General features: G+C 44.4%; 1 long non-coding RNA gene across 3 annotated transcripts; it reads right to left on the reverse strand.

The window, feature by feature from the left end:
• Positions 1–21,716: 21,716 nt before the first annotated feature.
• Positions 21,717–57,952, reverse strand: LOC142010407 (uncharacterized). 3 transcript variants are annotated; one of them, XR_012644793.1, is made up of 4 exons: positions 52,587–57,952; positions 44,313–44,413; positions 32,139–32,186; positions 25,687–30,768 (listed from the first exon to the last, which is right to left on the reverse strand). It is a non-coding gene; the product is annotated as an uncharacterized LOC142010407 (long non-coding RNA). The 3 variants fall into 3 exon arrangements; XR_012644795.1 differs by lacking the exons at positions 25,687–30,768; positions 32,139–32,186 and adding an exon at positions 21,717–22,379; XR_012644791.1 differs by lacking the exons at positions 25,687–30,768; positions 32,139–32,186 and adding an exon at positions 37,626–41,888.
• Positions 57,953–72,089: the final 14,137 nt, after the last annotated feature.

A 72,089-nucleotide genomic window follows, 5' to 3' on the forward strand; every position in this document is an offset into this window, starting at 1 on the left:
CCAGGAGCTGCACTCCTCAGTGTGTCTTGGGGTCAAGCTGTCACCCTCATGGCTAGCTTTCAGCCATGGCAGGTGCTGGCTGACTCCCTCCCCTAGGGCTTGGGACTCATCCAGCCTTCTACGAGGCTGGCAGCAGGCCAATGTCCATGCTCAGAGTCTGCGTGTTGGTTCCTGGTGGCACACACTACATTGCTTGTAGTTTCAACATGCTGGAACCACAGTGCGAGGTACTACCCATCTGTGCCAGCCTCCACACCCTGGAGTATGTGACACACAGGGTACTTACCAAAAGGACCCTTGCCCAGCACTGGCGATACTCAGGAGGTGGACTGGGGATGTAGAAGGATGTAGCGGGACAGAGTTATTATGAATTCTGAAGCATGAGCTTGAGGTATGTAGGGTCCAGGGATGGGCTGCAAATGCCATTTGTGGGGATGTTGGACATCTGTACTTTGTTAGATGCTGAAGCCCCCAAAGGGCGTGAACTTCAGTGGTAATATCTACTTAGGGTGACCACATTGCCCTATGGCATATATAGGACACTGGCCTCCAGGGATGGGGTGGGACTGCTGTCCCATGACGGGGCCCTTTGGAAATGGGGACTCCTTCTTGACAGTGAGGCACCAAAGATGAGGGCTGTACAGACTCCAATGGGCAGGCACCAGTGATGAAGGCGAATGGAGGATGAGAGCTACAGGACTCCCTGGTGGTGGGAAGGGGGTTGTTCTATAGCCTTCTGGCAGGAGGGGCAAGGAATGAAGCAGGAAAGCATGGGAGGCCAGGGAACAGGGCAGCTGACATGAGGAGGGGCTCCCTGGCAGAGGGAGCTGCTCCCCTAAGTGTAGAATACCAGGGAATGAGGCAGCCACCCTGTTGTGGAGTTTGCCAGCAGTAGGGGCTGCCAGCATGGGATGCTGGGAATGGGGCACTTGCCCCACAGAGAAGCTTCCCTGCAGCAGAAGCTGCTGCCACAAGGTGCAGAGCTCTGGGAAACAGGGCAGCCACACAGTAGAGGAGCTTCCTGGCAGGAGAGGCTGCCGCCCCAAGACACAGGGTGCCAGCAAACAAGAGCCCAGCAAAATATGGAACAATTTGCATATTTTCTGAAAAAAAGTCAGGACACCTGTGAGACAACTTAAATTTGGGACTGTCCTGGGAAAAGCAGGATGGGTGGTCACTTGATATCTACTCAACGAGAGACCACCAAGACAGTGGTGCAATTTAGAGATCTTCTCAATAGGCATTGCTAATCGGTAAGTGCACCCTCATCATATGGCCTTTAAGACAAGTCTTACATATGTTTGCTTGAGGATTTGTACAGCACAAGCCAAGCAAAATACAGAAGAGATACCTTTCTCCTCTGAATGTAATAGATTTTTATAGCAATTCCAATAAAACCTTTTGGAATTTCTATGTAATTCTTTAGAATGAAACCATCAGGAATTTTCCAGAAGAGTGGAAGAGCTTAAGGCTAGGGCTTTAATATTTTTTTAAGTATGTCAGTAAAACATATAAATCTTTCACTCAAAGACAATTTCAGGTAAAGTTTAGCATCTCACTTCTGATATATTCCCAAATAAATAAAATGCTTTTTCTATTCCATTATCAAGTCACAGGAAGACTGTGTCACCATAGCAACATTATTTTTGTTAAAGCAATCAAAAGGAATGGCTACGGTAGTTTACAAAGGGCCATGGAACACAGAATTGTAACTGGAAAAATTAAAGAAATTATCACCTCCATTCCTTCTCATTCTGATCAGTTTTAAAAATTATGTCAGATTGGATTTGAACCTTTCTTTATTTCTTTGTTTGTCTTTCCTTTCTAGCTGATGCCAGTGCAGGTGTTATGGATTATGGAACTCTATTGTATATGACACCACTTTTGTTTTCCAACCATAGTCGTAAGTATGGTAAGCAGAGGATGGTAAGATTATATCAGAGCTGGAGACATAATTACTGTTTGGATTACTATTTAAATAACTTCTGTAATATGTGGGAACATACCTCAAATTTAAAAATTAACCTACTGATGAAAACCACAGTAAATTCAGTTATGTAACTAAAAAGGCAAAGCATTTTCCTGGTATTTCAAATTGTTTCTTTCTGACTGAACAATTTTACATTGTTTTATAATTGTCCTGTGGAATAGAAAAAAAGGCAATGTAAATGACTGTGAAATCTCCATACCACAAACTATAAATATACTCCATTCTTTTGATTCTATGCATTAAGCATCAAAATAAACACTTTGTACAAGTTGAACCTCTCTGGACCAGCATTCTGTAGTCCATGGGCAGGCATGATTTTAGTTAGCTTGATGTTGACTTATCTTGGGGGTGGCCAAGTTTCCTGTGATTAATTAAAACTAGTTTACAGTCACCAGTACTGACTCTCTGTGTTCTCTGATGTTATTTAGTTCTAATTTACCCCTAAATGTCTTCTAAGAGCCCAGTAAGCTGTGGAGGTGTTAGTAAAGCTTCTAGAAAATATTAACCCCCCATTGCTTAGCCATTTCTCTGGCTCAGCACTGGGCAGGTACTGTGGATCAGACTAGAGATGTTCAACTTGTGCTTAAAATAGTTATGCCATGACTAACTGCTGTGTGGTCGGATTACTCTATTATGGGATCATATCTAGCAGGCAGTGTCTTGCATGAATTATCATAAATTCAGGAGAAATGGATCCAAATCCTAACTCTAGCAACTGTCTGGCCACATCTACGCAGAGCCCTTCTCCCAGCAGCTCCATGCTAATAAGTAGTCTTGCATTTAGCATATCCTCACTAGAATTTGATCTCAGCAGAGGGGGTGCCGGCAGTGGAGAGGATGTGAGGATGTGCTTCTGCCAGCTAAACCCCCCTCTGTCACCAGTCCCTTATCCCTTTAAAAATTTAGGGATGATAGTTTCTTTTTGAGGGCTTATTCATGCCAGCTACACAGCACTCTGACCTTAGTGCATTGAAAGGCAATGCTTGACTAACATCAGACAGGACTACCATGGCGAAAGTGAAGCACCTCCTTATGTGCTTTGTTGTTTTGAGACCAAAGTGGTCAGCACATTATAAGTCTGAGCCTTTCACCTCTCAACCTCATCTCTTATGTGGTGATTGCTTCCTCTGTGATTTAAAGCAAGAGAGAAACAAGTTTCCATGAGACAACGCACTGCCTCTCCCCTCTGTAATATGCTGTATCAGTGGAGTCTCACAAAATGTCAGTTGCACCTGCAGACAGGCAGTCTCTGTGCCAGTGTCTGTATGGAGTGCAGAGAGAGTACATACATAACAGCTGCAATAGATTCATAGACCCTGGTGGCTATATTTGATAACAGCCTTCAGCTACCTGAAGTGGGGTTCCAAAGAGAATGGAGAGAGTCTGTTATCAGTAGTGATGAATAGCAGAAGAGGCAGCATTGGTTTCGAGTTGCAGATCGGAAGGTGTAGGTTGGATATTAGGAAAAACCAGGGCTTTTCTTCTGTCTGGGCAGCTCTGAGCCACATGTGGCTTTTTAAGTAGCCACTTGTGGCTCCCACTGCTGCCACAGCACCATTCCCTCCAGCTTCCTGCCTGCCCACAAAAGAGCAGGTTTAACCAATTAAATTGAGCTCTGCTCTTTCAAAGCAGCAGGTCAGAGAGCTGCCCCTGCCACACTGTATGGGGAGTCAGAGTGCTGGGGGGAGCCACACAGCTGTGTGGTAGGGAACAAGGTGGCCAGTGAAGGAGCAGCAGCATGTAGTGCTCCTTTTGAAATGTAAGTGAATCCTGGGTTTGGAAGCCAGGTGCGGCAGTTAAAGTCTGGGGGCGGCCTGGGACCCTGGAGGTGGGGAGGGTTAAAGACTAGCAGCAGCTTGGGGATGCAGGGCAGTGGGGAGTTTAAAGCCTGACCACAGGAGGATGGGGAGGTTAAGTCTGGTGGCAGGTTGGGGCTGGGGGAGCAGGGGGGTTAAGTATTGTAATGGTTTAAGGCCAGGGGGTGGGGGCCATACCAATCAGGGCAGAGTTTTGGCACCATTTTTCCTAGAAAAAACACTGGGAATAATTATTCCAGTAGCAGGGAAGTAACACACTGGAAGGCATTACCTGGAGACATGGCAGAATCTCCATACTTAGATAAAGCTTGACAAAGTCCTGGCTGGCATGTTTTAGTCAGGTTTAGACCTGCTTTGGGAAGCAGGCTGGGCTCGATGACCTCCTGAAGTCTCTTCCAGACTGATGATTTCATGCTTTTATGGCTGTGTCTACACTAGAAAATTTTATCAAGAAAATCAGTTTTGTTGGCAAAACACATGGGACATCCACATTACAAATGTGTTCTGTTGATGGTAAGTCGACAGAACATGAAATATCCATCGACAGCATTCTGCTTTTCCTCCATGAGGCAGAATGCCTTTCTCAACATAATCTGTTGACAGAAAGGATCTGTGGATGCTCCAGGGGGCATTCTGTCAACAGACAAGGCTTCCAGGACACTGCACAGCCCTGTCTGCTGTGTGTCCAGTTGACTGTTTTGTCAAAGAAGCAGACTTGTAGTCCAGCCACTCTCTGTCAGCAGACTGGATCACTCTTTCGATCCGCTTTGTAGTCTGGCCACAATTTGTCAACAGAAATTATGTCAGAAGACATCTTCCGACAGTGACATTTGTTGGCAGATCGCTGTAGTGTAGACATAGCCCACGATTCTATAGCCTTTCTGAGGGAAGTGTGGTGAAGGTGCAGTGTGGGGGCAATCAAGTGCCTCTGTCAGGCAGGGTATTAGACTCTGAGAAACTATTGTCATCAGTAAAAAAACTTGAATGTAGTTTTTGCACAGGCTATAAACTCTGACTACATATGGTCTTGTTTGTTGACCTGTGATAACTAGAATCCATTTTTGTTTACTTTTCAGTAAATACCAAAATTAAGTAGCCTATGTTTCTATCAAAAACTGGACTTACAATAAATGAGCAGAACCAAAAGCAAACATTCTGTTTATTCTATTTCCCGGAGGAAATGAGTCAAACTCTTCTCCTTTACTTTTTAATTTACATCTTTGTTTTTCAGAAGGGGACATAGAAAGTAGCAAATATTATTAATGAGAACTAATAGTGTCTTTTAATAATTCTCCCATTCAAATGCAGAACTGTTGGACTGAACTTTTGACCTTTCTAACAACCATGAAAATGTAGGTTGATAAAAGAATAACACACAGAAGCACACGTGTGCACTTACACACAGGCTGTGTCTAGACTAGCCCCAAACTTTGAAGAAGGCATGGTAACTAGTGTGTCCGACGATTACTAATGAAGTGCTGCAGCGCATATGCAGCACTTCATTCGACTAAATCTCTCCCCGGCAACTTCGAAGTGTGAAACTTCAAAGTGCCGGCTTGCTGTGTAGGCGTGGGTCAGCTGCAGGTATTTCGAAGAGCCCACAATCTTTCAAAGTCCCTTAACTCCTCAAAATAACTTCATTAGTAATCTCCAGAAACCGTAATTACCATGCCCCTTTAGAAGATGGGGGCTGATGTAGACACAGCCACACACGCACACCAGGTGAGATTGAAAGAGAGAAAGCGATTGAAAAAGAGAAACAAAAGGAAAAGAACACTGCAAGCTCAACTTTATAAAACTTACAATCTCATGCCTGAGTGTTTCATGGTTGTCAGATCTATCAAATTCCAAACTACTTTTAAAAATCTAATGGCCAAAAGAATAAATGTGGCTTCTCTTTGTATATTGGTCTTGTGGAGCATATATAAATTTATGTCGCTAAGTCATTTTGTTCAAAAGAATATCAAACCTTCTCAAAGTACATACATATTTTGTTACAATGTTTTTGAATATTTACAACTTACACTTGCTGTTCAAGACATCATTTGAATTATTTGCAATATATAGAAAAAGTCAAGCACATATTGTCCTTATCCTTTGGAAATTTCAGAGCACTGACAAGATGCAATATGTTTATGCATGTTTGGCCTGGGATGCTATGGATCATTCTGACCTAGTAGTTTCTAGTTTCAGAAATACCTTCTTTTCCCAAAAATGTACTTGATTTGGAGGCATCTAAAATAATTAGAACCACTGTGGTTTGCCTCAAAAAACATCTTCATGTTTTTTTTCTTGAAAATTTTATATGATGAGCAGGGTGAGACACACCTTGTCAGAAAAAAAAACAATAAACCTATTAAATCTTCAACACCAGTGTATGCCTTAGACTTTGCATTAAATGAACCTAGTGTTATGTTTCTGCTTCTTCTTTTTCCATGTTAGTGATTCTTCCATACCCGGCTCCTGCTTAGAAATCCCAAAAAAGTTAGGCATGCTGACCTTGTGGTATTCCAAAGGAGCCAATTATAGAAGGTAGTTTAAACCAGTTTTGGCTGGAATTATCTGTTTTTGGTAAAAAGATGAAATTTAAGGCTGCAACTACTCTACATTCCCGTTCTCAAAGGGGGATGCAAATGCGACTGATCAGAAATGCAACTGAGATGCTGATGTACATATTGCATACCTCATTTGCATAAAGGGGAGCATTCCCTGTTCTGGAAGTGCTGTTTTCAGAAGGAAAAAGAAAACAAGCAGTGTAGATGGAGTTCATTCAAAAGGAATTCTCACTTTTGAAAGCACCTTTCTTCTTCATATTTTTCAGGAAGAAGGATTCTTTCAAAAACAGTGTTTGTTTTTGAATGAACCCCATCTACACTGCTTTTTTTTCCCCAAAAAAACAGCACTTCTGGAAAAGCAAGTGGCTACCATTATGCAAATGAGGCATGTGATGTGTAAATCCATGCCTTATTTGAATTTCTGATCAGATGTGTTTGCACTCCCCTTCAGACAGGGGAATGTAGAGTAGTTGCAGCCTAAATGAAATATTTCAAAGCTATCAAAACAAAATTTCTATTTGCCTGAGCTGGCTTTTTTTGGTTCATGAAAATATCTGAAACTGGATTTTCCCTCTGTTTAGGACAGGAAAAATAACTGAAATCTAAAAAGTGTTCACAGGGCAGCAACACAGTTTCCCATACAGCTCTACCTGAAACCATCTGAACATCTTTAGAATATCTTTATTTTCATAAAATACTGATTTCCATTTTCACAGAAGCTTATATATCTAAGCAGTGACAAAGGAAAGAGGATAACCTGGAAACCCATGGTGGAAACATTTTTTCACTTTAAAATGTGGATTCATATACTTTTAAAATACCCTAAAAGAGATAGAGGTTTCCTCCGGCAGCATAAGAATTAGGTTTAAAGTTAGTATTAACCATACAAGTGCTTTTATTCTACCTCAACCCATTCCCAATGGTTGTGTCTACACAAGCCACTTCTTCCAGAAGCAGCATGGTAATGAGCCATCTGGAAAATGATAATGAGGCATGGATGTAAATTTCCCATGCCTCATTAGCATATGGGCCACTCCAAAATACACATGCAGATGCACAGCCCACGGGGATAGACTCTTCCCCTAAATTTTGGGGAAGAAGGGTCTTCTGGAAGGAGGGTTTCCTTCTGGAAGATCCCTGCAGCCCACACATGTGCATGTGTATTTTGGAGTCTGGAAAAGCTTCTTCTGGACTCTGAACCACGTGCCCGTATGCTAATGAGGCATGGGAAATTTACATCTGCCCTTCTTTAGCATATTCTGGAAGGCTCATTACCTTGCCGCTTCTGGTAGAAGAGGTAAGTGTAAACACAGCCATTATGACGCGACTCATCAAGGTTAGAAGGAGGCAGCCAGAAAGGTGAGAGGCATTGGCTGAGGGCACACCCCCCTCACACACATCTGGGACTGTCCCAGCCATGAGCTCATCCACCCTCCCAAATGCCCTTTAGGGAGGGTGAGGAGAGGGTGGGCTAAAGTCTTCTCTTCCCCAGATGCATTTGAAGATGTTGCCTGGTCTTCTTCTGCCTCACTGTCAGGGGCCAAGGTAAAATGCAGTTTACTGAAATTCCCCAGTCTGGCTGGGATCAGGGGCACATGACCTGTGAACTTTGCTCCTGCCTCCTGATAGGGACAGGAAGGGGAAAAGCAAGCAGCTGCAGCCCACATCCCTGCCATCCTTGCAACTGCCCCCCCACCAACCCACTGCCCTGAGCTCACAACCACCAGCCTCCTGCTCTGACTCTTCTCCCCATCCACATGCCCACCCCCTGTCCTGAGCCCTTGATCACCCAACCCTCACTCCTGCACCCCTACATTGCCTGCCCTGAGTCCTTCCTTAACCCCAACCTGACTTCTTCACTCCTGCGCTCACTGCCCTGAGCACTTTCTAACCTCTGAACCCTTATTACTACATCCCCACACCATCTGCCAACTGACCTGAGGCCCTACATCTACAAGCCCCTGCCTGACTCCTGCACGCTCCACCTGCACACCCTGCCCTGAGCCCCTCCACACACTCAACCCTATCTCCTACATCCTTACACTCCCTGTCCTGAGCCCCTCTTCACTCCCAAATACTGACTCCTCCACCTCCACACCCACAGCCCCCTGACTTGAGCCCCCGCATCTGCAAGTTCCTGTCTGACTCCTGCACCCATATATTCCCACTTCCTGCTCTGAGCCTGCCCCCCACACTCTGACACTTCCCAGCACCCTGCCATGGGCCCCCAAACACTCCATCTCATACTTAAATTTCTTATAGGTACTGTTGTATCTCAATAACTCCCCCCAACTCCTGCCAGAGGGCTCCTGCAACCACAAGCAAGTTGCAATATAACAGTTCCTGTAAGAAATGTAGATTACTTTCACATCTTGACTGAAGCAAGACAAGTCAGAAAAAAATAAGATGGACCTGGAATAGGACTGGTTCTCAATGAACCTTACACAAAAAAAGATAAAAAGGAGAAATTCGGTGTAGTGTTGTCTTTTGGCAAAGCTCAGTCAATGCTTAAGGTCTGAAATCTAAACTAAAATGACCCTGGAAATCAAACTGAGTAAAGCCTTTGTTGTTGTAGTTGTTGTTGTTAAAGAACAACAAACGATAAGAGGTCATGGCAATGAAGGAAAATACATGTAATATAATTCCCATAAAAAATAAAGTGGAAATATCACTGTATATTTGAGAAATATCATCATTTACATAAAGCACGTACATTTGCCTTTTTATTTAAAAAAACAATGCTTAGGACCTGAGCCACATCAGATAAATTTGCTACTATAAAATAAAATCAGGCCAGTTTACTTCAACTAATGATTTTTACAAGTAACCTCAAGTCTTAGGTGCAGGATCAGCCCTAAAATCCCCAAGTAAAGTAATTTCAATAATTTAAGTGGGGCCTTAAGGAGATTCTTTTTTTCAATGGACAAACTGCACAACCATATCACTTACAGAAAAAAAAAGTTTTCATTCATAATCGGTTTATATTTCAGTAGAGATTCCCTTCCACTCCTGTCCCCATAATCTTTACTAATATAACAATCAACACTGAGCAATATTAATAAAGAAAGCACAATTGTCATAATAGTCCTATGTCTATCTCATTCATTCTTACGAGTGAGACAACTCATAATGAAACAATCTTAATTAACAAAATGGAGTACCCCAGTCATCAGGTTTTTGGCAGCAATAAAAGTGGAAGTGTGACAAGAAATTATAAATGTTCCTACTATTACTATGACAATTTAGGCTTAAGTGCTTGGCAAAACTGTCACTTAGAACACTATTTGAACACAATGAATATGTGTGGAGATTAAATGCTCCACTGCCAATTAGATTAAAACAAATACTGATTCTACTTGATTAAGTCAAAGTAACAGTTATGATAATTTGCTTGCATATTTTAACCTAAATTCACTCTTAAATAAACATGATTTGTGTTAGATCACATCGTTGTTGTTTCTCATAAAGTTTATTGGTAACACTTACAAAGATTCTTAAAAACACTTAAAAATATTCTTCTGCCATTAGTAACGTTTTGTCATGCACCATATAATTTGTTTGTAAGTTTCTTTTATGCTTTTGCTGAAAAAAAAGTGCAACCCTGGCCAGTCACTTGCCAGCTCACGAAAAACCTTTAGGTCTCACTGAACAAGGACAGATCAATAGCTGAAATGAAATGAAACTGGGTTATATGTATGTTATTATTATTACCATAGATATGAGAGTTATAAAAATGTGTTAAGAGTTTAAAATATATCGAATGCTTAGAGGATACTGCACATGTTATTCTGACTTAATAGCTATATCCTATGTTATAAGGTTATGTTTAATTGTTTGCTCTATAACATATTTTAACACTATCTATTCCCTACAGTGTGGGGAGAAAAATTATGAAGTACAAAAAGTCAGTTTGCCACAAGTACTTTACCACAAGTACCTTTCTCTCCAATAAAAGAAGACCTATGCACATAAGATAAATCAGTAACAGAGTGTAAGCCGTGCCAGTCTATACACTATCAAAACAAAAAGCAGTCAAGTAGCACTTTAAAGACTAGCAAAATAGTTTATTAGGTGAGCTTTCGTGGGACAGACCCACTTCTTCAGACCACAGCCAGACCAGAACAGACTCAATATGGTCTGAAGAAGTGGGTCTGTCCCATGAAAGCTCACCTAATAAACTATGTTGCTAGTCTTTAAAGTGCTACTTGACTGCTTTTTGTTTTGATAAGATAAATCACTGTGGACAGAAAATTTTGTTGCTTGATTCACCTACACCTCTGTAACAGGGACATGCACAAGTCCATAGCTCGTAGCAGCTTGAACCTTGAAGAAAGAAAATAAAAAGGCCAGCAAATGAAAAACTGTTTCCCTATGCTGTCCCCAGCTGTTTAGCTTAAGTTAGCTTTGAAGAAGACATAAAACTACTATATTTTAGAAGCTACTCTAATCTTTTGGAACTTAAGACTGTATCTCCTTTGTCTGTGTATGTTTACCTACTTTAACCTTGGAAATAACCCTTATTTTCTTTTTCTAGCTGATAAATCCTCAGTTAGAGGATTGCTTACAAGAAAGGCTTACAAATGCAGAATTATGCAAAAATAAAATGGCATTCAAAAATAAAACAGTGTAAAACTTTCAAGCCGACACACCCACTCAGCCCTACTTCTTATTCATCCAATTGCTCAGACACAATAGATTATTTATATTTGAAGGAGGTAGTGTTGCTTGCTTCTTAGTTACAATGTCACCTAATGGTGAGAAAATGTTTCACATGGCACTGTTGTATCCCACATCATAAAATATCTGCATGTCAAATGCTCTGAGGATTCATATGCCCATTCATACTTCAAACCAGGCATGGAATTATGGAAACATAGAATAATGCAGTTGGAAGAGGGTTCGTCCTGTAGTCCAAACCCCGGCTCAAAGCGGGACCCACCCTAAACCAAATAATTCCAGCAAGGACTTTGTCCTACCAGGTCTTAAAAACCTCTGTGCATGGAAATTTTACCACCTCCCTACGCAGCATATTCCAGTGCTTTACTACCCACTTTTTGAAATAATTTTTCCTAATATCCAACTTAGATTTTCCCTACTTCAACCATTGCTTCTTGTTCTGTGATTTGCCACCTCTGACAATATCTTGGCTCTCTCCTTTTTGGAACCCTATTCAGCTAGGTGAAGGTTGCTATCTTATTCTCGCCCCCCCCCAACCCCCGTCCGTGACTTCTTCTCTTTTGAAGACTAAATAACCAGTTTCCCTCAGCATTTGCTAACAGCTTATGTTCTAGTCCCCTAGTAATTTTTGTTGCTCTCTGCTAGAGTCTCTCTAGTTTCTCCACTTCAGTTCTGTAGTGTGAGATGGTCACAAAACTGGACACAATACTCCAGATGTGGCCTCATCCATGCGAAAGAGAGGAGAATAATCACTTCCCTTGATCTGACCGCAACACTTCTACTAATGTAGCTCAATATGTCATTGGACTTGTTGGCAACAAGGGCACTCTGTTGACTCATACCCAGATTCTCGTCTACCGCGAACCCTAGGTCTTTTGCCAGAGGTCTTGTGTCCATGCTGATGACAGGATATATTTAACAATAGTCCAAAGGAGCATGAACCAATACATGTACATTCTCATCATCTGAGTCAGTTGCCACTCGCAGAAGTTTGATTTTCTTTTCTTGTGATTCCTTAATTTCATCATCAGAGTGTTGTTCTGTTAAAACTTCTGACTTCTGAAGGACTTTGAGGGAGGAGTAAGATTTTAGGAGGCACATGAGATTCCTAAGTGCTGTTCCTACATTTAGAAACCTTCTTCGTGTTTTGTCAAAACTGCTCCAAAAGTGCTCTTAAAATGAACACCTCCTGGGTCATCATCTGAGACTACTGTAGCATGACATATATGGCAGAATATTGGTAAAACAGAGCAGTCAACATTCAATTTTACACCAAACTGTACAGTAACAAATTTAATTAACATATTATTTTAATTAACATCATAAGCATTGAATCATGTCCACTGGAATGGTGGCCAAAACATGAAGGGAGATACTCGCATACCTGGCATATCAATACCTTTCAATGCCACCTACAAAAAGTACCAGGTTAACATCTGTTCTCGTTTTTCAGTGACATTGTAATTAAGAGGCAGGAAGCATTATGTCCCATAAAAGTAAACAATTCTTGTTTCTCGAAGTGATTTCTTAACAAGAAGTAGGACTGAGTGGACTTGTGAGCACTAAAGGTTTACTTAATTGTTTTGAACGAATTTATGTAACAAAACATCTATATTTATAAGTTGCGCTTTCGCAATAAATAAATCGCACTACAGTACTTTTATGAAATTAATTGAAAAATACTATTCCTTTTACCATTGTTATAGTGCACATAATTCTAATCAAAAATAGCAATGGCGGTAACAACCGTAGACTTTGTGTTTTCTGTTATAGTTGAAATCAATGTACAATAAACTCTTGTTGATCCAGTATTTGATCAATCAGAACATTCAGATAACAGGCATAATGTCAGCAAATGCAGATTCCTTTTTATTTTCTTGAGAGAGTCCTGGGGTGCTGTGCAAGCCCCCGTGCCCAAGGCTAAATGGGAGCCCCCAGGCTCCTTATACAACATGGTCATGTCCATGTGGTGATGTTCCCACACAAGCAGCTCTGTGGGATGGGCAGTGTCCACTGCCCTGCAAGCAGCTCCATCAGTGTCAGGGTAGTGTCTTCTGCCCTGCATGTAGCCCTGAGGGACACAGTGGTGTCTGGTGTCCCACAAGCAGCTCCCACTATCCCCATCAAAATGTAAATGGGGCAGTAGTTGAGCAGGAGCTGGCACTGGGGGCAGGGAGGAAGTGAATTTTCTTATGGGGTGGGTGCACCGACCACTGCCTGTGCCTCTCACCAGATTCTCTCCTTTAAACAGAATTTTTGAATATGTGGCAACCTCCCAGTCCCAGGATTGCTGGATATCAAAGAGTTTACTGTATTTGAATGCGTGCAAAACATCCAAAAATTTAATAAATTTCAATTGTCAGTCTATTTTAACAGGGCAATTAAAACTGCAATTAATCCTGATTAATTTTTAAAATCAAAATTAATTGTTGAGTTAATTGCAATTACTCAGCACCACTAATTATACTTTCTGTCTTAGGTTTGAATTTAGAGTGCAGGGGTTAGTGATTGGTGATAGTGACTAGGGGTTAGTGATTGGTGTTTTGGGACTGGGAGTAACCTGAATATTTTTATTGTTGGTGTAAGGGACAATCCATACCAAAGACAAGCTTGCCTGTTTGGCAAGTTAGATTGGAGTAGCCACAAAGGCTGTTTGTGACTCTAACATAGGAACATAAGAATGGCCACACTGGGTCAGACCAAAGGTCCATCTAGCCCATTATTCTGTCTGCCGACAACAGCCAATACCAGGTGCCCCAGAGGGAGTTAACCAAACAGGTAACAATCTCTCTCCTACCATCCATCTCCAGCGTCTGACAAGCAGAGGCTAAGGGCACCATTCCTTATGCATTCTGGCTAATAGCCATTAATGGACCCTCAATGAATTTATCTAGCTCTTTTGAAACTCTGTTGTAGTCCTATCCTTCAAAGCCACCTCTGGCAAGGAGTTCCACAGGTTGACTGTGTGCTGTGTGAAAAAAAATTCCTTTTATTTGTTTTAAACGGGCTGCCCATTAATTTTATTTGGAGTCCTCTAGTTCTTATATTATGGGAACAAATAAATATTTTTTCCCTTTTCACTTTCTCCACACCACTCATAATTTTATATACCTCTATCACAACCCCTCCTTAGTTTCCTCTTTTCTAAGATGAAAAGTCCTAGTCTCTTTAATCTCTCTTCATAGGGGACCTGTAGCAAACCCCAAATCATTTTAATTGCCCTTTTCTGAAACTTTTCTAATGCCACTATATCTTTTTTGAGATGAGGTGACTACATCTGTATGTAGTATTCAAGATGTGGTCATACCATGGTTTTATATAAGGGCAATAAGATATTCTCTGTCTTTTTTTTCTATGCCTTTTTTCAATGATGCCTAATGTCCTATTTGCTTTTTTGACTGCCACTGCACAATGCATGGATGTTTCTGGAGAGCTATCCATGATGACTCCAAGATCTCTTTCCTGATTAGTTGTAGCTAAATTAGCCCTCATCATACTGTGTGTATAGTTGGGATTATTTTTCCAATGTGCATTACTTCACATTTATCCACTTTAAATTTCATTTGCTATTTTGTTGCCCTGTCACTCAGTTTTGTTAGATCCTGTTGAAGTTCTTCACAGTCTGGTTTGGTCTTAACTATCCTGAGCAGTTGAGTATCATCCACAAACTTTCCCACCTTACAGTTTACCCCTTTGCCCAGATCATTTATGAATAAGTTCAATAGGATTCGTCCTAAAACTAATCCATGGGGAATACGACTAGTTAACCCTCTCGTCAGAGAATCTACTCTGAGTTTGGCATTTGTGCTCATGAGCTTCTCCAGACTGTGTGACAATATATAAACACCATTATATACTCTGAACTGCTTAGAAAAATCTGTATTGTTATCTGATAGCCAGGTTTTACTTCACCAGCTATGGAACGGAAACAGAAGCTTTAGCAAATGCTGACTTTTTTTTCCATAAGGTTAAAGTATTTAGACTCACTGTGGCAGGATTTGTACCAGACCCCCTGGGAACAAACTTCATTTCAATGAATGGATCTTTAACAAAGATTTTTTTTTTCTATTTCATAACGGTAAAAATCAGCTCTTGGACAGATTTGCAGGGAGGTCAAAAGTGGATATAAACGCTCCAGGATCATAACAAAGGTCTTTAAAATACATACTTACTGAATATTTTAGAGCACAAATGTAATTTTTTCTACATAGCAATATTTTAGGAGCCTTGTTGTGGACTAGCACTCCATTGTGGTAGGTAATGCACAAACACAGAACAAAAATTATCTCTGGCTAAGGAAATTGTAATAACCTTGTGATATGGATGGAACAGACAGAAAGGGGAATAAGTAATGAAACAATGAGAACATATTGGCCAGCATTATAGTCTGTAGTCTGAGTGCACCAGCAAACTAACCCTGGTCTATTTTCATGGGTATCAAGGGAGAGGAGAGTGATGGAGAACCACTTAGATCAGTACTCTGTACAAAGTTTGTCTTCCATTCTACTTACAGCCTACACAGCAGAAAGACATACAAGTTATATACTATTTTTGAAAACTTTGATTTATAAAGAACAGAAGTCAGAAAGTTATGCAAAGGCTTTAGTTCAAATGTAGGAAAAGGTGTATGGTCACTCCATAGTAAAGTGGCCAAATTTAAGTAATCGTCAATCATGTTCAATGGACAACTGTGCCATTTTCCGCCAGAGATTATAGACAGAAAGTTTTAAATCACACAGGGAAATGTCAAGTCTTAAAATGGGAAGCTTTTAGTTATAGTTGGGCAGAAAAACCTTGAAGCCTAACCAATCAAGTTCACTTATGTATAAAAAAAGTGACATTTTCAGATGTTTCTAAATGATTGGACTTAGGCTCCTAAGCCACTGAGGTTCTTTTGCAAATGTTACCCCTATACAAACTCCAAGAACACAAATAACAACCAATAGCTTACTTTCAACTTAAATACAATTTAGCCATGAAAGCATATCTCAAAAGCAACATTTGGTTTTCACCACTTCAATACCAGTTTATGAACTTAGATTTTTAGAAAAGTGTGTGATTGCCCTCTAGTACCCTTGACCCTAATCAAATAAAACATTTATATGCATAGTTAGCATTAAATAGCTGAGTTCTGCCTTGAACTTAGTGGACCTGGTCATACACTAGTAGTTTCACACATACTGAAGTGCTTTGCTACAACAGGAACAAATATGGTGAAAGCACTAATGTTAACTCATATCTGACTTAGTAGTAGTAGTAGTAGCATCCTTCAGTCTACGTAGACTATGGATCGCGCCCTTCGTAGTTCCGTTTGGCATCCTCATTTGCAGCATCGGCTGTGACTGTGAAGACCCACACGAGAGTGACAGTCCTTGCTGCATCTGTTGCATGTGTAATGGGTGTCTGGCAGGTCCTTGCTGTGCTTTCTGTGGGCTCGTTTCTCCGTTGCTAGCTGTCTGATCCTCAACTCACCCTTCTGAAGACCCTTGTATAGTTTCTGCCTCCATCTGCTGCGATCGTCTGCCAGCTTCTCCCAGCTGTCTGGCTTGATGTCTACTTCCCTGAGGTCTCTCTTGCAAACATCTTTGTAGCGCAGCTGGGGGCGTCTGGGAGGTCTTTTGTCAGAGGCTAGCTCGCCATACAGGATGTCTTTTGGGATCCTTCCATCATTCATCCTGTGGAAGTGGCCAAGCCAGTGGAGCCACCGCTGCCTGAGGAGGGTGTGCATAGTTGCGATTCCAGCTTGCTCAAGGACAGTAGTGTTGGACACTCTGTCCTTCCACGGTATTCCAAGGATGCGCCTGAGGCAGCGTAAGTGGAAGATGTTCAGCCTCTTTTCCTGGCGGGCATACAGGGTCCAAGTCTCGCTGCCATAAAGGAGGGTGCTGAGGATGCAGGCTCTGTAGACTTGCATTTTGGTGTGAGTGTACAGCTTGTTGTTATTCCACACTCTCTTGCTGAGTCTGGACAGAGTTTTGGCTGCTTTATTGATCCTCCTATTTAACTCAGTCTCCAATGACAGAGTGTCAGTGATGGTGGACCCGAGGTAAACAAACTCATGGACAACCTCTAACGTATAGTTGTCAATGCTGATTGATGGAGAAACAGGAAAGACCTGAGCAAGTACATTTGTTTTCTTTAGGCTGATGGAGAGCCCAAAGTCCTTGCATGCTTTGGAGAACCAATCTAGCAGCTTCTGAAGCTGGTCTTCTGTGTGTGACAAGACAGTAGCGTCATCTGTGAACAGCATATCTCTGATGAAGACTTCCCACACCTTAGATTTAGCTTTTAGCCTTGCAAGATTAAACAGTTTCCCGTCAGATCTTGTGTGCAAAAAGATGCCCTCTGTTAAAGATTCAAAGGCATGTTTAAGGAGGAGTGCGAAGAAGATCCCAAACAGCGTCGGAGCAAGGACGCATCCTTGTTTGACGCCACTCCTGATGCTGAAAGCATCCGATAATGTGCCATCATATTGGACAGTTCCTCTCATGTCTTCATGGAAAGACTGGATCATCTTGAGTAACCGCGGCGGACAACCTATCCCTGTAAGTTCTCAGAGCAGCCAGAAAAACAGTACAGCAGACGGCCAGGCGCTGTGCCAACAACTACTGGCTCAAGCTATGCAGCAGCATCCAGACCAGTGCTGACTTTGGTAACCTCAGGGGAATGCACGAGAGCATCAAGAAGGCATTAGAACCCACCCAGAACAAGATGGCACCTCTGAAATCCAAATCTGGTGAAGTCATCACTGAGAAAGCCAAACAGATGGAGCGCTGGGTTGAGCACTACTCCGAGCTGTACTCAGGCAAGAACATTGTGGTCAACTCAGCCCTCAATGCCGTCGAGCTCCTACCAGTAATGGACGAACTGGACCAGGAACCAACTCTGGATGAACTGAAGAAAGCCATCGACAGCATTGCAGCAGGAAGGGCCGCTGGGCAGGATGGTATACCACCAGAGGTAATCAAGTGTGCCACAGACACTCTCCTGGAACCCCTACATGAGCTACTGTGCCTGTGCTGGAGAGAGGGAGAGGTTCCACAGGACATGTGTGACGCTAACATCATAACCTTGTATAAGAACAAAGGAGACAGAAGCAACTGCAACAATCACCGTGGAATCTCCCTCCTAAGCATCACTGGTAAACTGTTTGCTTGCGTCATCCTCAGCAGACTCCAGAAGATTGCTGAGGGGGTGTATCCTGAATCACAGTGCGGATTTCGTGCAGAGAGATCTACAGTCGACTTGGTCTTCTCTCTGAGGCAGCTGTAGGAGAAATGCAGGGAGCAGAGGAAGCCACTCTATATTTCCTTCATCGACCTAACCAAGGCCTTCGACGTGGTCAGCAGGGATGGACTGTTCAAACTGCTCCACAACATAGGTTGTCCGCCACGGTTACTCAGGATGATCCAGTCTTTCCATGAATACATGAGATGAACTGTTCAATACGATGGCACATTGCCTGACTTAATTACTCAGATAACCAACTATTTTCCAACTTAATTCCTCAGATGACCAGATTACAACCTTGAGAACAAAGCAAAAGGTGGAAAATTTGGATCTAATATTAGTTGATAGTGAGGCTACTTTACAGCATTCTAAAAGTACATTTGTGTGTGTGTGTGTGTGAGTGTGTGTGTGTGTGCGAGTGCATGTGTGTGCATGTGAAAACAACCTTCAGCGCTCATGAAAAATCAGGCTTTGGATTCCTGTTTTGGTCAAGAAGATTTAAAGGAGAACAGATGATCCAAAATCAAGTGAAGTGTCTACGGGTGACACATGAGTAACTTTATTCTTGCCCAAAAATATCAGCTATAACATTAAGGACGTAAAAAAGCATGTTAGGTATGTTAGGTCAAATGCTAAAAAAGTAGGAGAGACCAAGTGAAAGCTCTCCTACTGAATGAGACACTGGGTATTGCCATTTTCACATGAAGTCACGAAGAAAGGTACTCGGCAGAGCACTTCAGAAAATCATCATTGCAAATCTGTCCCCATGCTGTGTGACTACATGTAGCACAATTGCCATTTTCAACAAGCCACAGCAAAGTTCTTTCAAGCAGTGCAAATGTTTCAGCCTTTAAGGATCCCTGCATGGCTACTTGCAGAATAGCAGATATGTTCCAGCATAACTGTTTTGGGACATGATATTTTACTGAGAACGCAGCCTAAAATCTATTCCTAGGAAATTCAAGTAATCAGCACAGTTAGACTCAATGACTATGGCTACACTAGAATAATCTGCCGACAGATGTTTCTGTCAGAAGAGATTTTCCAAAAAACCAAGTCTGTTCACAGAGTGCAGCCATACATTGAAGCATATCCTCTATTGATCTGCTTTGTTGACAGAGTGGCCAGGCAGCCTGGCCACTCTCTTGACAAAACAGGCAGTGGGGAGCACAGCAGACAGGACTGCCCATTGTTCTGGATGCCTGGCCTATTGAGAGAAGACCCCCCTCCCACAGAGCTTCCACACAGCTTTTTTGTCAACAGAACCTGTTGACAAAAGATGTTCTTCTTCATCAGGGAGAGAAAGAAACTTGTTGGTGAATGTGCAGAGTTTTGTGGAGATACTGTTGACAAATCCCATTTTGTGTGTAGATGCTCCACTAGTTTTCCTGACAAAACTGGTCAAGCATTTCTTGCCAGCAAAACTCTCTAGTGTAACCATAGGCTTTGGCTACGTCTACACAAGAAGGCTCTGTTGGTAGAATTCACTGTCAGAAGAGGTTCCCTGGAAACACTTCTGTCGACAGATCATGTTTACACATAAAAGCAGCTTGATCTTTCAATCTGCTTTGTTGCCAGAAATCAGTCAAATGCTCTAGCTGCTCTGTGGACAGAACCAGTCCTGAAACCCTGAAAGAGAGCATCTCATGGAGGGCAAGCCGATCCTGGACCGCTTGCCTAGCATGCACTTAAAGTGCCCCTCCAACCTATGCTCCCTGCCCATGCTGAGGCTTGCCTACCTCCTTGAGGGAAAGCAAAGTCGTTGCAGAGCTCCCAAGCCATTTGAGTGAGAGGCAGCTCTTGCTAGACTGCTACCATGCCAAAGGAGCACCCACACTCACCCTACACTGAGGTCCAGCTGCTGCTGGCCCTGCCTCTGATCCTGATGAGTGTGTTCCACTGCATCTGGGGGGACAAACTCACAGGCAGCCCACAGGGAACACCTGTGGTGCCCCAGTGTCCCACCCACCATCACCCCCTTTGGTGCTCAGGCAGGTCTGGCTATACCCCACCAGCTCTGATTGGTGGGACCAGCTGGTCATGGAGCAAGAGGAAGACCCCAGTGCACACATAACTTCCAGATGTGAAAGGAAATATCCTTGAGCTGTGCACCTGCCCCTCCCCCATCCATCCAACAACAGGACACCAACATGCGGCCTGCCATCCCCCTAGAGAAGCGGTTGGCCATTGCCTAGTGGAAGCTGGCCACCCATGACAGCTACTGCTCCATGGGCCACCAATTTGGTGTCTGGAGGTCCACTGTAGGACTGTACTTATGCAGGTAAGGCACTCTTAGGCTGCAGACCCTGCCAGGATGGGGGGAAAGGAGAGAAGACAGGGGGAGAGGGGATGAGGGGAAGGGGAAGGAAGAGGGTTGGAAGGGAGTGTGGACCTCACTGGGGCTCAGGGTCACTATCCCCTCTACTTTCTCACAGGTGTGTCTGGTCTCCTCCCTCCAAGGTTGGTGCAGGTCATCAACACAATTCTGTTCCAGAAGCTCCTCCACATAACTGACATGGATGCCCTCATGACTGGCTTTGATGCACTCAGCTTCCCCCATTATTTCAGGGCACTGTACAGGACTGATATCCCCATCTAGGCCCCAGAACACAGCACCACACACTACATTAATAGGAAGGGCTATCAATTAGTGGTCACACAGACACTGGTGGACCACCACAGAAAATTCTTAGAGTTGTATGTCAGGTAGTCAGGCCGGACCACAATGCCAGGGTGTTCCAGAACTCCAGCCTGTTCCAGAGGATGGAGGCAGGCACCTGCATCCCCCATCAGGAACTGGCCATCAGGGACACACAGATGCCTTTGTGCATGGTGGAGGATGTGGCTGACACAATCTTGCCATGACTGGTGAGGCTGTACACTGGGAACCTGGAACCCCCGCAGGAACTCTTCAATGGCCACCTCACCCAGACATAGAACCAAATGGAGTGCGCCTTTGTGTGCTTGAAAGGGAGGTTCCATTGCCTCCTGACCTGTCTGTATGCAGGAGACCAGAATGTTGCCCATGTCATAGTTACCTGTTGTGCCTTCCACAACCTGATGTAGAGGAAGAAGGGAGACTTCCTTTAGGGGTGGAGGCCCCTACAAACAGCCTTGAGACAACAAGTGCAAGGAGATAGCATGCTCATCCAAGAAGGTCTGAGGGAGAACTTTGTCCATGGCCCCCAATGATTCCTCCCAAGGGCGTCCCTTGGCACTGCCCCAGGACAACAGGCCTATCCCCTCCTCACCACCACACCTCCTTTCACCCACCTCCAAACCCTACGCAATAAGCAGGGATGCAGGGGTGGTGCTTACCATAAAAACTAGAAATGTGTAAAAATAAACATTTATAAAAGAACTATTTACAGTGTTCAACCTGTGACTATATGTAGCAGGGGGAGTTGGGGGAGTGGGTGGGGAGGCTTCTCAACTGGGAGGGGGGCATCTCACCTGGAAAGGGAGGTATTACTCCAGGGAGTGGGTAAAGGGCCATTATCCACTTCTGCTTCAGGATCCCCTCCTGCCCTGGGTTCCATGTCCCCATCAGGGCTGGATTGGGGCTGGGATCATGGGGAGTACAGTAATGGGAGGCGTTCAGTAGGGTTCAGTTCAGTGGAGGGAGCAGGGAAGACTTGGGGGGCAGGGGGACCTGGTGGCAGAGGGGTCTGGAGGGCAGGGGTGCTGTCCATACACATTGCCTACAGCATGGCCGGTATCAACAGATGGAGGATGTGGCTAGGGGAGCAGGGTCAGGAAGGGTGGGAGTGGGATGGGGAGCACTGCCAGTGGGAGGGAAGGGGAAGCAGCAGGGGTCACATGCACAGCAACCTGGGCCACCCAGGCCTCCAGGTTGTCCAGGAGGGAGTTGACATGGGACAGCCACTGGTCCAAAACCTGTATCCAATCCGTCTGCCACTCTTCTTCCTGCTGCAGTTGTGTGGGCCTGAAGACTTCCCTTGTCTTGGCGGAGATGGAGCCTCCAGTCCTGCCGGTTGTGGAGTGCCACATTTTGGGGATGCTGATGTTGTTCCCACCATCTTCAGCTCCTCCCTGAGGCTGCCTGGCAAGGAGAGGCAGGGAAGCTGTCCTGTCGCTCAGATGGTGCAGCTATAAGAAGAGAGGGGAGATGGTGAGTCCTCCCACAGCACAGCCCACAAGGCCCCACTCTGGATCCCTGCAAGCAGCAGCCCCCACCACTAGGCCGTTAGTGAGGGCTGACCTGGGTCTGCACACCCATGCCCCCTGCACATGGGGCTCTGCCCCATGGGAACCCTGTTGTGTCATGGGGACTGGCTTGACTGTAGCTCCCCCCACAGCCTCCTGGGCTAGCAGAACTGGAGGAGGCAGCCATGGATGGATCCCAACATGAATGGCAGGGTCTTCTGGCAGGGGGGTTTCCTTCAGAAGCACCCCCGTTTCCTTCTGAAGGAGCCCTATCTACACGGCAGCTTTTGCTTCTGGAAGAAGATCTTCCAGATGTGAGATCTCACAGGAATATGCAAATGAGGCAAGACATATTTTAATCCATGTCTCATTTGCATCTTCCTCTCAAATCATTGCCATGCCCCTTCCAGAAGGGGACACTGGGTAGATATGGCCTCTGTGAGGAATAGCTATTGTGAAATAGCTATTTCAGAATAGGGGCTATATATACTGGCTGCATCTAGATTCAGTCTGCCTGATGGCAGCATGATGCTAATAAGGGTTCACAAAGTTGTAAATGGCTTCTCATTTGCATATTCATGCAATGCACTTGATTATTCATGGAAGAAAACATACAGTGTAGAAATATGTCTGTCAGCAAAAACCCCCTCTGTTGCCAGCACCTTATCCCTGATTTATTCCACAGTACTGCTTGGCTGCGTCTACACGTGCATGCTACTTTGAAGTAGCGGCACCAACTTCGAAATAGCGCCCGTCACGTCTACACGCGTCGGGTGCTATTTCGAAGTTAACTTCGACGTTAGGCGGCGAGACGTCGAAGTCACTAACCTCATGAGGAGATAGGAATAGCGCCCTACTTCGACGTTCAACGTCGAAGTAGGGACCGTGTAGACAATCCGCGTCCCGCAACGTCGAAATTGCCGGGTCCTCCATGGCGGCCATCAGTTGGGGGGTTGAGAGACGCTGTCTCTCCAGCCCGTGCGGGGCTCTATGGTCACCGTGTGCAGCAGCCTTTAGCCCAGGGCTTCTGGCTGCTGCTGCTGCAGCGGGGGATTCATGCTGCAGGCACAGGGTCTGCAACTCATTGTCGGCTCTGTGGATCTTGTGCTGTTTAGTGCAAGTGTGTCTGGGAGGGGCCCTTTAAGGGAGCGGCTGGCTGTTGAGTCCGCCCTGTGACCCTGTCTGCAGCTGTGCCTGGCACCCTTATTTCGATGTGTGCTACTGTGGCGTGTAGACGTTCCCTCGCAGCGCCTATTTCGATGTGGTGCTGCGCAACGTTGATGTTGAACATCGACGTTGCCAGCCCTGGAGGACGTGTAGACGTTATTCATCGAAATAGCCTATTTCGATGTCGCCACATCGAAATAGGCTACTTTGATGTAGGCTTCACATGTAGACGTAGCCCTTCTGTGTAGAGAAAGCCTATTTCCGATTAGAGCCCCTGGAAACACTCTAATCTGAAATAGGCTGTATTGTGTATGGATACACTATTTCAAATAAGTTTTACTTATTTTGGGGCTTCCCTATAGTGTGGATGTGTCTTTCCAGAACAGCTTATTTTGGAATAATAACTTCAGAATAAGCTATTCCAGAATAACTCTGTAATGTAGACATACACTTTCTGACTGATGCATGGAAAGGGCTGCAGCTAGATTTCTCTCAGAGAAAGTAGTTTGTTACAAGGCTTTAGAAATTAAAGGTGCAGAAGTAACACAGGGAAATTTATGATTCCTGTGCACCCACCCCTCTCAAAATAAATATGCTGTTTGCTGGACATGAAGAGCTAGGAAATATTTCAAATGTTTCCAGTGGAGGGAATCCTTTCTTATTAAAGAGGTAGGTCATGGTGTAAGTCCTCAATTATTGTGGTACATAGGTTACAGACAAAGTGAAACAAACCAGCCACAGGTAAGGTGGGAGACATTGAATACTTAATCAAGACACCTGGCACAAACAGAAAATATCACTTCCACATAGTACAGATTCCCCTGAGATTTTCATCTTTCTAAAGATGAATTGGCAATAATAAAATAATAGATAAATGTGTATTATAAATTCAAGAGTGCTCCATTCCATCAATGCATAATTCAATGACAGCTTGGCAGCCCTGAACATTATGACTGACAAAGAGGCCCAATACCAACCTGTGATATGTTTAGAGTAAAAAAAATGTAGTGTACTGGCTTCAACTGAAGAGGAGAATGTGACTGAAAAAATCATATTATTAATATAAAATAAACAGAGTATGGACATTTAACTTGATGAAGAATTCTCATGGCTTTGGTAAATGACTGTGTTTTTCACACCTACTAACCCACACATTCAAAGAGATAAAACTTTACATGAATGGGACATTTCAAGGATCTTAACCTGGGAAGAATCCTCCTATAGCATATCCTCCTGAAGGGCCTATTATGTTCATCTAGTCTGACATCATGCATGATACAGATCACCTCATTTAATAGTTCCTGCATCAAACCATAAAAACTTTGACCGAGAGGATATATTTTAAAATGATAGTCACTCTTGACTTAATGTCTCCAATTGATGAAGAATCATCGTATCTGAAGTTGTTCGACTGGTTACTCACTGCTATTAAAAATTAACTTGTTTGCAGTTTTGAATTTGCTTAGCTTCAACTTCCAGATGTAGAATCTTGTTCTGATAGACCAAACATCCCTCTACTATCAGAGATCTCCCTTTATAAATTTTGCAGGATGTGATCTAAACAGGTCTTAACTTAATAAATTAAATACATTTTTATTTTTTTTCTCTGTAAAATATTTTTCCCACATTAAAACATGCTCAGATTGTTCTTCCCTGAATCTCTTGGAACTTTCTGACACTCTTTTTACACTGGACATAGTGTGCCAGTAATGGTCTCTCAGCAATATAGGAATGCAGCAGAGCCAACAGCCTCCGTGAGCCCTGGGGCAAAGTAGGTAAAGGGCCCGGCTCTGTGACCCCAGGAAGGGGAAGGGCCAAGGCAAGAAGGGGTAGGCATGTACAAGTGTAAATCCATATATCTGTTTCTATTCAGTATTCTCCTATGCTAGACTCACATATCAATATGTTCTTTGAATCATTTTGTATGCATCAACAGAACCACAGAGAGTGGTCATGTTTTTAATAAAATACAATGTCGGAGGCATTTTAGGAGAAAAGTATATGACTTTTTCATAATTTGAATGTACTACATCTGCAAAAATATCAAGCTGAATTTTGACTATTTCACCTTCTAAATTGGAGCCCAAAATTTATGTAAAAATTTTTTAAAAAATGAGATACTTTTATTATTTTTATTCCTCTTTGCTTGCTACATACCTTGCACAATGCTCAAGCAAGCATAATGTAAGAGTTCCTACACGTTCTGATTCTCCATTCTCTTTTTCTTTACAAGCCCCAGTGTTTACCATTTTGGCATCCTGCAGTTAGAGACTGCATAGCATAACTGGGTGACACCCACAAGTAACAATTCATGCACATCTGTTGAGGATTGGCTACAGTTACATTATATTGGGTACTGATTATTATATTTGATGCCACACATGCTCAAGTGAAGATTATGTGAGATTGCTGAAGTTTGCCTGCCTCCACTTCATGGCTCAAAAATGAGTTCTCCAGATATAACAATACATTACATCACAATTACATCACATGCTGGGGGAGAGGGCTGTGGTTCTGGAGATCAGCACTTGGAGAACAATATCTCCCAAACCTTATCACAACTGTCCTTATCAAGTTCATTTTACATGATCAATATTACGTTTTCTACTGAAGTGATTGGTTCATTCTGTAGATCATCCATCCTGTTTCTAAAAAGTCCATGCTTCTTCATGAATATTGTCCAGTTATATTCTTGCTCCTTCCTGATTCCAGGACACCGGGATGCAGCCTGTGCTGACACTGGAGAAGAGTGTGGCCGTCACCATCTGGAAGCTGGTAACCCTGGACAGCTACCACACCATGAGGCAGCTGTTCGGGGTGGGCAAGTCCACCACTGGGGCCATCGTCCTCAAGGCAAGGCAAATGGTGCTCACTGGCCCAGCACTGGAACGGAGTGTTGCTGGGCAAGGGGGACCCTCAGGGGCTGGGGCCAGGCGTGATAGGGGGTGGGGCTGGGGGTGGAGAGGGCTGGCCCTGGTGGACCATAACACCCCACTTTACATAGGCATCCTTCCAGAAGGTTGGCCTCATGGTGGGGAGGCAGCCAGCTGGGAGGGGGCCAGGGAAGGAAGTGGCTGAGAGTGTGCTCACTCTCCATCCCCTGCAGGTTGTGACGATGATCAACCAGGTGATGCTCAGGAGGCTTGTGTGCATCAGTGACCTAGATGCAGCCATTGCGGGCTTCACCAGCATGTGCTTCCCCCACTGCTTTGGTGCAGTTGATGGCACCCACATTGCCATCGAAGCCCAGGACCACAGAACTGGCTGCTACATAAACTGCAAGGGCTACCATTCTGTGGTGCTGCAAGCCCTGGTAGACAATAGCAGCTCGATCACAGACATCGACGTGGGTTGGTTGGGTCAGGCCCATGATGCACAGTTTCCATAACTCTGGTCTCTGCTGATGGATGGAGGCAGGGGCCTACAACCCTCAGCAGGAGCTTACACTAGGGGTTGTCACCATGACCCTGTGCATAGTGGATTACCTGGCCTACCCCCTGCAGCCATGGCTCATGTGGCTATGCACAAACCACCCCACCTCTCCCAGGAGCCGTTTAACAGCTGTGTTGCCCAGGCATGCTACTCAGTTTAGCGTGCCTTTGAGTGATTGAAGGCAAGGTTCAGTTGCCTCCTCATATACCTTGATGTTAGGGTACAGAAAATCCCTCCCCCCCCACGAGGAGATGGGGCCATGCTGCACCATCCACAATCTCATGGAGGCAAAGGAAGGGACCCTTTCCACGGGGGGGGGGGTGGGGGCCAGGCTGGGGTATGATCAGCCTACTGCGCTCCCCAGTCGTTAGGCCCAGTGTGACAGGCTCCACATCCGGGAAGCCTGCAGGAAGGCTTTCACATGTGGGTCCCAGTGACCCCTCCCTGGGCACCCTGTGCAGGCCCCTCTGCGCTGCATTCTTCCCCCCCCACACACCACAAAAGGGCCTTCTGAAAGAACTTGCTCGTGTAGACACTGCCTCACAGAAGAGCATCTGTGTCTGCAGCTGACATGTCACAGTCCACATCTATATTCATGCAGTGCAGCATAATATTGAGGTATGCCTCTTCATGGTCCATATGGAACTTATCTGCATCTAGATTTTGATTTAATGACTTAACTGTACTGTCTTCTTTGACCCCTTCAGATATGGCAATTGTTCTGTTTTGTGGATCTTTCTTCAGAGAAGCAAGTTTTTTACTGGGGTGAAGGGAAGGGATTGCCAAGAAAACTGGCCAGCTGCTGGAAAATGGAACAAATCTGTACTCAGTGGATTCCAAAGTGGCCTCCACCCATTATACAATTCCTTTATGATCATCCTCTGTTTCTGTTAAAGGTTACATCAGTCCTGCTGAAATACTGTCAAGAATGAAGAAATCACCTGACAAAAATGTTGATAAGGTAATCAGAGGTACATGAAAGTGTTTTTCTTAGTGCCATCACATCTGCTGGAACTTGTTACCAGAGAGAAGGTATTTCAAATATTCTTAGGGGATGATGGATGTCTCCTGTGAAAGCAATTACTAGAAACTTATGTCCAACTGGAGGACATTCATTAACCTCAGCTAGAACAAGAACTGGTATTAGCTCACGACACAGTATTTCCTACAGATTCAGTGTCTTTCCTGAATTACAGGCAGTAAAGGTGTGCTCTAGAATGAGATGACCAGACTTTCTTGTGACTACCTTGTGTTTGCTTTTCTTTTTCTGCTTACAGAAGAAGGAAAACATCAGAGCCCTTTCTTTATTACTGAGTCACAAGTGGGCAATTCTATTCTTTGATGTCATTAGCTTATAATGGATAAAGATATTCAGTTGCTTTTGCATAACTCTGCATTCAGAGGAGTGTCCTGAATTAATTATGTAACTACATTATGTTTTGTAATATGTTGCAGGCATGTTCACAAGTGAAAAAGTTGAATCCTTAAAGTACCATGACCACTTCTTTTTCATCAATGTGATCACATTGTTTTTGTAGTGGTATGGATTCATTGCAAGACATACGGTCATCTAGTCAAAGGCTGAATGATTTCCTGAATTGACACCACCTGGACACAAACCCAAACAAACAAACAAAACAGCGCTGTTTATAAAATAGACACTGAATTACTGTAATCTTCCACAGCATCAGACTTGTGAAATCCAGAAATCCATGAGCTTTTTTTTTTTGAGTTTCTCGTTCTGTTTCTGTGGGGAGCTCAGAATTTGTGATAACAACAGTTGTCAAATTGCCTGTAAAGTGATCTTGAGATCACGAGTTACTTTTGAATAATGTTTACCCACTGCTGTATAATTCAGTAACTAAAAATTCTCTTTCAGTCCACACACTTGACACTACAGAATCCTGTGTATTTTCCCCCAGCACTTTCACAAAGTTAATTGATTTATAGACATCCTAAGAATGGACTCAAAATATCTTTGTATTCTGATACAGCCATTTTAGTTCCATCAGAGAAGTGAAATGGGCTTAACATTCGAGACTGCATATTTCTGTCTTGAACGTGCAAGTTTTTTCATGATGGTACTGGGTGTATCTGCTTTATAAACTGGGGACTGAAACACAGACATGTAGCAATGATGTAGCTAATAGAGAATCATTTTATGGTGTTTTTCATTAAAACTGAAAAAATAACGATTAATCTGTTCAATCTTAAATGTCATCCTTCCCATAAAATAAACAACATTTAAGAGCATATTACCAGGTGACCAAATTACGAAGAAAATGTGATCCCCAAAGACTACTCTCATACTCTCTGATAGCGCAATGTTCCAGTATAGGACCATATTCCATATTTAATACCTCTACTTTCTATATTTTGAAATTACAAAGGGAAGTAATTTTTAAAGTTTATTTTTACTTCCCCTCAGGTTCACAATTCAGCTTGGGAAACATAATTGTCATTTTTAACATGTTCAGATAATAAAAGAAACCAGTATAGCAGCCTTTCTCCAAAAAGGCTTTCTGTTTCACTGTTATCAACTCTTCTGGGAGTTTGGCCCTTGAAAATACTCACTAATTTCAATGAGAAACTACTAATATGATTTTGATTTCAGGATCAGGGCCTTAGATAAGTCTCATAACCCTGGGAGTCCTGCTTCTTCTTGGAATAGAAGCAGGCTTTTTTTTGCACAATACAACTTTACCCTGTGGAAATTTAATAGTCATTTATATGATTATGATGATTTACATGATGTAAGCATAAACTGGCATATGAGGGGTTGTTAGAAGCTTAAGCTTGGGTGATCATGGATGTACAGTTTCACAGAGAATGACATTTCACTTAATTGTTCCAGCTAACAGTAATCCTATCCAGGTTCTCTGCCTCACCTCCAATTCCACCTCCAAGCAGTACTTATTACACATTAAATATGTGATTAGCTTCATTCATGTTATCCACAGTCATTGGCTATCAATGAGAATAAGAGAATAAAAAAAATAGTCTACTACCATTGTTACTTAACCCTTGTACTACATGTGAAGCATAGGTCATCTACAAGCCTCCTCCACTTCAACCTGTCTAGGGTTAAAACTGTTAGCTTGCTCGAGGAGTACCTCAGTTGTTGTCCTTCAATCTCAGTAGATAATCTCCATGTTGTCTGAGGTCTGCCTCTTTTGTATTTTCCTTATAGGTTCCAAGTGAGAGCTTGATGGACAATGTTGGATGACTGTGTTTTAAGAGTGTGGATTAGCCATCCCCATGTTCTTATCTTGATTTCAGTGTCAATTGGTTCTTGATCTGCTCTGTTCCAAAGCTCCTCATTTTTGCAAAGTCTTGACATTTGATGTGAAAGAGGTACCTCAGTCATTTGTTTATGAATGTCTGTAGCTTGTGATTTGAAGACTTTTTAGAACACCAGGTCTTGCATGCATACAAGAGCACACTCTTCACATTTGTGTCCAAAACCCACGTCTTCATAGATATTATTTATGAAATCGATATGGGATGGGGAGTCTTGAACGCAGCTGTTGCTTTGCCTATCCTAGCATTGATATCCTTATCTGTTCCTCCATATGTGCCCATAATGCTCCCCATCTTCCAGGTCATCCCCTCCCAGTGGGGGATTTATACCTGCATCTCCCATATCCTGGGTGAACAGGAGAGTGAGTGTAAGGGCAAAAATCCCCTTTTTCTACACTGTTACGAATGGTTCCTAAATTCCTTGTGGCTCTTGCTTAAAAAAAAAAGAAAGAAAAGAAAAAGAAAGAAGGATTCATTTGGATTCATTTTCTTAATGTTCAAATGATTCATTTTGATATTCCTAACATCCCTTTTGTTCTGACTGAAACATTCCACCAAAATCAATATGAACTTGTGACATGTTTCAGTCAACCCAAATCTATTTTCACCTGGAAAAAAATTCACCCAGCTCTTTATAGTATGAGCACCTTAACTTACATATATTAAAGGAAAGTAACTAAAAATCCCAATTTTGGGATGTTGCTTTTAAATAATTCTTCCCATCAGCCCAAACTAAAGTTTGGAAAACATACTAAATCAAGTCACAGCTGAAGAAACTCTAATTTAGCAATGGAACGGGAATGTGATTATCTTTGGATGAGCAGCTGATGAAGAACTTAACAATATCCTACACTGTTAAGTTTAGGCTTGGCTGCATTTGTTATGTGAGCATATCTTAGCACCAGTTTATACTCAGCAGAATTTATAATTACAAAAAAAATGAGGGAGGCAATGAAGCACATATTTTAATTGTGGAGATATGCAGCCCTTGAGAAAAATCATATATGCAAAAGTGTAAGACTAATGGATTAATTTTAAAATGTGTATTTTTATGTTTTGGTCCTGCCCAGGAGACAACAAACTTGCAGGAGAAAAACACTGATTTTTTATGGTGTTAAACTTAAAACATTTGGAGGAAATCAAAGATAAGTTAATATATTTCTTTGTTAATATTAATTTAATATAATGCTTTTGAAGTGAGCTACAGTTTGTCAAACACTGTATCATAGAGTGTGGCTAAAGGAAAGGTTCTAGTTTTAACTCTTGCATTGACTTCCATTGTGACCTTGGGCAAATTACTTCATATTCTCCTCTCATTTTCAGCATTTGTAAATTGAAGGCAATACAACAGTGACATTATGCCCCCATATTTCTATGAAAACATGCATTTGAATATGAATATGGATATCTTAAATATATTTTATGCAAAACGAGGCAAGTAACTTATCATTCAAAAGCTCGTGATCCCCTGAATGTGTACGTTCAATTTGAATGATTGTATCATTCTTTATATGAAGTTAGAAATATGAAGTTTGGACCTGTTTATTAACCTAGTCTTTCTAGTGAAAAACATTAGTTTTACTTAAGGAACTTAAGGGCCTGGTGCTCCAGGCAACAATCTGTAGGTAGTTTTGTTTTTCCTGTAAGCCCAAACTGAAGCTGTTGCAACAAAAAACATGTGTTGGTGCTGGACTCCATCTTGAAATGGGTATATTTCCATTGGGATAGGAAGGATGAAGCAAAGAGTTCCCACCTGATAAAATTCTATTTAAGGTTTGTGATGCAATAAGTGGTTGTCTTTACCTGGCTTTTGAAACTGCCTCCTTACCCTCAGAGAATATATAAGAACCCCTGGAAAAAAAAGAGAATTGTAACAAGAGGCATAGAGGAGAATTGCTGAGCCCAGGTCAGAGAAAAAAGAACAGCTCTGGCTTGTGAAGAATTTTACTTGAAATATGGAGCAGGGTGAGGAATTATGTTTTGAAACAATTTCTCATTTGTGTCTACACGTGCCCCAAACTTCGAAATGGCCATGCAAATGGCCATTTCGAAGTTTACTAATGAAGCGCTGAAATGCATATTCAGCGCTTCATTAGCATGCGGGCGGCAGCGGCGCTTCGAAATTGACGAGACTTGCCGCCGCGCGGCGCGTCCAGACGGGGCTCCTTTTCGAAAGCACGCCACCTACTTCGAAGTCCCCTTATTCCCGTGAGCTCATGGGAATAAGGGGACTTCGAAGAAGGTGGCGTCCTTTCGAAAAGGAGCCCCATCTGGACGCGCCGCGCGGCGGCAAGGCTCGTCAATTTCGAAGCGCCGCTGCCGCCCGCATGCTAATGAAGTGCTGAATATGCATTTCAGCGCTTCATTAGTAAACTTCGAAATGGCCATTTGCATGGCCATTTCGAAGTTTGGGGCACGTGTAGACGTAGCCATAGTCTATTATGCTTAGCTGGTGTGTATTCTTTATTTTTGCTTAGCAACTTACTTTGACCTATCAATTTTCACTTGTATTCACATCCTTACTAAAACATTTTTGTTTATTATTTAAACCAACTTAAATAATAATCACCTGAGGGGAACAACATATGTGCATATCTCTGTTTCGTTGATAAAGGGAGAACACATCCTTATGAGCTCAGGCTATGTAAAATTTTAAACAGAATAAGATGGATTTATTTGGGGTTTTGTCCTATTTGTGGCTATGCTCCTGAGCACTGGCAGGTCCCTGTAACTGATCCACCACAGAGTTGAGCTGTTATTAGTGTCTGAGTTACTCTGCTAGAGGTCTGTTATCCTAAGTCTGTGCCTTTGCTGTGGGAGGCTAGAGCTTCTGGCTCAGCAAGTCGGGATGGTGAGAAGTGCCAGAGGGCAGTCAAGCGAGTTCAGAGATATGATCAGCCCATCAGATGATAATCGCAAGGGGATCTCTGTGCTCCAACCATCACAACCACTTGTGAACTACCTCCCTCATGGGGAGATAGAAGCATGTATGAGGATTAGTGATTTGTCATCTTTACACTGATGCATTACTAGAACATTGATCCAGCATTGCTCAGGTCCTTAACATTTTTGTTTTAAATAAAATGAAAATGTGCCTGCAGCTTAGGGTGACCAGATGTTTTGGAGCATAAGCTTTCGTGGGCAAAGACCTATTTCATCAGATGCATGAGTGGTAGAGGGGGGTTACAGAGGGGTATTTAAAGAATGGGGTCCCAGAAAAAGGGAGGGTCAGAGATGACAAGTTCTATTCAGCAAGGTGGAAATGGCCCATTATCAATAGTAGGTATCAAAAGTGGAAAAAACAAGTTAGAGCAGACGGGGAAATATGAGCCATTGTCAGAGTCTAATGGGGAAATCTTAACACCCAGGGCAGAGAAGCTGCCTTTGTAAGCCGTGAGCCACTCCCAGTCTGTTTAATCATTGGTTAATGGAGTCAAATCTGTGGAGGAGCATCTCTTCATCCCCCCCACAGTCCCAGAAAGTCTTTAATCTCCCCCTCACTCCAAGAGGGGGCCCTCTACTTTGGCCCCTGTCTGGCCTCTGGGGATCTTGCTAGTGTGTCACTGGGGGGGCCCTGAGGGCCACGGGGGTCCTATGAGCTCCCTCTTCTCTGGTGTCACCACGGTGAGCGTGCTGCTTGATGCACATAGGGTCCCTGCAGCTAGCACACTCTCACCTTCCTGCCATGGGGTTTCTGGAGTCCCTGCATCTTTAAACACTGTTGGGTGCACCAACCATAGAGCTCTACTTGTGCTGGCAGAGGAGTCTCTGCATGCCAGCTGGCTGGAGCCATGGAGGACTGCTCTTATGAAAGAGAGGCCTACGAAGCATCTACACATGCCTTCTTTTGAAAGAAGAGTTCGAAAGGGAGGGGCTTTTCCTGAAATGGGAATGAAAACAATTTCAAGAGGAGCGCGCTTTCTTTCAAAATTATTTCCAAAAGAATGGGGTTTTTTTGTGTGGATGCTCTGCGGGATCTTTTGAAAGGGGACTGCCTTTTGAAAATTATTTTGAATGAACATGCTATTGTAGATGCCACCAAACTAATGCTGCACACCTAAGGGGACAATAACTATTTCTTGTAATAACATTCATGTAGTAGGAAAAAGAAAACAGCAATTACGTGACGTCCAACATAAAAGTTATGGTTAAAAATTAAAAAACTTGTACCACAATTTCAGGCCCAAAGTAGCATTTCTTGAAGTCTTCTACTACTGTTTAGTTTTCATTTCTAGATTTGAAAGCACAAAGGAATTATTAACCCTGCTTTATTTATTGAGAATCTAAAACATGGAAGCCATGTCTACACATAAGGAATTGGAAATAAGGGAATTTCGCAGTGTGGAGCTCTTTCAAAGTCCCTGCATCTATACAGCCAATATGCATTTCAAAAGCAGCACTTTCGAAGCATGACTGGCCGCCATTTTGCTAATGATGTACTGAATATTCATGTCAGCACCTCGTTAACCTGTTCCAAGGTGCCTTATTAACATGCCCCTTCAGAAAAGGAAGGGCATGTGTAGATACGGCCAGAGAGATTAAGTGACTTGCCTGTTCACTTCCAAACTCTATGGAAAATATTCTAGCTTGTTTTGACAACTGAATGCTGTGTGTAACAAATGCATAGAAAGAAATAGGCCATGAGTTTTCAGAGACAGACAAATACAGCAGTATTATGGGGTTTTGAAATATAATTCAGGTAGGCTGTTTGTATCAGGACTGTATAATGCAGTTCTCTCCCTCTAGGACTTTAGAAACCAGCTTAGAATAAAATAGAGCTTGTCGAATTATATATTGTCAAGAACATTTGTTTCAATTTAGCCTTTTATTTACTATATACAAATTAGTTTGGGAAGGATTGTGGATTTTGTGAATATAGCCAATATTCATAACTATTTACTCAGTAACTTGGATAAACAATTTTCAGCCCAGAGGCTGATTACTCTGTTTTGAAATAAAGTATTCACAGTATGTGATTGGTCATCTAAGTAACTCAGTAATTTGTGTTAGTTCCCTAATCAAGTTCCTAAAAATTTCAAAGAGGAAAGTAAAAAAGCATAGGAGGAATGACAAATCTCCTTGTTCATGCACAAAGCCTCTTGTCCATACATGTTAAATAGGGTTTCTTTGTAAAAATAACCAACATTCAGCTCTAATGAAGAGTATACACTTTGTGGTAAAAGGCTCACTAGAAAGATTTAATTGGGTGTCAGATGAAAGCTGGACGAAAATGTAAACAAAGGGAAGATTTTCTTCTCAAATATTCTCTATAAGACTGGGCACACAGAAGGAAGATTTTAAAAAAATCACTTTTGTCAACAGATACATTAAACCTTCTATACACATATCACTGTAAGTTGGCATTTCACTTTGTATCTCTGTGACAGAGCCACTACACTGCACTATATATATCACACATTTTCCTAGCTGTTACTATTGGAGCTTGAGTGTTGACATGTTTAAAGATAGTGGTTTGATGGAATTTTTGTACTTTTGTACTGACAGTTGCTGAAGGACTGTGAGATGCTCATCTGAGTCTATCATCAGATCATAAAGATGTGTTGTTCACATGGAGTCCAAAAGTGCAAAGCAACAATTTTTAAACCAGTTGTGTTGTTTATGATTAAACAAGTGCAGGCCAAACTCTTGTTTTAGGCTGCCAAAATAAATGTATGTTCCATCTTCACAGGTTAAAGGGTATTTTTTTTCTTCATCCCCCTTGTAACAACCTTTGTGTACTTAAAAACTATTACCATGTCTCCCTCTCAGTCTTTCCTAATCCAGACTAAACAAACCCAAATCTTTAAATCTTTTTTCTTGGCATTTAATATTTTTTAATTGTTCTCTGAACATTCTTCTATTTGCCAAGTTGAGCTCATAAATTATCCAAGAGGGTAGGAGGTATCTACTACATGTGTTTCTGAATAGTTAATAATTGGTGTAATCCCTAAAGTTTAGATTCTAAGGAGCCCCTGTAAAATTTAGATGCAGATTCTACATTGTTTTTTAAACATTAAGGCCTATGCACTTTTTAAGAATCAGATAATAACTGAGAAGAGCTCTGTGTGTCATTTAATACCCTACAGCTTGCTGTGTAAGAAATGCAGACTTTCCAATCATTCTCGTGTAGGCTGTGTCTACACTTGAATTCCTCTCGAGAGAGAGGCATGCAAATGAGGGAAATTGAAAATGCAAATGAAGTCCAGATTTACATATGAGGTGCCTCATTTTCATATTCTTCTTTCTAAGAAGCTTCTTTCAAAAGAAGAAAAGCTGTATAGATGTGGATCTTTCAAAAATAACCCCCCATTTTCAAAAGAACCCCTCTTTCCATAATCTCTCTCTCTCTCTGTGATAAAGCATACTTGATGGTGAGGTGCTATAGAGCAATTTAAAAAGGTGAGTAAAAGCACAGAGAATTACTAAAAGTTACAGTGTACAGGGAAAGTGCATCAGATAGCCTGAGGAGTCCTGAACCAAACATAAAAATAAAAATATAACCTTATTGCATCTGACCAAACATTTCCTTTCTACTTACATATCTGTATGTCTGAATCACCTTATGGCTTGCATATTTCCTGAATCCTCCAAGCTGGGCTCATATTTAACTAATTTCTATTTCTATTTCCACTAACCATACAAAAGAAAGACTCTCTCAGCAGGCAACTGCTTCAACTCAAAATTCTCCCTCTGTCCTGCCATTGGCTCACCTGGCTACTTGCCAACAGAGAACTCAGTATCTCTGGGTAATCCCTTTACAAGCATTCATTCATGACAAACACTGACTTCTTTGAAGGGATTTTGTCCTCATTTCAGACAATTTTGGGGGGATTTTTTCTTAGTTTCAGCCAATTTTGACCAATCATGTTTACATTTGCATTAGTGTAAATTCATACTGTACGCATGCAAAATCATTGTAACTCACCATCTTCCCCAGTCAAATTATGACTGCATCTATACTTACTGGAGAAGATCCACCACTCCTGGTCACTCTGCTGGGGTGTTGTTTCTTTCATGCATGACACAGCACATTCCAGGGTCAAATTCAACCCTGGAACTCCTCCTGAGCCACATGATAGTAAGAAAGTTTGACAGGAGGAGCACTCCCTTTGACCTTCTGCCATGAAGACAGGCACAGAAGTTGACAGCTGCAAAGTCAATTTTTGTTACGCAATTGGCATACCAAAAATCAAGTAGCAGCCGCTGAGCTTCAAGATAAGTCTAGATGCAGCCTATACTGATTTCAAACAGGGATAAATCCCATAGGTACGAATAGAAATGTTTCCTATTTGCAATTGTCTATGCGGATAGTCGTAAGGGATTTTGACATATGAACAAGATGATGTGGCATGGCTCTGGTCAAGCTTGAAGAACAATAATTTAATTAGAACATGTACCTATCAGTTTGAATACAGAACAAATTATTCAAACATTTCTGTTAATTGACTGGCAGGTTAATAATTTTATTCTGAAATCTTACATGGTGCTGAATAAAATTAAGGTTGAAATTAAAACTTATACAGTTTGAATGATAAATCAAACTTTACCAACCATGAGCACTCTCAATGGGGGTTTGTGAAACTTAGTATTGGGGGAAGATTAATAGGTATTTCATCAGGGAGATGGCTTAAATGGAGGCTAAGGGAAACCTGCAGTAATAATGAAACAATTAGAGAAAACCCAAACAAGAAAAAAGTATGCAAAAGTCATAAATAGTTAAAATGAAAACAAATATCTCAGTAGAAAAATGGAGAATGCATTGAGAAGCAAATATAATTCCAAGTTAGAGGACAGTGGAGTAGCTACATATTTGGTGTCAATATTTAAAAGTCACACATTTTGTGTCAGGTCCTCATAAAATTGAAAGGTATATATAAGTAATTTTTAAAAGAATATAACGATCACTGGCATTAACATTCACAACTATTTTAACTATGAGTTAAAATAAACTTGATTTTATTCCTGCTAATGTTTTAAGTCTATCTGAGCCCAACACATTCAAAAAATATATATAATTTGTGTCAAACCTGTGCTTTTTCATGTAGTAAAAATTCTCAAACTAGAATGAGTTCCAGCTTTCCACACTGATCCCACCTTTTATGGGTCTTGTGTAGCAACAAAAGCCATTTAATGGGTAACAGGGTCAGTTTGACTAACATTGAAGGGTCTACAGAATGCTCTGCTTTTTGTCCTTAAGCATTCTCAAAATGTGAGGAGGAAAATTTGTTAGCCCAGCTAATATTTGTCTCACATATCATCCCAATTGTAAATCAAACAGAGGTTTTTTTGAGGATAATACTGTCAAAATGATTTTCCTGGAAGATTATACTTGTTAGGAAGAGTTCCTGGGGAAGCCACAGTTGTAGGTTACATTTTCTGGCAAGCTGAAGTTTGACAGATGTTGTTGCTGGGAAAAAGACTCACTGTTGACACAAGCAGTTTTAGTTTAACCTCTTTTGCCTTGTAACCATGAATAACAGTGGTTGTGTATGAGAACTCCATTGCCTGTGTATTTCTCCTGTTGTTGAGACAAGATGGCAAGAAAAACTACATCCCATTGCAGTACAAAGTGATGCTGTGAAAGCAGTGAAAGATGAAATCACTGCAGAAAATTACACCAGTGACACTGCTATGCAAGAAAGACAAGATATGCCTGCTCCAGGATTGGTGAAATATTCGTAGAGTGTCACTAATAACAAGCAGTCCTGTAGCTCCTTAAAGACTAATACATTTATTAGGTAATGATCTTTCTCGGGTAAAACATATTTCTTTAGATTAGTGGAGATGATTAGTGTGTCAGGGACACTCTATTTTGTTTAGTATCGGAGGGGTAGCCGTGTTAGTCTGGATCTGTAATAGCAACAAAGGGTCCTGTGACACCTTATAGACTAACAGAAAAGTTTTGAGCATGAGCTTTCGTGAGCACAGACTCACTTCATCAGATGCTGGTCTTGGAAATCTGCAGGGCCAGGTATAAATAAGCCAGAGCAAGGGCGGGGATAACAAGGTTAGCTCAGTCAGCAAGGGTGTGGTTTACTACCAGCTATTTTGTTTTTAGATTTTCTTGTCTCACACTATGCTAAATCTTATTGTTCAGTGCTCTAACTAGTATGGGACTGAGCTGTTTGAAACTACTCGACAGGCAGTACCTGAGACATAACTTTGGGCCCACTTGGAACAGCCTATGTTAGTAGATGTTTATAGATCTAGCATAGTGGAGCTCCTGTTAAATCACTATGAAGGCTCAAAGGCTATTCAAAGCCACCATATCATTCCATTGATTTCAATCAAGTCTATAAATGATGATTTGTGGACTTCAGACATTCAGCAAGAGACTGAATTGCTGAAATGGGTGGCTAAGTTTCTATACCCTATTATGTGCAGAAGGTCAGACTAGGTAAACTGTTTTGACCTTGAAGTCTGTGAACCTATTGATTACAAACCATAACAAAAGTTTCTGCACTTTAGTGACACAGAGACACTCAGAAGCCAAAATGAGATTGCTAATCTCAACCCTACTTCATACACATGGGCTCTAATTCCTGGTAATCTTCACAGTTGTTTGATTCCCTGTGGCTGCGTCTCCACATGCTGCTTCTTCTGGAAACAGCAAGCTAATGAGCTAACCAGAAGATGCTAATGAGGCGTGGATGCAAATTTTCCATGCCTCATTAACATAGTGGCACATGGTTCTGAGTCCAGAAGAAGCTCTTCTGGACTCCGAAGTACATGTGTATACAGGCGGCCTGTGGAGATCTTCCAGAAGGAAACAGTCCTTCCAGAAGCCCCTTCTTCCCCAAAATTTTCTTCTTCCAGACTCTGAACCATGTGCCACTATAGTAATGAGATGTGAAAAAAATGCATCCTCATTAGCCTTATTAGCATCTTCTGGTTAGCTCATTCTCCTGCCGCTTCCAGAAGAAGAGGTACGTGAATATTCAGCCTGTGAGAGTATAGCCACTAATGAAAAGCTGGTGGCTTTCTACGGTCATTACTGTTACAGGAAGCATATGCCCTACAAACCAGATAAGGCATTATATTCAGCTATGCTATAACTCCACACGTACTTTTTTAAAAAAAATCTGGCATATACATCGGCAGAGAAGGAAATGCAGCAGCAACAAAAATTTTGGCAAGAAATTTGGTTAAATTACCAAAGTTTTAAAAGGAACAGGCAGAAACTTCATGAATGATGGACAATTCATTCAAGCAATGTTGGACTTGCAAGAGACTTGATATACCAAATCTATCTATCTATCTATCTATCTACCTATCTATAAAACTTTGCTCCTTCTCAATGTGTCAGCCAAACCTGACATTTCTTTTCGCTTCCTTCTAAACCAGCAAACACAAGGCCATTGCACTTTGATTGGTGTCCAAGAAAATATGAGCCTTGAAAGTCAGGTAGGCAAACATGGAAAAGCGGGAATAAAGCTCTCTTTTCTGCACTCAGATGTTTCCACACCTGGAGCTGAAGAAAACCAGACATCGTTATCTTTTTTTAGAAAACAAAAGCGGAGGGAGTGGACACTGATGACCAGGTAGTGTCCTCAAACACCATGAAAAAGATGAACAAATTTGTTGAATTATAGGTTGTTGGGTTTTTTTCAAAATAATGGACACCACATGTCTGACTGTGTGTAGTGATTGGATTTTGTTGACACACTCATGCTAAAATAAATCTTTGAAAAAGAAATTTATATTTCTCAGGGACATAGGTGCTGAACAAGGAAGGGAAATGGTATGGACTGATTATGAACATTGATAAAACAAAAACAATGGTATTTGGAGATGAGGAAATAGGAAAGAAAATCAGTGTAGATGGGATTGAACTAGAAAAGGCAGAGAAGTTCACATATCTGGCGGGGGGGACCATAAAGTATGATCTAGACTGTAAGAATAAAATAGCGACTAGTACAGTGAAAGCAAGAGCAAGTTTGAAGGCTGTGGATAAGATCTGGAAAAGCAAGGTGATTTGCTTAGGGACAAAGCCGAGTACCTTGAAAATGTGTGTATTCAGAAGCATGTTGTAGGGATGTGAGACACGGGTGATAACAAAAGGTTCAAATAAAAGAATATTGGCATTCATGAGAAGTTGTTATGGAAAAATTCTGAGAATAGGATGGATTCAGAAGGTCACCAGTGAGGAAGATACAGCAAAAAAGAACCTACTGCAGAAGGTTATACAATGCAAGTTACAGCTATTTGGGCATATCTGCAGAATAAAAGACAAATGAAAAATCAAGACCCTGGTATTCAGCATAGTGGACTATTCGAATAGGAGAGGCAGACCCCACAGAGAATGGGTAAATGATATAGTAGATTGATGTGAAGCTAGTCTACAGAAACTAAGCCACTCCACACTGGTCAGGGAAAAATGTAAGGAAATGGTGAAAGAGGCATCAGACACCAACGAGGGCCGATCACATGGTTGTTGATCACGATGACATACGTAGAGAAAGGTTGAAATCACAGGTTCAGGAAAAGAACAATGTAGCCATGACTCATGTTTCTAAGGAAGCAGCATCATGTGTATTTGTTCCTGTGCAAAGCCTATGAAAAAGTGAAGATGTTAAATCTGTGGCAGAGAATGACCTACAAAAACACATACAATGTGGCAGAGTGGGAAATCATTGTGTGCACAGCATATGTCACCACTTTGCTCTACTTATTCAAGGTAGTTAGCCATTTAGTGCTACTTTTATTTCCTTGAGGTTGCTATTTATTTTCATTGTTTAAAGTGTTTTTGATAATGGGATCAGCAAGACCCCATTACCAGTAATTCATCTAGGAAAGTTTCAATTTGTTCATAGTTTTGTAGTTCATTGGTTACAATAAAGTCACTTTTAAACGTTCCTCCAAGTGTTTTTGACCAATTTTGTCATGGTAGGGGTCTCCAGGACTGCAAGGTAGAATCAGCTAGTAATGTTTAACCTTTCTATTGGACCAAAGGAAAAATGTTCACATAAGATTAGCTACGTCCTCGATTTGTTTGAAAGAGAGCATTTTTAATATGCTGTAAGTTGGGCACAGTCAACGTCTAACCAACACAAACTTGGTTTGCTTAACCATATGTTAAAACTTAAATGCTTAAGCTAAAATATTAGAATACACATCCCACTTACCGTGAAGAATCCCAATCTATAATGATACCCAATCAGTGGCAATCTATGCCTCTTCAGATGAAATTAAATTCTTCTTTCCCCTCCAGTTCAAACAATGGGACTGGAGAAATTGCCAAAATCTTCCCAAACACCTTCTCTGCATACTATTGTCCCCACGTAGAGTATCTAACTGTTCTACAGCACATGAAGGCCAACCTTACCATACTACTAATTCTTGACCAGGGACTTCAGCTTGAGACCAGTGAATAACCTTATAAGCTCAGCTGCCACGAGATGCTATGAAAAGCACTCACTTGCTGCCACCCTGGAGTTCCTAAAGCTGCTGTTGACAGCAAACTCCATAGGCAGGGCCAGGGCCAGGATGCATCACCTGCTCTCTCTGGGCTCTGTCATTTGAGAGGCAAGAATGTGGTGGTCCACAACTAGGAGCAGTGTCAGCTACAGTGTCTGGGGAGCACCTGGCTGAGCAGAAGTGGCCTGGCTTGGGGAGCAGAGCAGGGAAGATGCTGGGCACGCAGCCAGCACCCTAGCTATTACAGTGCATAGAGTCAGAGGATCAGGTGGGCTGGGTGGCTTCGAGCAGCTTCTAATCCAACAGCTCCTGGTTTAATGGGAGGTTGAAACTTTGTGTGTTGGGGTGGGGGAGAAAGTACATTCCTCAAATGCATTACATCTACAGGATGTAAGTAAGCTTGCTTGCCCCAGGTACTAAAAAAGAGGGTTTTGGTTTTTGTTTTTGTTTCTTGTTTTTTGTGTTTTTCCCCCAGCAACTGAGGAATAGGGAGCCTTTTAAAGTTGGTTCTGCAGATTTCTGCTTATGTCTGAGGAGGGTGTATATCAGAAATGATATCTGTCAAAAGTCACTGAAACTTCTGACATTTAACAACAAAGTTTCTTCCAGGTTAAAGGAAGAGCACTAATGGGGTGAAGGCAGTGAGGCTATTTTCATTTTCATTTTCTCTAAGAGTCTGGAGCTATTTTTACATACATAGTTCTAAGACATTCTACCCTTGGGAAGCATGCTGCTCTTTCTGGTGTAGTCCATCTCACACTCAATTCCTTTCAAGATGTATTAGAGAAAATCTTTCATTTCTCTATGCCCAATGGGAGCGTCTAAATTGCATGGAATCTATCCCCAACAGAACCTTCTTTTTGTTTATCTAATATAATGGGTATAAAGTCTCTTTACTGAGCATTGTCAACAGGTGACACTTAAAATTAACATTGACTGCTTTGCGAGGACGGTAAATAAAGGGCATCTATCTTGAAAGGACTGTATCACACTATCAGGAATGGGACAGTCACCGTAACCTAATATTACACAATGCACACAGAATGTTTTAATTGTTTTAATCAGATTTGATTGTTTTCAAATTTGCATGCTGCCATATTTTCCCCAACCACCATGCCACATGCACAATCTGGATTCAAATCAGGAATTCCAGCATTTGCATCCTACCTCTGCCAATTAGTGGCTTTAGTTACACTGTCAGTTGTACACACATTTGTAGTCTTACTTGCTGTGTCTCTCTGAGGAAAATAATAGCACTGCCTCCCTTTTTCAGAGGGGTAAACTGACTTGGGCTTCTAGGTGTTAATTGACTTGCCCGGGATCATACCACAACTTGGTATTCAAACCAGGGTTAGGAGCATTCAGGTTTCTTTGCTCTCATCCCCCATGCACATCTTTTGGATCACAATGTTTCCTTCTTAAGTCACTTACCCTTCCTGACTCCCAGCTCCTTTCCTAGAAACTAAGGGATGAATAACTGTTTACTTTCCACAGAGAGGTGCACAACCATGGCCTTTTTATTTGAGAGAAATGCAATGCTAAATATACCGTCACACTTACATGACAAGCTGGAGTGGATCTGACAAGTCACTTCACAACACACATGCCGCCTTGTTGTCACATGACTAACACAGTACATGTGAATACACCCATGAGCTCACCTGGGAAGGAAACATAGTCAAGCAAAATAGAATGAGAACCATTATTATTTTCCAACGCTGAAAAATATGTGGGTTGAACCTCTCTAATCCAGCACATTTGGGACCTGAAAAGTGCCAGACAGAAGAATTTTCTGGATTACAGGAGATCGGCATCATTTACCAACACCTCCTCTGCTTACTGGGCTCTTAAAAGACATTTGAGGGTAAATTACAGCTACATAACAGCACAGAACACAGAGAGCGGGAACTGCTGGCTGTAAACAAACATTACTTGACCACAGGAAACTTTACCACACCCATGATAAGTGTTTGTCCAGCTAACTAAAATCATACTGTATTACAGATATTGCCAGATGATAGGGTTTCATATTAGAGAGTTTCAACTGGCACTAGACATCTTCCAGAAATAAAAAGGGGATAACAATAACTCCTCTTGAAGATGTAACTGTGATGTGAAATAAATGAAGGCAGCAAGCAGGCAAAACAAGGGTATAAAAGGGACTGAAAGAGAAAGAAGAATGTTTAAATAATAGGCACACTGTTATTAATAAATCAGATAAACACCTTCATGGTTTTGATAATTGACTTTTTAAACATTGTTGTTAGAGGTCACACCAGAAGTGACTTGTTAGGCAGGACTGTAATGCTGAGACAGAAATGGCCTGGAAAGCGAGGCTGGTAACACTGGGGGAAATGCTGCTGCAGTACCCTCCAGTAGGATGAAATGGTGCTTAGATGCCATTTAAAAAATCAGATATTATGTCCTACTTTTTCCAGTACTCTGTATCCAGTCATATAGATCTAAATGGCCTTATTTTCAAAGATGTGATATTGTTCATTCCTTGTCTAAAATAAGATTTAGAAAGGCAATAAGTGACTGAACCTGAGACTTGGGTACCTATGTCCAAATTTTGGTAACATTGTACTCCATAAAACTCCCATTGAACTCTGAAGGTTCCCTAAATTCATTTGGGTTCTAAGTTTTCAGGATAAAGTTCCCTGGACACCTACTTTTCTGCCTCTGCTCACATGTACTGGTAATTTACTCTGCATGGCTGGATGCCTATCTTCTGCCTACACCCCAGAGCAATTCCCTAACCAGGGAATTTAGGCGTCTGAATATCTGTCTCCCATATGGCTCCCAATCATGATTGAGCCTTAGAGGCTTCCTACCAGATCAGATCCCATTCAAGGTACTGAAAGAGGAAGGGTGCTCACCTAATAACTTTTAGCCCTATATTTAGAGCCCTCACCTGAGATGTGGAGACCCAAGTACAAGTTCCCTCTGTAGTAGAGGGGAAAAGCGGATTTAAAAAGGAGTTTTCTGCCTTTTAGAGGGAATTTCCAACTGCTGTTCCAACCCCTTTTCTGATGTGAGGCCCTCCAAGTTGCTGCACTGTGTCTGACTTCCAAAAGAGCCATTGGAACATGAGGGGTGGACCCAGAGTCTCAGTTCTCTCAGTTATCAGAGGGGTAGCCGTGTTAGTCTGGAACTGTAGAGCAACGAAGGGTCCTGTGGCACCTTATAGACTAACAGAAAAGTTTAGAGCATGAGCTTTTGTGAGTTAACTCACTTCTTCAGATGCTGGTCCTGGAAATCTGCAAGGCCAGGTATAAATAGGCCAGAGCAAGGCTGGGGATAACGAGGTTAGCTCAGTCAGGCAGGCTGAGTTGTATTGTCATCAGTAGATCTGGAGGTGTGAACTCCAAGAGAGGGGAAGCTGCTTTTGTATTTAGCCAGCCATTCACAGTCTTTGTTTAATCCTGAGCTGAGGGTATTGAATTTGCAGATGAATTGTAGCTCAGCAATTTCTCTTTGGAGTCTGTTCTTGAAATTTCTTTGCTGCAGGATAGCTACTTTTAAATCTGCTACTGTGGGTCCTGAGAGATTGAAGTGCTCTCCTATGGGTTTTCCCCAGCCTTGCTCTGGCCTATTTATACCTGGCCTTGCAGATTTCCAGGACCAGCATCTGAAGAAGTGAGTTAACTCACGAAAGCTCATGCTCTAAACTTTTCTGTTAGTCTATAAGGTGCCACAGGACCCTTCGTTCTCTACAGTTCTCTCAGTTGTGGCCCTAACCACTGCACTACAGAGTCATTATACTGCTAGGTCTCTGGCCCAATAACTGGTTCACTGTGTATCTATCATTAAATTGTCACTTCGCAATTTTGCTTTCCAACATAAGATTTTTGTGCATTTAATTTTAAAAAAATGGGAAAAAATGAAATGAAATGAGGGAAGATGTTTTTCTTTCATTTTCTCTGCAAAAGGGGAAGAGGCAGAAGAAATAAATGACTGAACTACTAGGAAAGAAAGCAAATATTCCAAAAACAAAGTTCAATAAAAAAGAGAGAAAAAATTAAATAAAATATTTGATTAAAACTGAAATTATATTTGTTCCATTTATTTTGCAAATTTTCAAGAAAACTGAAGGTTGGAGCAATTCATTTTATTGATTTTTATTTTTTATGACCAAAATTGCAAATCTTGTTTGAGATATTGTATAGCTATACAAAGCTTTTGCTGTTGAAAAAAAATCTTACAGTGGAAATATTTTTACTAGGTTTGTCCTATGCAAAAACCCCGTTCTGCTGTCTTTCCCCGTGACTCATTTATTCTATTAAGAGACTTCAATCTCACGACATTGTAATAAAATATCTCAGTACTTTAAGAACAGTGATGTTTCTTTAAAATTTATGAAATTAATTAAAATGTTTTAGGCAATACTTTAATTTAAATTCTTTTTTTTAAAAAAATGTTTTTAGCATTGTTTAATTTTCACCAGCAGCAGAGCAGTACACATGAAGTGCCTAAATCCAGTATCACTCCAGGATTTCTAAAAGCCTTAGCAAAGATCATTACTGTTTAATTAAATCTATTGGGTTACTCAATCTTCTTCACTCTAACACTGACAGCAAATAAGTCAGCACGTCTGACCCTTAGTTACAGTCCAGGAAGTTATTTTAACCTGGCCTGGAAAAATCAATCACTGATCTGAGAAAAAGGGCTATAATAATTGGATTTCTAATAATACTCTAATTACTATTCCTAAGATGTACAGGTATAACACGGAATAATTTTTTTTTACTACACTGGTGATGTAAATTTATTGTTCTGTTAAAGAGAATGAGAAAATATTTTTTTTCTCTTTTCAGGAAAAAATATTTGATAAATCACACTTTTGCAGATAGAACTTTATAATGGTAAATAAACTGGATTAATTGTACTATATTTATTATCACAATGCCTTCAGAACACTGTATTTACCAGGTGCACAGCACATGTTGTAATAAGATATAAAATCAAAAAGTTTTTTAGCTTATGGGAGACCCAAGAGGTCTTCAGAATATGCTGTCATCATCTTTTTCCCATGTCAAGATTGCATAGGGACTATTAATAGGTGTTTTGCTTACAGTTTATTGCTATGTGGGATGCACTGGTTGATTAATATTTGAAGAACATTTGTAGAAGTGGTCTATTTTGTATTTCATAGATTTGTACACTAGAACCACCTGGTGTTTCCTGTAAGCTGTGCACTTGTGTGGCTTGCTCAGGAGAAATTCTAATTCTGGACACCTGATTAGCAGAGCACCCCGATGAGTTTGTTTGTTTGTTTGTTTGTGCTTTCTTTCTACTGGTGGTGCAGATTTGGTGATGCATATAAAATTATTCTGCACATAGATAGAAAAGATTAGGGGGAACATTGGAATGAACCATTATGATCAACTAGTCTGGTCTGTATAACAGAGGCAAAAAGGATCCTCACCTGGTAATCTGAATCAAGCTTACAACTTTTGCTTGAGCTACATCATGTTTTTTCAATAAAGATATACACTGTAGTAGATCCGAAAGTTCATGATCCTCACTGCTTAATTTGTGCTTCTTATTTCTAATCTGCATGGATCTGAATTACCTTCTAAATCATTGCATCTTATCATGGCTTTTTCTACTAAATTATAGAGCTGTTAACTGTTGGAAATATTGTTCCCCATTTTAACATTTACAGAGAGTGATCAATCCCTCCCAACTTTCTCATGAGTATGCTAAAAAGACTGATGTTCTTTAGACTTTTAATATAAAATAGATGTTCTAGCTCTCAAATTGTTCTTGTAGCTCTTTTCTGAACACCTTCTAGTTTGTCAGTGTATTTTTTTTAAATGTGTGAATACACTATTCAAGGTATGATCCCTGCACATGGGCTGTGTCTATAATACATCCCTCTTTTGAAAGAGGAATGCAAAAGAAGGAAATCAAAAAGGCAAATAAATTTCTGATTTACAAATCTCACGTTTCATTTGCATAACCTCATATGAAAGAGTTTTTTCAAAGAAAACAAGCGGTATAGGCAAAGTTCTCTTGGAAAAAAAAAAGAAACAACCATGTATGCCTCATTTTTTTCAGAAATAAGGGTTCTTTTAAAAAGGGTGGGATTTTTTTGAAAGAACCCACATCTACACTTCTTTTTTTTAAAAAAAATCTCTTTTGAAAAAACAATCAGATGAGATTATGCAAATGAAGCACACGATTTGTAAATCAACACTGCATTTGCATTTTCAATTTCCCTCATTTGCATTCCTTTTTCGAAGGAGGTATGTAGGGTAGATGTAGTCATATTGTTCAAAGAAACCCACCTTTCCAAACAATCTAGGATAGTCTGTATAACTGGCCTCTTCCTTTTATTATTTACCAGACCCTTTGGGTCATCTGCAGATTTTACAAGTACTGTATCATGAATTTAAGAATTGGCAAAAAGTGCCCAGATGATGCAATACAGGTATATTTTTAATAAATGTATGTGTAGGTGTAACTAAAAATATGCCTATTCTGTTGGCAGTTTAATTTACCACATATATGAAATTATTTTTGATTCTGCCAAAGACAACACATCCTCTTTGACCAACATGTCAATCAGCTCATTTAATTTGTCTCCAGGTGTATTTGAGCATTATCTGCTGATACTAGATTTCACTAACTGAGTGTCATGTTTCTGATAAGAAAAATGAATATAATCTAGTTTTCTCAAGCGAGCAAATATAATCATTGCATTTTGAGAAGCAATGTCTCATTGGAACTCCAGCATTTATCATATTCCTGTTTAAAACCCATGAAAAGAGAAAGAAGCTACTTCATATTTGGGTGTTGAGCTGTGCAATGATAACACCTTGGTAGATCCTCAGCTTGCTGACTTTATTGGTGATCTACCCACATGGTTTCTTTTTCACAGGATCAGGGAACAAGATTTCTCACAGCATCTCCTATGAAATCACTCAATCCTTCACAATTTGTATTTAAATACAAAATATCTGGAGGGATCTGACTTAGCCATATCCAACATGGAGGATATATATTCCTGCTATCCTAAATGCACATGTTTCCTGCAGGACAAGGACACAGATGCCCAGCCAATGGAAATGGGGGAAGGGAGCTATGACATTTACACCAGCTAAGATTCTATCCCAGGGTACCTGAGGTCTTCCTTACAGAGAGGTGCTTTAATGTAACCCGGGGAACAGTGACCATGAAGTCATGAAGCTCAGGATCTTGACAAAAAGGAAGAAACAAAAAAAGTGGGCTAAGGATCCTGGACTTCCTTACAACAGCCTTTGACTCCTTCAGAGAATTACTGGGCAGGAGCTCCTGCAAGTCTAAGAAAATGAAGGCACGTTCAGGAGTGTCAGACATGTTTTAAAGAAGCCTTACTGAGGGTGCAGGAACAAATCATCCCAATGTGCAGAAAGAATAGCATATATTGCAGGAGACCAGCCTGGCTTAAAAGAGAAATTTTCAGTGAGTTTAAACACAAAAAGGAAGTTTTCAAGAAAGGGCAACATGGACAGAATGACTATGAGGGAATATAAAAATATTGCTAGAGCATGTAGGGGTCTAATCAGGAAGGACCATAGCACAAAGCTATCAGAGTTTCAGCTTGCAAGTGATGTTAAGAATAACAAAGAGTGTTTCTACAGATATATTAGCAACAAAAAGGTCAGGGAAGGAGTGCGACCATGACTGGGGGAAGGCAACCTAGTGACAGATGATGTGAGGAAGCTGAAGTAGTCTATGTAGTTTTGCCTTGATTTTCACGGACAAAGTCTGCTCCCAGACTGCTTTCCTGGGCAGCACACTACAGAGAGGAGGTGCACAGCCCTTAATAGTGAAAGAACTTGTGAAAAACTGTTTAGAAAAGCTGAACAAGCCCAAGCCCACGAGGCTGAACTAATACATCAGAGGTTGCTGAGACAGTTCTCTGTTGTGATTCCAGAGCTGTTGTCAATTAAACTTGAGTCAATCAGAGAAGATCCTAGATGACTTGGAAAAAAAAAGCAATATAGTTCCCATCTTTTAAAAAGGTAAGAAAGAGAATCCAAGGAACTACATTCTGCTCAGCCTCACCTCATTTCCAGGAAAGTCATAGAGTAAGTCCTCAAATTTATTTTGAATCACTTGGGCTGTGTCTACACTAGCCCCAAACTTCGAAATGGCCATGCATATTCAGCGCTTCATTAGCATGCGGGTGGCTGCGGCACTTCAAAATTGAACAGCCTGAACACACTCCAGACACTCTGATCCCCCACCCAGCACCCATGGCAGCCAGCCAGCCCCTTGAGCGTCCACAGGGCACCCCCTCAAGAGGACCCAGGGCTCCCAGCCGTCCAGCCTGGAGGGGAAGAGGCAGCAGGGCCCCTCTTGGTCAAATGCCAAGATCTGGGACCTGCTGGGGCTTTGGGGCAAGGAAGAGGTGCTCCAGGTAATGGGGAGCAAGTGGCAGAATGCAGACATGTTTGCCCAGCTGGCCGAGGGCCTGACTGCCCGAGGTAACCCTGTCCGCACTCCTGACCATGTCAGGAGAAGGTCAAGGAGCTCTCGCAAGTTATGCCCAGGCCTGCCGCTTGCCCCTTTTACAGGGAGCTGAGGGAGATCCTGGACCCCCAGTATACCTCCTCCCCCCGACCACCCTTGACACCTCAGCCAATGAGCCCCAGCAGGCCCCAGAGCTGGAGTCCAGCCCAGAATCCAGCCCTGCACCCCAGGGCCCCTCAGAGAAGCCCACCCCTCGGACAGTGGAGGAGGAGGAGGAGAGCTCCAGCAACGGGGGGGCTCCTGATTGACTTCCCCTCCTGTTAGCCGGTGGCCGGATAATGTGCGGTGAGGTACTCCCCTGGGTCCTAAGCAACCCAGTTTTTTACTGTTAGAGCAGGCAGCTCCTAGCACACTCACCCACGGCCAGGCTGTAGTAACCAAACGGTTAAAGTTCTTTTGTTGTGCCGGCTGTGTTGCAGTGACAAAAGGGTTAACAAAATAGTTAGGCTTGGATCTTAACTAGTTACAAGTTTATTTAAGCTACAGTTATAAGCGTGTGGTTACAAAAGGCTATTGTTTACTTCTTATATGCTAGCAAAGTACAGGTGTTAACAAGTTACGTTACAATCCAATACAAAGATATCAGTTATCATCTAACACAATGATATCTTGGCACAATGACATCTAGTTACAGAGCTCTAATTCTTTAGCTGTGCACAAAAAAAGTCAGAGACCTAGCATGGGTGTATCTTACCCTCTCTGCGTCTCTCGATACCAGCGTAGCCAAGCCGGATCGGTCACTCAATTCCGCGGAAAGACGAATACGAGGTTGGGCGTCCCCAGCTGTGGACCTCGGGAGGTGTTAGCCGGCGGCCAGGTAATGTACGGTGAGGTACCAACTATGCCCTTGTTATCATCCAAGTTTAAAACTACAAGAGCAGAGAGCTCGTCGCTGCAAGCAGCCAAGACAGGCTGACGGACTCCCCTGGGTCCTAAGCAACCCAGTTTTTTACTGTTAGAGCAGGCAGCTCCTAGCACTCTTACCTACGGCCAGGCTGTTGTAACCAAATGGTTAAAGTTCTTTTGTTGTGCCGGCTGTGTTGCAGTGACAAAAGGGTTAACAAAATAGTTAGGCTTGAATCTTAACTAGTTACAAGTTTATTAAGCTACAGTTATAAGCGTGTGGTTACAAAAGGTTATTGTTTACTTCTTATATGCTAGCAAAGTACAGGTGTTAACAAGTTACGTTACAATCCAATACAAAGATATCTGTTACCATCTAACACAATGATATCTTGATACTAGTTACAGAGCTCTAATTCTTTAGCTGTGCACAAAAAAAGTCAGAGACCTAGCATGGGTGTATCTTACCCTCTCTGCGTCTCCTCGATACCAGCGTAGCCAAGCCGGATCGGTCACTCAATTCCGACGGAAAGACGAATACGAGGTTGGGCGTCCCCAGCTGTGGACCTCGGGAGGCAATCACCTGACCCGACCAGCAGGTAGTTGGTTGAAATGCACTCAAAGTTAGAGTTCTGCTGGACCCATCTTTTATACCCCTTTTGGGTTATGTATTCTCTTTCTTATCTATGGTGCCAGATCATACTGGTCTGTCTTTGTGACGCCAGTTTGTTACAAGGGCATTTCTATTTAGTTTGCACTTGTAAGACAAGAGATAAACAATTTAGGAGTACAGGACATTCTTTTGTGCGGGCGGGGCACGTCCCCTTCTGAGTGATTGTGTGTGTGCATCATATTGATCAATGCCAGCTGGGGTGATTTCTTGAGGGCTCCCCCCCCATCATGTTGACAGTCTGGCCTGTTAGCCTTCTAGCTGTACTTTATGCTTCTCAGGGTCACGATAAGCCAGCATATCTGGGCCTCAATGAGGGCATCAAAGACTGTGCTGTCAGCAGCCGTTTCCGTGCCCTGTGTGCTCCTCAGTGGGGGGGGGGCAACGAGCAAGCTGGCTTGTAAGGGGGAGACTCTGTCTGGCTACATTCCACCCCCTGATGCACCACACTACATCCCAGAACGCAAGGTGGCGGTGATGCCAGCACCTTTTGCCCTCCTTGGGGGAGGTCTAAAAGTGCCCAATGATCCAATCAGTATGTGGGGAATCGCGGAACTGGCTAGGATCACTTGTCAGCTCCATGTATCGGATTTGCATGGAGGAGATAGCCACGTCAATTAGTCTCCTAACGATGCACAGTGTTATACAAAACACAACTACTATGATAAGAACAATCAAAATAGTGGTTACAATAGAATGCAGGAATGGAGAGAGAGAAAATCCTAACTGTTGGACTAACCACTCCAGCCATGAGGTCTTTCCATTCTTAGTTACAGCATTTGAGATTTTAACTGCATCTTTGATGGCAGATACATCCTGTTTAATCTGTTCTGAGTGTTTACCTAAAAGCATCAAGATTGGTTAATTACAGCACAAACTCCTCCTTGTTGGGCCAGGACTACATACTTTGAGACCCACCCATCACTTGCTGACACTCAGACAGAGAACAATTAGACAGGAAGGCAGATGGGAATTATGGTATAATCCAGAAAGTTCAAACCGGTTACCTCTACCCACACCAGCGTGGGTGGGAGGACAGGACAGAAGGGCCCAGCTTAACCTTGGAGCTTCCTCGCACGCGATGGCTTCCACTCCGAGGAATTACAAGCAAGACACTCAGTTCCACGAAAGTTTAAACTGGTTACCTCTACCCACACCAGCTTGGCTAGGAGGACGGGACAGAAGGGCCCAGCTTAACCTTGGAGCTTCCTTGCACGCGATGGCTTCCACTCCAAGGAATTACAAGCAAGACATTCAGTTCCACCCTCCCAGCACCCGGGGCAACAAGGTTGTCAGGGATTCAAATCCCAGCAAGCCTCATCCCGTTACAGGGTACAATAACAAAACCAGAACCAGAACTTCCCACCAATCATTCAGGTTCAGAGGGACAAACTTAATTCCCAATGTGGTAGAGGAGTTCAGCAGGGTACACATCCAGCAATCCGTGGCACCAGCGGTGGAGACGATGGACTGGATGGCATTCCTGAGGGGATGCTTAGGCGTGGCAAAGGTCAGCGAGGTTGTCAGGAAGATGACGAGGAGTTGAGGTGCCATGCTGTCAGCTGGGTTGAAGGTAGCTACAACACAACTAGGCCTATAGCAATTACTAAGAGTCTATTAGTATTAATATGGCATCTAGCAGCATGCATATATTATATACATTAAAGTTCTTTGGTGTGTACTGATGTTACAGGTGGCCATTGCCTTGCTTCCTCCCAGGGAGGTGTGTATTCCAGGTGGTTCCTTCTTTTCTGGAGAGAAAACACAAGGTCAGCCGGTCTTGGATGTGATCCAAGCCTTGGTAATGGTTATTGGTTCCCTTTTAGAGTCTAAAGCAGTCCACACCCCCACCTTTGTATGAGTGCATTACATGAGTCTGTGTTCACAGGCTAGGGTGTTTAATTACAACAGTATCTCCAGGATTAGATTTGGAGTCCTTGAGTGGCGCAGCCGAAGTTGAGGAATTTTTCCCTGTAGGGAAGAATTCTCTGCTGATTGGAGTGCCCGTAGGGGTTTGCTCATTGTTTAGTTGCTGCACCACCTTATCCATCCTGTTTTCCCAAGTGTCAGCCGTGGGCTTCAAGTGGCTTTTTAACAGCCCATTCCAGCGCTCGACTATGCCGTTGGACGGGGGTCAGTATGGGCGGTGGTAAGTCCACTCAATTCCATGCTTAGTAGCCCACTCTTGTACTACTTTGTTTTTAAAGTGTGAGCTGTTGTCAGACTGGATTTCTCAAGGTGCTGGGACAATTGCTGTTAAGCGGTTTAGTCCCATAATTGTGAACAGTCCTGTTGCCAATGGGGCAGGGTATGCAAAACCAATTCCTGAAACAACTTCCATTCCAGTCAAGAGGTACTTACACCTTTGCCTGGTAGTAGGAAGTGGGCCAATGTAATCAACCTGCCAGGTTGCCCATAGTGTTTTCCCATCTCTTAGTCTGGCAAATCGCTGTTCTTCAGCTATGTGTTTTCAGGTTTTAGCACAGATAGTACAGGCTTGCAACAGGTCTCTGGCCTGTTGGTGAGTGATAGGCCACCCCCTGATATGTGCTTGCCGTACCAGCTCATCACTCCCTGTGTGCCCCAGAGTCTCATGCAGCCATAGATACAAATGTTCCCAATCTGCTTGGGTGGCAGAGATCTGGGCTGCTGCATCTGCCAGGTTATTTAGCTGTGCAGCCGGGGTGTTATTCTTTTGCTGGGCTGACACATGTCCTATACTTAAGGGTTGCTCGGTGGCATGGTGGTACTCACTAGGCATTCCCACCTTCCATAGGGATTCCTTAATTAAGGTGGAGTTCTGTGCGGTATCAGCTATCCGGCATGGACATTCCTCTACCCATCCCGAGAACAAACAAACAATAACCAGCACATTTTTAAAAGATTTACATTTGGGTAGCTGAATGAAGCTCATTTGTAACTTCAGGAACAGTCCTAAAGGCAGAGATCTAGTTGCCAGAACTGTCTTTACAGGTTTGCCCACGTCATGGGCTTGGCAGACAGGGCAAGCCAGACAGTAGTTTGGGCTACTTAGGAGAATTTGGAAGCAAACCAATTTGCTTGAACAGCAGTAATCATCCCCCTGCTTCGCTTACATGAGTCAGGCTGTTAATAAGATAGGCACAAACATAAAATACAAAACCACATTCTTCATTTTAAAAGGAGATTCATGATGTTTAGGTTGTTCTTCAGTAACTACCAGCTTTCCTGTGTTTCTGAAAGACAAAAGAATACTTTTCTACCCCCTTTGGGGTGGCAGGTTACATATTGGAATATTCCATTTACAAATATGCTCAGTTCCTTCTAAACTCTGCAGGCTACTCACTCTGAATTTTCTCCAGACCCTTTAGAGTTAAGGACTTACTCACTTACTCTTAACCTCAAATCACATGCTTATTTTCCAAAATGACATTTTATTGGATATTACCATTTTAAGTATTACTAAAGGGATTCAGATCTTTTGTACCTCTATTGAAAGGTGTCCATATCGGAAGGCGTCCCCTCCTTATGGATGCACCAGCAGGACAAACAGACAGACAGAAAGACAGACAACATTGAACAAAACTCCATGACATGACACAAACACGTGTTAGCAAAACAATTAATGTGAACAAAACTCCATGACACATACACATACACCACAACATAAATGTTTACATAACTACACTTTGTACCACAAAGAGTTAAGAACTTGAACTAAAGCTTTCAGAGTTGGGCAGTTTCTTCAAGGTCTTATAACCTGGGCTTTTGTCCAAGGAGCTGTATCTCACAGCCAGATACAAAACTACTCCAATATTCCTTTTTCTCTTTTAGTTTACAAGCAGTTCTCTGCTTACAGAGCTGCAACCGTGATTCCTCTGATTGTCCCCAGTTCTTTTCCAACATTCCCTCGTCCCATTTAGAGTCACCCCATCCTTCCCGGGTGAATTCCTTCTCTATGTTGGGGAAATCCATGTTGTTTATCATGACTGGTTTCATTTTTGTCACTGTGGTACAGCCTGTGTCACAACCCTGCTCGCTGCGCCAATTCTGTTAGCCGGCGGCCAGGTAATGTACGGTGAGGTACCAACTATGCCCTTGTTATCATCCAAGTTTAAAACTACAAGAGCAGAGAGCTCGTCGCTGCAAGCAGCCAAGACAGGCTGACGGACTCCCCTGGGTCCTAAGCAACCCAGTTTTTTACTGTTAGAGCAGGCAGCTCCTAGCACTCTTACCTACGGCCAGGCTGTTGTAACCAAATGGTTAAAGTTCTTTTGTTGTGCCGGCTGTGTTGCAGTGACAAAAGGGTTAACAAAATAGTTAGGCTTGAATCTTAACTAGTTACAAGTTTATTAAGCTACAGTTATAAGCGTGTGGTTACAAAAGGTTATTGTTTACTTCTTATATGCTAGCAAAGTACAGGTGTTAACAAGTTACGTTACAATCCAATACAAAGATATCTGTTACCATCTAACACAATGATATCTTGATACTAGTTACAGAGCTCTAATTCTTTAGCTGTGCACAAAAAAAGTCAGAGACCTAGCATGGGTGTATCTTACCCTCTCTGCGTCTCCTCGATACCAGCGTAGCCAAGCCGGATCGGTCACTCAATTCCGACGGAAAGACGAATACGAGGTTGGGCGTCCCCAGCTGTGGACCTCGGGAGGCAATCACCTGACCCGACCAGCAGGTAGTTGGTTGAAATGCACTCAAAGTTAGAGTTCTGCTGGACCCATCTTTTATACCCCTTTTGGGTTATGTATTCTCTTTCTTATCTATGGTGCCAGATCATACTGGTCTGTCTTTGTGACGCCAGTTTGTTACAAGGGCATTTCTATTTAGTTTGCACTTGTAAGACAAGAGATAAACAATTTAGGAGTACAGGACATTCTTTTGTGCGGGCGGGGCACGTCCCCTTCTGAGTGATTGTGTGTGTGCATCATATTGATCAATGCCAGCTGGGGTGATTTCTTGAGGGCTCCCCCCCCATCATGTTGACAGTCTGGCCTGTTAGCCTTCTAGCTGTACTTTATGCTTCTCAGGGTCACGATAAGCCAGCATATCTGGGCCTCAATGAGGGCATCAAAGACTGTGCTGTCAGCAGCCGTTTCCGTGCCCTGTGTGCTCCTCAGTGGGGGGGGGGCAACGAGCAAGCTGGCTTGTAAGGGGGAGACTCTGTCTGGCTACAGGAGGCAATCACCTGACCCGACCAGCAGGTAGTTGGTGGAATGGCACTCAAAGTTAGAGTTCTGCTGGACCCATCTTTTATACCCCTTTTGGGTTATGTATTCTCTTTCTTATCTATGGTGCCAGATCATACTGGTCTGTCTTTGTGACTCCAGTTTGTTACAAGGGCATTTCTACTTAGTTTGCACTTGTAAGACAAGAGATAAACAATTTAGGAGTACAGGACATTCTTTTGTGCGGGCGGGGCACGTCCCCTTCTGGGTGATTGTGTGTGCATCATATTGATCAATGCCAGCTGGGGTGATTTCTTGAGGGTTCACCCCCCCTCTCATGTTGACAGTCTGGCCTGTTAGCCTTCTAGCTGTACTTTCTGCTTCTCAGGGTCACGATAAGCCAGCATATCTGGGCCTCAATGAGGGCATCAAAGACTGTGCTGTCAGCAGCCATTTCCGTGCCCTGTGTGCTCCTCAGTAGGGGGGGAGCAACGAGCAAGCTGGCTTGTAAGGGGGAGACTCTGTCTGGCTACACCTCCTGCAGCTCCAGCAGGGCATCCGCCTGCTTGGTGTCCCCCCACCCTGGGAGTGGAACGTCAGGTATGTATCCCAGGTACACACCCCCAGGTTAAGGGGCAGGGGCAAGGGACACAGCCAGGGCCCTCAACACCCAGCTGACCCCGGACCACCGTGGCTCAGCCAGACCACAGCCCCGGGATAGCAGTGGCACATCCGTCAGAGCCCATCAGCACCTGCCCCCCAGGACAGCGCCACACCTCATCCCTGGGGATGGGGGGAGAAGAACCCCTGAAGGGGCTCACCCACGGGGGGACACCACACCCATCATCATCCCTGGGGTGCAGGGGATGGGGAACCAGCAGTGGAGGGGTGAGGCGGGAGTGGGCCATGAGTCAGGGCCCAGACTAATGGCTGTCTCTGCTCTTCCTCACTCTATTCCACAGCTGTTCCATATGAGGGCCTTGACAGCACAGGTGCTGCATCCGTTGTGCCAGACAGCCCACCGGGGCCGTTGCACTGGGACAGCCTGGCAGCAGAGCAGGGACTGGCCCCAGGATGAGCCCACCACCGCTGGAGCCAGCCGTGGGTGGCCGCTGACCCCCAGCTCCTCGCCACCCTCCGGCATCAGGCTCCACTTGCAGGAGAGAGCACTGGCCTAGCACCAGGGGGCTTGGGGGTCCTTCATGAGGACCTTCGAGCATCTCACAGAGCAGATGGCACCCCCCACCACTCCGGCCGCCGTCCCTCCCAGCAACTCTGCACCTGCCCTAGAGCCTGCCAAGGAGGGGGACCATGGGGCTCAGGAGCCAGCCTGGCCATACTTGCTGGTCCTCCTAGCCCCCACCCAGCCTTGACAGGGCCTCAGGCCCAGATGTGGATTGCACCCCCCCATGCCGGGTGCTTCACAATTGGGGGGAAGGGGGCCAAGGACTGGGCCCCCCCAGGCGCCCACTTTGTATCTATCCCCCCCATTATTGCACACAGTTGCCTTGTCCCACCCTGCCTTTATTAGCTGTCCCCACCCAGTGAACATAGTTCCCCCATTCATGTTAAAGTTCACCATTTTTGGTTTCAAGACTCTTCGGTTTATTTAAAACAAAACAAATATGTGTTGTGTGCTCTTTGGTGCGCAGTGGTGTGGGCATGGGTGCAGTGTAGTGTGTTATGGGTGGCCGGGGGGGGAACAGGGGTGGCTCACCAGGCTGGCTTTGCCAGTGGTCACCCTGCAACCTGGTCAAAATGGGCCTGCAGGGCCTCCCAGACCTGGATCCCCTCATAGTTGGCTTGGCAACTCGGAGCAGCGGGTCGCTGGGGGTAGGCCGTGCCAGCCTCCACAGCCCAGCCCTGCACAAATTCCTCCCCCTTGCTCTCCACCAGGTTGTGGAGTGCGCAGCACATGCCCGCACCCTGGGGATGCTGGAGAGCCCCGTGTCCAGACAGGTGAGAAGGCACCTTCAACGTCCTTTGAGGCAGCCGAAAGTCATCTCGACCACCTGACGTGCATGGTTCAGGCTGGTGTTGAACTGTCCCTGGCTGGTGCTGAGGTGGCCCATGTAGGTGCTCATGAGCCAGGGCTGGAGGGGATAGACCTCATCTGCCACGAGGCAGAGGGACATGGTGCTGTCCTCCAGAGGGATCTCCTGCTGGGGGATATAGGTCCCCGCTTCCTGCCGACGGCACAGGCCCGATTTCCTAAAAACCCGGGTGTCATGGGTGCTGCCAGGCCAGCCAACATATATGTCCAGGAAGCAGCCCCGGCTGTCCACCATGGCCTGGAGGACCACCGAGTGGTAGCACTTCCAGTTCAGGAAGCATCCTCTGCTGTGCTACAGGGTGTGGATGGAGATGTGGGTCCCACCCAGTGCCCTGAAGCAGTTAGGGACCCAAGCCAGAAAACCCCGCAATGGCCTTATCCAGGTCCCTGAGCTGCATGAGCCTGTGGAGCAGTAGAGCATTCACCCTATGGACCACCTGAAGGGGGAGGACATGAGCACCTGTGAGGGATGTGCAGGGTGTGCCTGGCCCTCCCCCAGGGGTCCTTCCTCCCCCCGGGTTCCCCCTTGGGTCCCCCCTCCCCCGAGATACCCCTCTCTCCTCCCCCCAGACTCCCCCCCTTCCCCCAGGGTCCCCTTACCTTCATGATGACAGCCCCAATTGTGGCCTTGCCCACAGTGAACAGCTGTCCTATGGATCAGTAGCTGTCTGGAGTGGCCAGCTTCCAGACAGCGATGCTGACCCATTTCTCAAATGTGAGGGCATGCCACATGGGGGTGTCCTGGTGCCACAGGGCAGGGGTGAGCCACTGGCAGAGCTCAAGGAATGCCTGCCGGGTCATCTGGAAATTCCAGAGCCAATGGTCATCATCCCACTCCCCAAGCACCAGACACTCCCACCACTCTGTGCTGGTGGGGTACCTCCATAGCCAGTGGTGCGCCTGGCGGGGGGAGGCCAGGAGGGCTATATGGTGGTCTGGAGCAGCTCCTTCATCCCCTGAGGAAGACAGCTCATCTTCCAGGAGATGCTGGGCGTCCTCCTCCATGGCACTGACCAGGGCAGCCACTGCCCTGGGGGCGGCCATGTAGGCTTCTGTCTGCTGCTGCTGCTGTTGCTGGGAGTCCATGCTGCATGCACATAGTCTGCAAGTGGTTCTGGGCTCTGTGGACCTATGCTGTGCAGGCTGAGTGTGCCTGGGAGGGTCCTTTTAAGGGAGAGGCTTGCTGTTGCCCCAGAAGGGCTAGTCCACCCTGTGACCCTGCCCGCAGGCTTTCCTAGAACCCTTATTCTGACAGGGGCTGCTTTTGTGTGTAGACTCTCCCCTGTGGGGCCTACTTCGATTTATTGCTTTCCCACATCGATGTCGTATGACAGCACCAGTCCTGGAGAATGTGTGGACACTAAACATGGAAATAGCTTATTTCAATTTCACTACATCGATATAAGCTATTTTGATGTAGCATCCCAGTGTAGACATAGCTCAGAAGAACAGAGTCTCCATAGTGAAGCAAGCTGTCTGCTGATTCTGGGAGTATGATATGGGAAAGCTTTGGCTGGAGCACAACTTACTTATACGTTCAATATGCAACCATTTGGTTAAAATACAATTAAGTTTTGAGTTTGGACCAATATCTATTTGAAAATGAAAGAACAAAAGAAATGCCCCTCATGTGCCTTCAGTGAAAAGTCACCTAGGCCGTGTCTACATTCCATCATGTTGGGTAGGTAAGCAATGTTCACCCTGCAAAAGGAAAGAAGCTCGAAGCTTCTGCTGGGACTGCTCTCTGGGTGGAAGAAATCTTTCTTTAGAGTCACATATGCCTCTGAATCCTCTTAAAAGAGCTAAGCAGAGGTAACTATAAAACAGATGTTTCATACTTGAGAGTAGCAAGGACGTGTCTCCTCATACACTATTATTTGCTGACTTTTTCAAGTTAATTTTCTTCTCCCTTTACTTCTGTAATAATGGTTTACTTGTATTAAATTCCTGGACTCCATGCTTGTGAATGGAGAACTTTTGCCAATCAAGGGTCCCCAAATGGTATGTATTGTTTCCTAGGTTTTTGGGTTGGGGTAAAACTTTGAAGGAAATTTATAAAACTTCCACAATAATTCAGAGTACAAGACCATTGAAAGCCTCTAGATTACAGTCGTGGAAGATTGTGGGTTTTCAGCCCCTAAACCCATCAGGCATTTTTAAAAACCTGACCTTGGTTTCAGTACTTTCAATAGTATTAATAATAAGGATACTGTACAAATACTGCAGGCAGGTCTACAAAACAGCTTATGTCTTTTGAGGGTGTGAAAAAGCCCTCCACCTGAGTGATACAAATTTGCTTTGTTCACATGGGGGCTATATTTGTGGGGAGAGTCTCCCACCAACATAATTTCTGCTTCAGATTGAGTTGTGCTGAAACCTTGAAGCAGTGTCTACACATGCACGCTACTTCGAAGTAGCGGCACTAACTTCGAAATAGCGCCCGTCACGGCTACACGTGTCGGGCGCTATTTCGAAGTTAACTTCGATGTTAGGCGGCGAGACGTCGAAGCCGCTATCCTCATCAGGAGATAGGAATAGTGCCCTACTTCGACGTTCAACGTCAAAGTAGGGACCGTGTAGTCGTTGCGCGTCCCGCAACGTCAAAATTGCGGGGTCCTCCATGGTGGCCATCAGCTGAGGGGTTGAGAGACGCTCTCTCCAGTCCCTCAGCTCAATGGTGGCCGCGTGGAGCAGCCCCTTAAAGGTCCCCTCCCCCTCCCTTCCTGTGCAGGAAGCTGAGGGAACGTGCAGGTGGCAGCCTAGAAATGCAGCCAGCCTGCATGTCCCTCAGTCACCCAGAACAGGCCCAGCACCTGCCATGGCTGCCCGGCAGCCCCCCCAGCGCCCCCAGGGGCGCCCCCCCCAGGGGAGCCAGAGCAGCCAGGCCAGCCAGCCTGGCAGCCAGGCTGGGAAGCGGCAGCGGGGCCCCTCCTGGCCGGAAGCCGAGCTGCGGGACCTGCTGGGGCTCTGGAGCGAGGAGGAGGTGCTCCAGGTAATGGGGAGCAAGAGGCGGAATGCGGATGCGTTCGCTCAGCTGGCTGAGGGCCTGGCCGCCCGAGGTCACCCTGCCCGCACTCTTGACCATGTCAGGAGTAAGATTAAGGAGCTGCGGCAGGGTTACGCCCGGGCCCGGGATGCGGCCGGCCGATCTGGGGCCGCCCCCATCACTTGCCCCTTTTACAGGGAGCTCAGGGACATCCTGGGCCCCCAGCACACCTCTTCCCCTCTGGCCACCCTCGATACCTCAGCCAATGAGCCCCAGCAGGCCCTGTAGCCGGAGTCCGTCCCGGAGGTAAGCCCCGCACCCCGGGGGCCCCCCCTGGAGCCCACCCCCAGGCCATCGCGGCAGGAGGAGGAGGAGGAGGGGGGCTCCTCCTCTGCAGAGTCCGGGCTGCAGATCCTCCTCCCCCACTCCCGGAGCAGCAGCCGGGTGTCTGCCCCCCAGGGATCTCAGGACCGTGGGAGTGGACCGACAGGTATGTAGCCGCCTCTGTTGTACACCCCCGGGGTTGAGGGGCAGGAGTAATAGATATGTGCCCAGGGCCCCCCACATGCCCACATGGCCATGGCCCCAAGGACAGCAGGGCCATGTCCCTCACAGCAGTGCATCAGCCCCTGCCCGCCCCCCCACGACAGTGTCATGGCCCATCCCCAGGGCAGGGGGGAGCATGTGATGGAGTGGGGGGAGTGCAAAAGGGAGACTCAGGCTAGATATGAGCAACAAGCTGAATAGCTCCCAGGGGCAAAGGATGATCCTGGGGCTACAGCTGGCAGGTCACATCTCTGCCCTGAACAAAGAGGAGGGAGGAGCCGAGCTGGCTTTGAATTGGGATGGGGGCCGCAGGTAGATGCTAGGGGAAGAGAGAGCTGGAAGGCAGCCAGCCTGAGGAGGGGGTAAGCCACACCCCAGAGGGGCACCCCTTGGGGTCTTCTCCCCAGGACTGGTTGGAAGGACTGTCTCTGACTGCTGTGCGGTCACTCCTGAGAGAAACCGGGCATCTGTTGCCTAAGAAACCTCTCCTGTCAGACCCTGCTGAGTGAAGTGAGAGTCACTGCCGCCAGGGGAGGGGGTGCAGTGCAGGGGGACCCCTGAACCCCATCCATCACAGTAGCATCTCCCCGGGACAGGGATGGGGAACCTGCAGCACAGGGGTGGGGGGACAAGGGTCACGGCTCAGGGCCCACACTAACGCCTTTCTCCATTCTTCTTCCCCCCCTCCTCCTGTGTTCCGCAGCTGCTCCATCGGAAGGACTGGAAGAGAGTGCCAGCGAGGCATCAGTGGTCCTGTAATCCCCTCCGGGGCCATTGCTCCAGGCAAGCCCCTCGGCGAAGGACCAACCGGCACCACAGCAGGCTAGACGGCAGACCCCGCAACAGCACCCGACGGTGACGGACCCCCGGCTGCTGGCCATCCATCGTCGGCAGCTGAAGGTCGCGGAGCAGCGCCTGCGGGTGGACCAATGCCGCCTGGACCTGCAGGAGTGGGCTCTGGCCTGGCGCCAAGAGGCATGGGGGGCCTACATGGAGACATTCAATCGTCTTGTGGACTACCTGGCCCCCCATGCCGTGCTGGCCGCCGCAGCGCCCGCCCTGCCTGCTCCACCCGCCGCACCACCTGCTGCTCCGCCCGTCGCCCCGCCACCCACCACTGAGGGCCGTTCCGCCGAGGGAGACCTGGGGCCAGCTGAGACTCGCCGGACATATCTGCCGGTCTGCCCAGCCCCCAGGCAGCCCCGGACAGGGCTGCGGCCGAGGCGGGGCTCCCGGCCGCCCACCCCCAGTGCCGGACTTTAGGGGCATGGGGCCTGGGACGTGGCCCCCCCCGTATATAGTTATATGTCCGAAAAGAGGATTGTTATTGACCCATTTCATTTATATTTGCGCCGCCCCTTTGCCCCGTCCCCCCATGTAAATAGTTCTCCCCTTCCTTATCATCCCTGGTTTTCTTTTTATTGACCAACATATCCGTTATGTGCAATCTTTTTTATTATTGTTTTATTTGTACAGAATACTTTTGTTAGAAGAGGTCTTGTATATAGTTTGTTCTTGTTTTAATTATAGTTAAAAAAAAAAAAAGTTCTAAAAGAAAAAGCAGTTTCAGTTCAGCCACAAGTGCGTGCTGTCATTTGTCCAGGAAAAGTGTGGGGGGAGTGCAGTTGGGTGCTCCGTGGTGTGGGCGTAGGGGCAGGGAGTGTTGTGGAGGAAGGGTTGGGCAGTGGGGGCCTGGCAGAGTTCACCCCGCGGCCTCATCATCGAAGTGGGCCCGCAGGACCTCCCGGACCCAGGTCCCTTCGGGGTCCACCTGGCAACTGGGGGCAGCGGGTGGCTGCAGGTCGGCCCTGCCGGCCTCCACAGCCCAGCCCTGAAAAAAGGTCTCCTCCTTGCTCTCCACCAAATTGTGCAGGGCGCAGCAGGCACCCACAATCTGGGGGATGTTGTTGGGGCCCGTATCCAGGCGGGTGAGGAGACACCTCCAGCGCCCTTTGAGGTGGCCAAATGAGCGCTCCACCACCTGGCGCGCGTGGTTCAGATGCTGGTTGAAGCGCTCCTGGCTGGCAGACAGATGGCCCATGTACGGATGCATGAGCCAGGGTCGGAGTGGGTACACCACATCTGCGATGACGCAAAGGGGCATGGTGGTGTCCCCCACAGGGATCTCCCACTGGGGGATGTAGGTCCCCGCCTCCAGCCGGCGGCACAGGCCCGAGTTCCAGAAAACCTGGGCGTCGTGGGTGCTGCCAGGCCAGCCCACATAAATGTCCTGGAAATGGCCCTGGCTGTCCACCAAGGCCTGGAGGACCACAGAATGGTAGCTCTTGCGATTGATGTAGCGTCCTCCACTGTGATGCGGGATGCAGATGGGGATGTGAGTCCCATCCAGAGCCCCGAAGCAATTGGGGAAGCCCAGCGTGGCAAAGCCCGCGATGGTGGCATCTGGGTCCCCCAGGCTCACAAGCCTGTGGAGGAGCATGGCGTTGATGGCACGCACAACCTGCAGGAAAAGCACATGGAGAGCACCAATGAGGGGTGAGCAGGGTGTGCGTGGCCCTGCCCTGCCCTGCCCTCCCCTGCCCTGCCCTCTCCCACCCTTCCCTGCCCTGCCGTCCTCTGCCCGGGCCCCCCTTCCCTGCCCTGCCCTCCCCCCGTGGGTCCTCTTACCTCCATGAGGACAGCCCTGATGGTGGCCTTGCCGACACCAAACTGCTGTCCCACGGATCGGTAGCTGTCGTCCCACTCCTCAAGCACCAGCCGGTGCTGGTGGGGTAGCTCCACAGCCGCCGGCATGTGAGGCGGGGGCGGGGGCGGGGGCGGGGGCGGGGTGCTGCAGGGTTGGGGGTTGAGCCCTGCTGCCCTGGGGGCAGCTCCTCCTCCAGTGTGTCAAGGAGGTGCTCAGCTGCCTCCCGCATGGCATGGATCAGGGCGAGCCCTGCTCCTGCCGGGAGGGCTGGGTGAACCTCTGGCTGCTGCTGCTGGGGTCTATGCCTATGCTGTGCCTATGGCTCCTCAGACCGCGTGCTGTGCAGGCTGAGTGTGTCTGGGAGGGGCCCTTTAAGGGAGCGGCTAGCTGTTGTCCCAGAAGCGCTAGTCCGCCCTGTGACCCTGTCTGCAGCTGTGCCTGGCATCCCTATTTCGATGTGTGCTACTTTGGCGTGTGGACGTTCCCTCGCAGCGCCTATTTCGATGTGGTGCTGCGCAACGTCGAAGTTGAACGTCAACGTTGCCAGCCCTGGAGGACGTGTAGACATTATTCATCGAAATAGCCTATTTCGATGTCTCCAAATCGAAATAAGCTACTTCGATGTAGGCTTCACGTGTAGGCGTAGCTTGAATATCCAGGGGGTTGAGGCACTGACTGATTAACCTGAACGTCCAGTATTCTGTTTGCCCTATGTAATACAGAATAGCTTTTTTCTAGCCATCTGTTCTGGAGGCTAAATTCCGTTCTTATAACCTCTGGTGAAAGGAGGCTTTTCAAGGACTATACGTATTCATTTTAAGATGTCTGTTGATTTGCATTAGAGGTCTGTTATGACAGTGGTTTCACTGAGGATTATAATGTCGTCATCCGCTATGCACTTGTAAGAATAGCTTATTCTTCTTAGACATTGCACTGACTCTTCATTCGAAAAATCATTCTGTATTTAAAAAGAGTTGTCGTGTTCTGTAAAGGCCTTGACCTTAAATTGTAAGGGCAGGAATACAGCATTATTCTTCCTTTTTTTTTTTTTTTTTAAATAAGTAGTGAAGAGGAAATAATCTCTGGTCATTGGACATTAACTCTAGTATGGTTACATTGCACTGATAAGGGCAGTGGACCACAACGAGAAAAATATTCACATGCTTAACCCTCAGACATGACATCGAGTTCATGCAGTCCACAAAGCCCCCACTGCACTGTTACCTAGACTGCAGACACCCAAACTCACTTTGTACCCTATGCTTTTACAATAAAATTTCCCCAGGGGCCTGGGCTTTTACTTGTCAACAGGCACACAGCTTCCTTACTGCCCTATATCATCTGCTGGGCCTGCTGTGAGGCTACCTAACTCCAAGTATGGTAAAACACTGGGCATCTGCGTGATCATTGGTTCAAGTCCCTTGCCTGATGAGAAAATGGGATTTGAACAGAGATCTGCTGCATCCCTGCTGTGAACCTTAAACAATGGAATATGGGATAGTCTGGTGTGAGGTTTTGTCAGTCTCTTTCTCTGAATTTGTTGCATGGTGGGTAATTGAGTAATGAAATATTAAGTGACTTAGACAGTAGGAATTGATTATTAGTCCAGTGGTTAAAACACCCATCTGAGTGATGGCACATTCCTCCTCTGCCCCAGACACAGGGCAAACTTGAAACAGATGTCTCTCACGCCTCAATTGAGTATCCTAGGGTTAAAAATTAGTAGGAAGGTTGATCTCTTTTTTTTCACCCCTCCTGCTTATTTCATGGCATTAGGTGGTCTATCCAGATGCCTACCCAACTAAGCTCTACCCTTGAATCAGCTGGAGAAAAGGCTATCTTCCCTTTGTTATTGTTTTGGAAGCCGAAGGAAGTATCTCCCTGTAGACAAAAGATAAGCAACTATCTCTGTGAAAGCAACATGCTTATCATGTGCCATTTGTATCAGCAATATCCCATACTGGTTAGCTTAAGCATATCCACATTAGTGTGCTATGTTTTGTGCAGTGATGGGCAATTGAAAAGGGTCAGTGTACCACATGAGTGGCCCTCCTTCACCTCAGTGAGCTATAGCCTCCCTGTCTATCCCCCACGTGCCTCTCATGCACTGGGGCACCTGAGCCCCACAATTGCCTGCTCCTCTCCATCCTTTCCAGCACTTTCAGAATGTGCGTATCACCTGATTCACATTCTATCCTTCTCTTCCCCTGTCAGGGAAGCCACTTTTCCCTGGGGTACAGTACTCCCCAAAGGTCCGAGGCTGGAGGTCAAAGCAGTGAGGCAAGAGAGAGATCCAAAAGGAAAGTTTATTTGCGTATATGCAGGCTGCCAACTTCCAGAGAAGCGGGAGCCCTGAGAATCAGTTTTCAGGCCTTTTTATACAGTTTGTTTAGCTAGTTTGGTAATTAATTGTCTTCTTTAACATACCGAAGTCTCAGCCACGTTATCCTGAGATCTGTCTGCAAACACCAGCTCTGCTGACTTCAGTTTTCCCAACAAAGGTACACGATGACCAAAACAAAGGAGTCTTCAGGGTAAATTGTCTCTAAGTGACAAGGTAACAACTTCAAAGAGGTGCAGATGACCCCCTGATTTCCTCTCACAGAGTGGGGTCTGGTTATTGTGGAAAAGTAAAAATTTTAACCCCTACAGCAGTTTTTCTTTTTCCTTTTTCCCCCACACTCCCTCCTTCCAAGATCTGCAACATAGTGATCAGCTGATTCGTGGAATTCCAGCTCTGGGAGGGAAAAGGTGGAACAGGGACAGACTGGAAATCAGGCAATTCACTTGCTGAGAAGGAGGAAGGAAGTGTGCTGGTGCCTGAGAGGCACGTGGATGAGGCAGCAGACAGGCTGCAAGTGGAGCCCCATTTGTTCATTGTACAAGGAAACCAAATTCCTGACTCAGGCCACGTGGATCTCAGTGTTCTTCCATTGATTACTCCCGTTGCCTCAGAGTTAGGCATTACAATGCACAGTGTTGCAACATCTAAGGCCAGTATGAAAGAACATAAGAACAGCCATACTGGGTCAGACCAAAGGTCCATCCAGCCCAGTATCCTGTCTGCTGACAGTGGCCAGTGCCAGGTGCCCCAGAGGTGAACCGAAGACAATGATCAAGTGATTTGTCTCCTGCCATCTGTCTCCAGCCTTTGACTAAAGGCTAGGGCCACCATACTTTACCCTTGCCTAATAGCCATTTATGGACCTAACCTCCAAACATTTATCAAGCTCTTTTTAAACTCTGTTAGAGCGCTGGCCTTCACAGCCTCCTCTGGCAAGGAGTTCCACAGGTTGACTGTGCGCTGTGTGAAGAAAAACTTTCTTCTATTAGTTTTGAACCTACTACCCATTAATTTCATTTGGTGTCCTCTAGTTCTTATATTGTGGGAACAAGTGAATAACTTTTCAATATTCACTTTCTCCACACCATTAATGATTTTATATACCTCTATCATATCGCCCCTCAATCTCCTCTTTTCTAGACTGAAAAGTCCCAGTATCTCTAGCCTCTCCTCATATGGGACACTTTCCAAACCCTCAATCATTTTAGTTGCCCTTTTCTGAACTTTTTCTAATGCCAATATATCTTTTCTGAGGTGGTGAGACCACATCTGCACACAGTACTCAAGATGTGGGCGTACCATAGTTTTATACAGGGGAAGTACGATATTCTTCGTCTTACTCTCTATCCCTTTTTTAATGATTCCTAACATCCTATTTGCTTTACTGACTGCCGCTGCACACTGCGTGGATGTTTTCAGAGAACTATCCACTATAATTCCAAGATCCCTTTCCTGATCTGTTGTATCTAAATTTGCCCCCATCACATTATATGTATAATTGGGGTTATTTTTCCCAATGTGCATTACCTTACACTTAGCCACATTAAATTTCATTTGCCATTTTCATTTGTCATGTCTTTCAGAGGTGAGTAGGTTTGAAGAACAAGGGATTGCTAAGCCTGATTATGGAGTAACACTGATTCCCGGGCCAATACTGAACAAAAAAATTCAATATGTATCTTGAAAAATTCTACCCCCACCTCCTTAGTAGGCTGAGCAGTGTCAAGAAATCCTGTCAGAAAAGACCCTGACAGGGTTTCGAGATGCCCCCAGCCTCTGGTGTATTGCAAGGCCTCCTTGGTGGCAGGTCATGCTTGATACATCAACAAAGCACAAAGTTTTACCTCAGAAATTTCTTCAGAAAGTGATTTTAACTTAAAATCAATACATAGCCATCCATTTAATCTGAGGGGGTAACTTTAGGCGGGAAAGCAGCTGCCTATGAATATTAATAAATTGTAACTGCCACCTATGACCATAAAAGGAAACTTCTGGAAAGGTCTGAAGTCTCTGGACTTGTTGGAGTAGTTCTCTGTCAGGTCTGCACCCAGCCACAGACTTATGAATTATTCATGAGCTGGCTGAATAAAAGAAGGGCGCTCACCACAGAAGGGGCCCTTCGGGAAGGTCCTGTCTTTTGACCTGGACCAGTCCCTTTCGGTAGCCCTTCGGGGTGAAACAGCTGAAACATCACTGGACAGACAACGGCACTGAAAGGACCTGGATCACTGCACCAGGCATCATCTGCAGCTCGCAGCAGTACCATAGCAGCAAAGCCCAGCAGTGACGGCGGTATACTACATCACCTGACACCTCTCCCTGGCAGAGGCTGACCAGGTCGGGGCCGGCCCTCGCTCCAAAGAGACTTCTTTAACAGACTGGACAACTCATCAACTAAGCAGCTGTGAGCTGAGGCTACAAAAGAAAGGCCGCTCCAGCTGCTGTATCCTTCTCATATTGACTCTTTTCTTTCCCTTTACTCCTATTCACAGTTGCTGATATTATTGTTAATTATTGTTAATTATTACTGTTGTTATTATTATTGTTAAGTATTAGATATAGTATTATTAGTAGAAGCTTATTGTTTAGTGTCTCTTGAAGACCTTTTATTGCTGTTAACTTAGTGCAATTATATATACTTACAAATTCGTTATAAGTCACTATTGGTGTCAGGGATTAGCAACCCCTGTGCCAAACATTTATAAATAAGGGATGTTAGGAAGCAGCAGCTCCGCCCCCCTTTAGGTAAATGCAGGGGGTAGCAGGCCCCCCAAGCGTATCATACCTGAACACAGTATTATATCTTATTTTTGGTTCCCTGGGGAGAAGCGCCCCCATTGGATTTACTTGACAGCAGGGATTGTTGTCTGGTTTAACAGCACCCTGTCGGTCTTTAATACTTTTGCAAATAAGACATGGGAATGGCAATCGGATTCATATTTTGTGTAAGTAAATGTAAATTACTGGATTAACTGTAATCAAAAGGTTTCTTTGGTGAACACTTATAATAAACTTCCACTTTGTTTTTGTAACAGTTCATTACGCTCAGCTTCCATTTTCTCTGGGCCATACAGGGAACTGCAGGGACCTAACACCAGGGGATGCCCTCTACGGAACTTTACTAGCTACTGCTGACACCAGTGTGTCTTTTAATCTGACCACCATGCTAAATTGCCTTTGAGTCTTTCTAATTCAATTAGGCATCACTGTGTTTTATTTTTAAAGCAAATTGTTTCTTATTAAAAGAAGGAAACTCACGAGGGGTCATTACACCACAGACCTAGAGCCATTGTTAGAGCCTAGGTCTGATGGAGCTTGGCATTTTCGGTCCACTCTCACTGCTCATGCAGCACCCTCGTCTTGCAGTTGCTTGCCATATTTGGCATCTCAGCAGTGGCTGCAACAAGCAGTACATACTCACCTGCATCTCGCCACTGAAAGAATAATGATTTGTATAAAAATCATGATGTTCAGCAGCGCACTGTGACACAATGTGTCTATTACCTTTTCCTTTTATGTCATGTTACTGCCTTTTCATATCAGGGATCTGACTCAACATCTTT

The sequence above is a fragment of the Carettochelys insculpta genome, chromosome 1, assembly GCF_033958435.1.
Source record: "Carettochelys insculpta isolate YL-2023 chromosome 1, ASM3395843v1, whole genome shotgun sequence".
NCBI classification, from domain to species: Eukaryota; Metazoa; Chordata; order Testudines; family Carettochelyidae; genus Carettochelys; species Carettochelys insculpta.